Consider the following 72089-nt stretch of genomic DNA (forward strand, 5'->3'; position numbering starts at 1 on the left):
CAATCTGGGTGAAAATCTCTCCAAAAATCTTAGTCCGAATTTCAAAATCCCTTAAAATGAGATAAACAATTAAACCCTTCGATTTTATTCTTCTGCCAGTGCTTCTACATCTGCAGACACAATGATCGCACCTGCGATTCTGCTTTTGCAACAAAACTCATGCTTCTGTGAAGTCCACTAGAAACCCAACATGCCGCTTATGTGGTCCACCTCGCGCTTCTACGCGTCTGCGCCTACGGAATCCTTCCGCATCTGCGGTCCCCAGTCCCTCAAGTGAAAATTTGCTTCTACGGAACTTCTTGCGCAGAAGAGCATCTGCTTCTGTGGCTTCACCTCCGCACCTGCGCTCTCATGCTTTCTTCCCATTTCTCACATCTGTGCGCACCTAGCCATTTTTGTGGCTCTGCATCTGCTGCCAAAACCTCGCAGGTGCGGTTACACCAGAACTGATGCAAACAACATTTCCATAAGTCCATTTCTCAATCTGATTTCAATTTGAATCACCCCCGAGGCCTCTGGAACCCCATCCAAACACACCAGCAAGTCCTAAAACAGAATACGAACTTAGTTGAAACCTCAAATCACATCAAACAATATCAAAATCACGAATCGTACCCCAATTCAAGCCTAATGAACCTCTAACTTCTAAAACTAATGCCGAATCATATCAAACCAACTCCGACTTGACCTCAAATTTTGCACATAGGTCATAAATGACTCAACGGACCTATTCGATTTCCCGAAACCAAAATCAGAGCTCGGTATTAACAAAGTCAACTCTGGGTCAAACCTCCCCAATCTTCCAACCTTTCAACTTTCCAACTTTCGCCAATTCAACCCAAAACGACCTACGGACTTCCAAATCAATATTCGGAAATACACCTAAGTCCAAAATCACCATATGAAGCTATTGGAACCATCAAAACTATATTATACAGTCGTCGACATAAAAGTCAAATTGCGGTCAATACTTTCAACTTAAGCTTCCAATCTTAGAACTAAGTGTCCTAATTCACTCCAAAACTTGCCCGAAACCAATCAACTACTTCGGCAAGTTACATCACCATGAATGAACATAGAAGAAGTGATAAATAGGAGAACAGGACTACAATACACAAAACGATCGACCGGATCATTACAAGTTATACATTTTTAATTTTAGTTAAAAAATACATATTATATAATCAATAATTCCTAAATAATACTTATGTTCACTAAATCACTTAATTTGGTACAAGCATAAGAAAGTTTGTAGTATATGTTTTTGCGTTACATATTTTAACATCATGTGAGGAATCAAATAAGAAGTACTGAGACAGAGATATCTTATACAAATATAGTATCATGACTGAGAACATGTGTGCAAATAAGGTGAATAACTCAGAAACAACAAGGATAACCTTATCAAGTCTCAAACAGTTAGCATATAACCTGGACATGATGTCTAATATGATTCACAGTTCAAATAATCAAACAAGTAGAGAGAACACGAGGATAACATGATATGATAACAAAACAAGCCCTATAAATATCCTAAAGGCCTCCCCAAATCATGAACACATCGGTGCATGCACACACACCCATAACCTAGCACGTGCAGCACGCCAATATCTTTTATGTAACGTAGTTCTTAGGGTTAAATACCCTCAAACCAAGTTTAGATGTGTTATTTATCTCAAAACGTGTAACTCACTACTCCAACAAGCCCTTACGTTGCGAATCGGCCTCCAAACGACTCGAATCTTGTACAAACAACTTAATATAATCTATACAAGTTATAGGAATTGATTTCATATGATAAAGTTACCAAAAATCAAAAAGTAAACCTCAGGCCCACATCTCGGAACCCGACAAAATTTATAAATTCCGAACATCCATTCAATAACGAATCTAACTATACTAAAATCATTCAATTCCAACTACAAATCGACCATCAAATTCTCAATCTCACTCTCCAATATAAAGTCCAAAAATACCCAAAATCTAACTTAAATTCATGAAAAATAGGTGTAATAATCAATAGATATTCAATATTGATTAAAAGTCACTTACCTCTTCAATCTGGGTGAAAATCTCTCCAAAAATCTTAGTCCAAATTTCAAAATCCCTTAAAATGAGATAAACAATTAAACCTTTCGATTTTATTCTTCTGCCAGTGCTTCTACATCTGCAGACACAATGATCGCACCTGCGATTCTGCTTTTGCAACAAAACTCACGCTTCTGTGAAGTCCACTAGAAACCCAACATGCCGCTTATGTGGTCCACCTCGTGCTTCTACGCGTCTGCGCCTACGGAATCCTTCCGCATCTGCGGTCCCTAGTCCCTCAAGTGAAAATCTGCTTCTACCGGAACTTCTTGCGCAGAAGAGCATCCGCTTCTGTGGCTTCACCTCCGCACCTGCGCTCTCATGCTTTCTTCCCATTTCTCACATCTGCGTGCACCTAGCCATTTCTGTGGCTCTGCATCTGCTGCCAAAACCTCGCAGGTGCGGTTACACCAGAACTGATGCAAACAACATTTCCATAAGTCCATTTCTCAATCTGATTTCAATTTGAATCACCCCCGAGGCCTCCGGAACCCCATCCAAACACACCAGCAAGTCCTAAAACAGAATACGAACTTAGTTGAAACCTCAAATCACATCAAACAATATCAAAATCACGAATCGTACCCCAATTCAAGCCTAATGAACCTCTAACTTCTAAAACTAATGCCGAATCATATCAAACCAACTCCGACTTGACCTCAAATTTTGCACATAGGTCATAAATGAATCAACGGACCTATTCGATTTCCCGAAACCAAAATCAGAGCTCGGTATTAACAAAGTCAACTCTGGGTCAAACCTCCCAATCTTCCAACCTTTCAACTTTCCAACTTTCGCCAATTCAACCCAAAACGACCTACGGACCTCCAAATCAATATTCGGACATACACCTAAGTCCAAAATCACCATATGAAGCTATTGGAACCATCAAAACTATATTACAGAGTCGTCGACATAAAAGTCAAACTGCGGTCAATACTTTCAACTTAAGCTTCCAATCTTAGAACTAAGTGTCCTAATTCACTCCATTTGCCCGAAACCAATCAACTACTTCGGCAAGTTACATCACCATGAATGAACATAGAAGAAGTGATAAATAGGAGAACAAGGCTACAATACACAAAACGATCGACCAGATCATTACAAGTTATACATTTTTAATTTTAGTTAAAAAATACATATTATATAATCAATACTTCCTAAATAATACTTATTTTCACTAAATCACTTAATTTGGTACAAGCATAAGAAAGTTTGTAGTATATGTTTTTGCGTTACATATTTTTCCAGTGTTTTTCATGGTAAGCAAAAATGATGGTCAAATGAAGTAAGAGGTTATTTGGTAGGATGTATAAGAATAGTATTGACTATTGAATATAATGTATTAGTAATGTTGAAATTAGTAATGTTAAGATTACTTATGATGGGATTATTTATTATCCACTGTTTGATTTGGCGTATTAAAAATAACATGCATTGTATAAGGGTGCATATATGCTTATTCATGCATTAAAATCATGTATTACTAATGTCATGATTTACTATGTATTAATTATATATAGGATAATACCAAATAAATGTAGCACTAAGTATATATATTAGTTGTACACACATTAAAACACACTACCAAACCAGAGATTTATATTTAATAGTATCAAAATTCGTACATATTACTCTTATTATCTTCCTCTAGTACATACGGCCAAGGACCCCTAAATCCTTTTAAAGAAAACGGCCCACCAAAAGGCAAAAACAGTAATCACGCAGCCAGGCTCTAGCCTCTGCCCCTGCTCCTGAATCCTGCCTCATCTCTCTATATATAAACCGTATCTATTTATTTCTCTCACCTACTGATCTGATCTGTTGTCCTCTTCTTCCCTCACTCTCATTCTCTTCAATACAATAACATCAGCAAAATGGAACTACCATTGACATATTTTTCTATAACATGCGAACGTAACCACCCATGTCCACGTCTCTTCCATTACTACCAATTTTTAAGGTTGCCTTGTTGGAAGCCCTTCTTCGTGCTCTTCACGTGATCTTTCAAACACCAAAAACCCACATTAAACACACACAGACACAAACACATGAACATAAATACTCTCCTCTGTTTCCATTTTCTCTCTCTACAGAATATCACTTAACTAATAATTACCCGCCCAAAACTTCCCACTTTCTCTCTCTGTCTTTCAATATCAAATCTGCAAAATGTCCGCCTATTATACACAGCCACCGCCTCTGTACTTCACCAGCGTCGGCGGTGGCACGATTCCCAGCACCGCCGCAGAAGCACATATTTCGAACGTCAAAACCACTTCTTCATCGATTGTGATTGTTATTATTGTCGTCGCCACCGCCATTATCGTTTCCGCTTCCATTTACCTCCTCCTCCGCCTCCTCTCCCGCCGCTCCTCCCGAACCTACGCCGCCGCAGACGACGTAATTTCTCATCCCGCTGCTATTTCAAATCGTCTCTCCGGTCGACTGTTCGAGTCATTGCCGCTGTTCAGTTTTGGTTCTGTGACTGGCAGTTTGACTGGAATTGACTGTGCAGTTTGTCTCTCCAAATTCGAATCGCACGATCAGCTGCGTCTTCTTCCACTTTGCTGTCATGCGTTCCACCGCGAGTGCATTGACACATGGCTTCTAACAAATCTGTCCTGTCCTCTTTGCCGCTCTACTGTGGCCCCCACCGACGCTGACGTACTGAACAAGATATTAACAGCAACAAATTCTGAAAACCCTACCATTGGCACTCCTAATAGTAATACCGGTAGTTTCCGACTCGAAATTGGTAGCGTGAGTCGGAGACGGGTCGGGTCGGATTCCGCGGGCCGGAGGTCCTATTCGATTGGTTCATTTGAATATATTGTTGAAGAAGGCCACGAGTTGTCCGTAGATTCCATTCGGCGGAGTGAAGTTTCTGATAAGGATTTAACCGGAGATCCGGTACCAGAGCCGCCGGGAGAGGGTTTAACAGCTGAAGTTTCCGGCGGACGGAGTTGGCTACGTGATTACGTTGACCGGATTGCATCATTCCGTAGCTCCGGAAGGTTTTTCTTCAGTGGTAGTAGTCGCCGGAGTGACATTGTCGTTCCAGTGGACGATTTGGAGGCTGGCCGCGTTGGGGAGGAGATTAGCGAGTACTTTCGCTGGCTTTCTGGGGTATGATTTTGCTTTAGTTAGCATGGTAGGGGCAAACTTGTCTTTCATACACTGTATACAAGAATAGATAAACAGTAATAGCGTGTTTGGCCAAAAATACTTTTTGGCAAAAAAATTGAGGTGTTTGGCGAAATTTCTAGAAGGAAAAAAAAAAAGTATTTTTGAGGAAAAACAGAAATAGTTTTGGAGAAGTAGAAAAAATAGTTTCTCTTCAAAAGAACTTTTTTGAGAAGCACTTTTGAGAAAAATACACTTAAAAACAGTTTTTTTAAAGTTTGACCAAACACTAATTACTACTCAGAAGTGCTTTTCAAACTAATTAGCTAGACACACACTGCTTCTTACCAAAAGTACTTTTAAGAAAAATACTTTCGGAAAAAATATTTCTTAAAATATGCTGATTTTTGCAGCTTGGTCAAACGGGGTATAAAACCCACTAAATTTTGCCACATCAACTCTCCTTTTAGGATGAAAAAGAAAAAAAAAAAGCCTCTCCTTCAAGAGAATCAATTTTTTGGGAGCTGATTTAGCAAAAATTGGATAGTACTTTAGTAGTCTGTGTATATAAACTCAAACCATATTATTCTATTCCTTTTCCATTGTATCTACTATATTTTTGTTTAGCGAAACAGTACGTGGCCAAAAAGTTCGATTAATGAAACAGATTCATATAATTCTTAATGTAATTGTTATTTCGACATTGTTACTATTTGAGTTTCCTTAAGAATGTAAGAAAAAGAAAATATGTATAAAGTTTAATTACTCTCTCTCAGTTCATTTTAGTTGTTCACTTTGGATTTTTTATGCCCCTTAAGAATAAATAAAATATATATTTTATAATTTTACCCATAATAAAAGTATTTCCAAAAAATTTAAAAAATAATTTGGGAAATAAGTAGTTAATGATAAGGGTAAAATATAAATAAATAAATAAAAGATTATTTTTTTCGTGTGAACAAGCAAAGGTGAATATATTATTACTTATTAGTCTATAACCAACAAGTAAAAGTGAACGGAGGAAGTATATGTGAATAATAGTAGCGATTTGGGAGCGATTGGCTGGGACCGTCTATGCCTGTAAGAATTTACTTGGTGTTTATCTATGTTATTTTTCAAATTAATAATACATCCTTACGAGAAATTACTTGTAATTCACTTTTAATTGATCTGATAATATAAAAGTTTTACGGTGTTAAACTCAAGCTAGTAATGAGTTGGTTGGTTTACGAACGAGTGTAAGTGTGGCATGGTAAAGGTGTCATTAATGTTCCACCCAAATTGTACTAGCTTCTTTAAATGATATTTCATCCCTTTTTAACTCCTAATTAATGATATGATAATTGATATCGTGTCTATGCATGTGATGGTGGAGAAATGGAATTGCTTTTAAAAGACGAGGTCAAAGTTTATATGCAAAGATGATCGCCAGTTAGTTAACCAAAACATAAAGCAGACCTTAAATAGAGCTTGTATCAATTATATGTAGTTGCCATTTTTGCTGGGAATATGAATATTAATTAGAATCTAAGCAAATCACTAGCCTCTTTAATTCTACTTCAATTATTATTCCCTTTATTTTATCTCCTTGAGTGAGTTATAAGAGAAGTCACTGCAGTCATCCATTTTATTTTTGGATTTTCCCTTTAGAGGAGAATGATTTTTTTATTCCTTAATTTTTGGTCTTAGAAATGTAGTGTCTTTTGCGTTTACCATTTTAAAGAACGAGTAGCTCTAAGTAAGCTTTACTGTAATGTGCATATATCATAATATTGGGTCATTCAATCTTATAACCGGCTCTTGTTTATAGGAGTTAGATGGGAGCCTGGGAGGAACAAAGATATCAAACTCCTAGGTAATGAAATGGTGATATTAATAATGCCATGCCTCTTGTACTTTTGGCCATGACACCCATGCCATAGCTAATTAACCGCACAAAGAACCACTGTCCATTAGACATGAAAGAAATTAAACCCATGGCCAAAAGTATTATCTTAAATATCAATACTTGTAAATACTAAACTTCAATATTAACAAGTTAATTTACAGAGTATCTCAAGTAAAATAATAAAATTGACTCACAAATAATTAACTTCTTTGCCAAGTAAATTCATGTTTAAACATAACTCGCAACTTACAAATATTTCATTTTTCAACTTTATCTTTAAATACTCTTTTTTCTTGGCCTCAACCAATTATTGTCCACCTATTAAATGTAAGTTCGTCTTCTCTGTAAAAAGTCTAACTTTAGCCAAATACTTTACAAATTAAACTTAGTGTTAAAATTCATTAATTGTTGCGACAAGTCTATTGAAATTGGTAAAACGTATTATGTAAAAATCTTGATATTGCCAAATTGGAATTTGTGTCAAATATCAAAAGATTTAAGCTCTATTTTTCATTTATGTTTCCCTCTGGGACCTAAATATATACTTTCCTTTAGTGCCCGGGGAAAAAGACCTTTTTTTTTCTTTTCTTTTTTTCAATATCGCATCCGATGTTTGGTACAAGCATTACAACCTTTCTAATTAGATTCGTGTCGCGCAAGGCTTATTAAATGGGTAAGCGCAACTCAAGTCTCAACACTATTGGTGGCCTTAAGCCAAATCTTGATAAGATTCCTTAATCTTTTATTTTTATTTTTTTATTTTTGACAAAGCTTCCTATATATTTTTATTTGAAGTGTATTTTTCTAAATTCTTGAGATTAAGTGACAATTAGTAAGAAGTGCATATTTTGAGTATATTTATGTCTCATATCTTATGTGATTTGCGAGAGATTTGCATAGTTATTGGATGAAAATTATGTTTATTACGTGTTTCCACTTTGTAGGAACGTGCTGGATGAAAGTTGATGAAAAGAGGATGATAATTTAGAAAACAATGGGAGTGACGGCACAAGAAGAACAACTAGCCTCGCGTCGAGAGAGGAGCAAATGAGCCAAGGGATTTTCCATTCATGCAACACAGTAACTCGAGCACAGGGCACGAGCCATCGCAAGAAAGGAAGAAGAAAAAGAAAAACTAATGCTCGTTCACAAGCCTAGTGTCGCGCGAGGCCAAGCGCAAATGCCCAGCTATCTTATTTGAGGTTGGATTGGCCAAGTTCACCCATGCAAGCCATTGATATGACTTGGAAAGGTTACACATCACTTTTGGAAGCAAAAACACGCAAAGAACAAGGTGAACGGATTCGGCAACGATTTCCCCTTTTTCTTCCTATTATTCCTTGTTGGTTATGAATTTTAGTAATGTATATTCACATATTATTATGAGTAGCTAACTTTCTCATCTAGGGTTTAATGTAACTATTTGTAGGATGAATTCTGACTGCATGTGGTACTAATGGAGCCTTTTTAATACTCTATTATTAAACTACGTGCTTATCTTAGTTAATTCAAGGTCCCTTGATTAACGATGTCTATTTAGTTTGTATTTCTTGAGAAAAGAGTACATTGCTTAGGTTATTCTTGAATAAGCCACTCCTAGGTATTTGAGAGATTAATGCTTTGGATTTAAAAGAAGGTTTAGAAATGACAAAGCTTTGACGTGGTTACTGTGAGTTGTTAATATATCTTGCTACAGCAGTTCGAGTGAACACATCTAGTATAATAAAGTGATTAATAGAGAGATAACTGTGGTAAGTTGAGTGCTCATGATCCACAGAGAATTGTCATGACCCGGAATCCCAATCTCGGAGTCGTGATGGCGCCTAACATCCACTTGCTATGTGAAATAGTTACATAGCTAAATTTTAATATTTTAAACAAAATGATGATAAATAACGAGAGATAGGAAATCAATCTAATACAACACCAACATAAGGCATGTAATAGTATCTACTTCTAAAGATCTGGAGTCACGAGTACACAAGCTACTAGAAATTCTACAAACTTAGTCTGAGATAAATACAACTATTTGGAATGAAATGAGAAGTAAAAGAGGGAAGAAAAAGGGGACTCCAAGGTCTGCGGATGCCAACAGATCTACCTCAAGTCTCCATATGCAATGATCCGAGCTGACGCACCTCACTCACCGCTGGAACCAATACCAAAATCTGCACAAGAAGTGCATAAGTGTAGTATGAGTATAACCGACCCAATGTACTCCGTAAATGTCGAGCCTAACCTCGACGAGGTGGTGACGAGGCATGACAGGACACTCACATAATTAAACATGTATATGTGTAAAACAACAACAAAACATAGATTTAACGATGTACAATTGGGAGGGGACATGCGAAAGGGGGAAAAGATACAATAACTATGACAGATATTACTTCATAAGATAGCCAAATAACTCATCAACCAATGAAGACAGATAAACATATGGTATAAAGATGGTACATTATCACCCTTCGTGATTTTATCTCATCCTTACCATGAAATGATGATATAAGTAAAATGAAATGGTACGGCATCACCGTTCGTGCTTTTACTCTCGATTTGCCCATGTATTAATGAATATTTCTTTTACTCTCGATCTTACCATGTGATAATGAATAAATGATACGGATGGCACGACATTACCCTTCGTACTTTAATTCTCTTCCTCACTTTGTATTAATCAGTAAATGAGATAATGAAATGATACGGCATCACCCTTCGTACTTTAACACTCTTCCTTACCATGTAGTAAAGATAATATAAATTTTGAGAGATAAATAGTACGAAGAATGTGCTTTACGTCAAATATGATTCTAAGATACCAAACCTCAAACTTTCAAAATACTCAATCATTAGTAATTAAGCAATAACCACGGAAGGAATGATCAAATAAGTAATAATCTAATCTAAGCAAGGATATCATAAATAAAAAAGGCAATAAATCACAAGGAAACAAGTACACCTACATGCCTTATCCCACAACAATGCATAAATGCCCGTCACCTCACATATACATTGTACCCACACATTAATCACGTAAAAAATAGGCAAACAAGCTCTAATCCCTCAAGCAAGGCTAACCGCAATACTTACCTCGCTCTACAATCAACTCAAAGCTCAACCGGGTCCTATCCTCTAAAATCCGCCTCCAAACCAATCAAATCTAACCAAATATCATTCAAACAATGAAAAATAAAATTTAGAAACTACCCATGAAAAAAATTAAATCTTTAATGATTTTGAAAAAAAAATCAACAAAAGTCAACCCTAGGCCCGCTTGGTCAAAACCCGAGATTCGACCAAAACCCAATCACCCATTTACACCCGAGCCCAGTTATGTAATTACTTTTGAATTTCGACCTCAATTCGAGGTCTAAATCCTAAATTTACAAAAATTCCTAATTCTACCCAAACTCCTAATTTCTACCATGAAGATCCTAGATTCGATGTTGAAAGCTTATGAAATGTAATGGGGTAACTGAAAAGAAATAAATTAAGTCATTTACCAATGTATTTAGGAAGAAAATCTCTTTGGAAAATCTCCGCTAGGGTGTTTAGGGTTGAGAGTTTGAAAGAAATGGGCTAAATCTTGTTTTTCCCCGATTTTGTCCAGGCGCAGATGTCGTAATTGCGACTTAGGATTCGCAAATGCAAATCCCGCAAAAGCGAGAAAAGCTTCGCAAATGCAAAGAAGCCCACATCTCTGCTACCATCGCAATTGGATGGTTTGTTTGCAAATGCGAACAATGGAGCTTCGAAAAAGCAACCAATTGATTGCAATTGCGATCCCTATTATCCTATCCCTTTTTTTCAATTGTGATGAAGTTGTTCGCAAAAGCGAACCTGACAGAGGCCCTGTATCATCGCAAATATGAACCAGACCTCGCAATGTCTGAGGCCTGTACTAGAACCAGCAAAGTTCCAACTCTTTCAATCTGCCACGCGTCCGAAACTCACTCGAGCCCTTGGGGATCCAAACCAAACATCTACACAAGTATAAAACATCATATGAACTCGCTCGCACGATCAAAACACCAAAATAACACCTAGAACTACGAATCTGACACCCAAACGAATGAAATTTTCAATGAAACTTAAGAACGTGCAACTTTTCAACTAGACATTCGAATTATGTTAAATCAACTCCGCTTTGCACTAAATTTTGCGAAAAAGTTATAAATACTGTAATGAACTTATACCAAGTTTCGGAACAGAAATTCAAACCCAATAGCAATAAAGTCAACTTACGGTCAAACTTAGGAATTCTGTAAACCTTTAGATTTCTTGTTTTCAACAAATTGCGTTAATTCAAGCTAGGGACTTCCGAATTAGATTCTGGGCATACACCCAAGTCCAAATGACGATATGGACCCACTCGGACCGTCAATACTGATTCAGATCCGTTTACTCAAAACTTTGGCTGAAGTCAACTCAAATGAGTTTTAAGACACGATTTAATATTTTCATCAATTTTCTCATAAAAGCCTTCCGAAAAAAGGACACGGATTGTGCATGCAAATTGAGAAAAGCTAAACGGAGTTATACGAGGTCTCAAAACACATAAATAAACGGTAAAACTATAAATGACCTATCGGGTTATTACAAGATTAATTAGCGAGATTATAACTAGCATAACAAGGAGTAGTCTGATAATTGAGGAAGTCGTAACCCCATGCTTCTTAATCTTGAATACAACCACCATCTTATTAGTTGATAGTTTCCCTGCTTTCTATTAGTTGAATCTGTTTAGTTTAATTCTCAAATCACTATTTTATAGCTCGAAAATTTGATCGAATTGTCTTCTATGCAATGCCAACTTAGTCTCTTTTCGGAAAGTATAGTTGGGCGTGATAAAACAAATTATAAATAAACCATAGTTGGGTGTGAACATAAAATTATAAATAATTTTTTGTTATAATCGAGTTATTCTAATAATATTTTCTACATTGATAATATATTTAATCCATTTATTCTCTCTTGACATATTGTGGATTCTAAGTAAGATGTTATCAAATTTAATTTAGAAAAACTTCTTTCTGTAGATACAACTGCTATTGAAATATTATTCTATAAGAAATCTTAGCATTTGAAAAAGAATCAAGTATTTTTATTTGGTTGATTATATCGATTAGAGTATTATTTCACTTGTAATATTTCGCTTGACACTTTTAGTTCAAACAATAAGTCTAAACTACCAATATTAGAATGCTTACTATGTTTTAAGCGAGGTTAAGGAACAAAAAATCGAAATAACTGAAAAATCGATAAAAATCGACAAAAACAAACCTATAAAAAATCGAGTTAATTGATTTGTTTGGTTCACATATTTGAAAATTGATTTATTTGATTTGACCTTTTAAGAAGAAAAACCGATCCAAACCGAACGAGAAAATGACATTGTATAGCCGTTTTCAAAATAATAGTCGAAAAATATTTTTTTTATATTTATACAATTTTGTATGTTATATACAAAACATATACAAAATTTATACACTTTTGCGGTTATCAAATATAAATAAATAAATTTTGCCGTGGGTTAAAAGTGATCGGAAAGGACTTAAAAGACACAATGTATCGATATTATGCCAGCAATTGTCTTATAGCTTTGACATTCTTTTTTCACCTACCAACAATGTTTGCATGTGACATGAATTCTCCCATATCCTTACATTATTAGGTTATCTATTTGTTTTGTCCAAAATCCCTTTTTAAAAATTTCAAACCTTCCTACAAACATGGATCTTTTGCCGTGCCCGCTGTCACAGACATTTTCCCAACTCGCTACCAAGTGACATGGTCGTGAACTACTTCTTCCTATTACTATATTCAGATTGGATTGCATTGACCACCAATACTTTTTCCTTTCGGTTTTTGCATGCATATGTGCCAAAACGTAGAGGTCAAATGATATGATTTTGTCTTATTTCGAATCCCAAAAATCATTGAGAAGAAAATTTTGGATAAATTTCATAGATGGTCACTTAACTATGAATTTTTTCTATCTATATACGATCGAAATCGGACTCTTCTATTGCATGACAGATCGGGGCTGAAACCTGATGAGTTAAAGATCGACCCCGGATTATATCGAACCAAGGTACAAAATGAGAGCATGCGTCTTCAAAATCATCGAGCCCGTAGCTCCGGAACCAACCCCGACTCCGATCAGGCTCAAGGAAATATTACCGGACCGAATAATGGAATGCCGAGATATCCGTAACCGGTTGAATATCACGGCGAAAATCTTGGCACGTATCAACGAGATACCGAATAATTAGCAAATAATGAGATTTTTTAACTTTTGTAGAATTGTATCCAAAACAGGACTCCTCTACTATATAAATGGGGTCTGATTATTTATAATACATATTGCAATACGCATCCAAAGGCTATACATTGTTATTTTTAGTTCTTATTATCTTACTATTCTATTCTGACATCGCTTGAGCCACTTTCTGGCTCGAGGGTGACTAACCTTCAAGGCTAACACTGTTCAACTTGTGCGGTTTGCATTCACTTTTTTGTCATTGCTTTCAATATTAATCTGTTTTCTCAATTTTTATTAAGTTATATCACGTATCCTTAAAACCACGTATAAATTTAATTGTTATCCGATTTTGAGGGTAAACAGTTTGGCGCCCACTGTGGGGCTAAGAATAATAGTGGTTATTTGATACAAATTTTTATAACACATACTATTTTACACTTGTTCTTTGGAGTGTCTTTGATTCCAGGACCTAAATGTCGAACTCTCAGTCAGCACCCCTACACATTGACAATGATTTCGGCCACTACGGCGAAAATGATAACATAAAACTGGGGAACGACAAACCTCTAATCGATCTCGATGGAGCCCCGACTGCAGATCCAATCGATGTCACCTCACATGTAGCAATCAACGTAAATTTGGCCATCAATCCCGAGGACAACATCTGTAGGAATGTTCGACCAGACGCTCAAAGCATGTATGGCGGTGAAGATGGCAGAATCAACCTGCGGGTGATCTTTGAAATGTTAGAGGCTCAACAGGCGGTGATAGCCAGCTCTAGAACTAGAATCACCCACCGAGTAGGATTGATCCCGAGCTATCCCAAGAAGTTGTTCACAGAGTTGAATCGGTCTTAAGAGATCGAACAAGAAAGAATCGGGGACCAATCCTATAATCATGAGGATGTTTGAGGAACTGACAAAACGAATTGAGTCGGGAGAAAAGAAGATTGAGGCAAACGACAAGAATAAGAAGGTGGAAACCTATAACTCCAGGGTCGATCAAATCCCGGGAGCACCACCGATATTGAAGAGACTGAACTCCAAAAGTTCATGCAAAAACCTTTTTCCCCCGAGCGCGGCTCCTAAGTCGATCCCAAAGAAGTTACGCATGCCCGATATTCCTATATACAATGGAACGACCGACTCGAACGAGCATGTCACCTCTTACAGATGTGCCATCAAAGAAAATAATCTAGAAGATGATAATATCGAATTCGTCTTACTAAAGAAATTCGAAGAGACCCTGTCAAAGGGAGCTATGATATGGTATCATAATTTACCACATAATTTTATTGACTCATTTTGTAAAGGAACACGTCGGACCCATCAAGGTCGAGACCAGGAAGTCGGACCTTTTCAAGGTAAAGCAGAAGGACAAATAAATGCTCAGAGAATTCGTGTCTCGATTCCAAATGGAACGAATGGACCTACCACCAGTCGCTGATGATTGGGCCGTTCAAGACTTTATCCAAGGACCCAATGTTTGAAGCTCGGTGGCTTCACAACAGGTGAAGCAGAATCTGATAGAGTACCTGGCTGTTACTTGGGCCGATGTGCATAATCGGTACCAATCAAAGATCAAAGTCAAAGACGATCAACTTGGGGCTCCTTCCGGGTCCATTTATCCTATCAGACCCGTTGATAAAATCAAGAGAGATATTGACTGGGAACGAGGTCTAATAGAGATTAGTACTAGCCATTTAATGGAGATCGTAGAAACAACGAATCTGGGCAAATTTCTATGCAAAATGAAAGGAGAAACGATTGAGGTCAGATCTCTCGAGGGCTCATGAGCAAGAACGGCTTTGACAGGACTGTCGGACCTAAAGAAGCACCACAATTATCGGAATACAACTTTAATGTTGATATGGCTTCCATTGTATCAGCTATCGGACGCATCAAAGATTCCAAATGACCTCGACCTTTACAAACCAATCCAGCCCAAAGAAATACCAACCAAATGTGCAAGTACCATTGCACTCATGGCCACAGAATGGAGGATTGTCGATAATTAAGAGAAGAAGTAGCCCGATTATTCAACAACGATCATTTTCGAGAATTTCTGAGCAACCGAGCCAAGAATCATTTCAGAAATAGGGACTCTACCAAACAGACCAAACCAGAAGAACCTCAACACGTTATCAACATGATCATCGATGGAGTCGATGTCCCTTAAGGACCAATGTTGAAACGCACCAAAGTGTCCATCACAAGGGAAAACCGGACTTGAGATTATATACCGGAAGGAACCTTGTCTTTCAGCGACAAGGATGTAGAGGGGATCATGCAGCCTCACAACGATGATCTGGTAATATCTGTATTCATAAATAAATCTAGGGTTAAGATGTGTTAATTGATCCACGTAGCTTAGCCAACATCATCCGATGAAGTAATTCTGTTATCGACACTCTCGTCGTCAAATGAACCAAGTTCAGAGGCAAAACAGGAAGCCAAATAGCAACCACCGATGCCGGCCTCGACCCAACCGGACAAACAGGGGACTGACGAAGACGATGATTACGGGGTTCCTCGATCCTTTATAGTTCCCGATGATTCTGACGCTACCAAATCAATAGTCAAAGAGATGGAGCAGGTCATATTGATCGACCATTTGCCCGATCGGAAGGTATACTTGGGCATGAGGTTAATTCCCGAGCTCACAAAAAACTCATTCAATTTCTTATAGCTAACATAGATTGTTTTGCTTGGTCCCATCTCGACATGACAGGGATCCCACCGGAGATCACCACTCACAAGTTGAGCCTGAAATTCCCTCTAGTCAAGCAAAAAAGGAGACCTCAGTTCGAGGTCAAACATGCTTTCATCAAGGACGAGGTAACTAAACTCCTTAAAATAGGGTCCATTCGGGAAGTCAAATACTCGAAATAGTTAGCAAACGTAGTATTGGTCCCTAAAAAAGGGACAAATTGAGAATATGTGTGGATTATAAAGATTTAAATAAGGCATTTCCCAATGACTCTTTTTTTTGCCTAACATCGATCGCATGATCAATCCCAATGGCCGGCCACGAGATCCTCAGTTTTATCGATGCCCACTACGGGTACAACCAAATACGAATGAACTCAGATAATCAGAAAAAGACCTCGTTCATCACTAAGTATGGCACATACTGCTTTAATGTAATGCCATTTGGATTAAAAATGCTGGTGCCATTTACCAATGCCTAGTAAGTTGAATGTTCGAAGAACAAATAAGGAAATTCATGAAAGTTTACATTGACAATATATTAGTTAAGTCCTTGCAGCATTTGCTGGAAACCTTTAGTATATTGAATAAGTACAACATGAAGCTGGATCCAAAAAAATGTGCGTTCGGAGTCAGATCAGGTAAATTTCGGGTTCATGGTATCCAATCGAGGAATAGAGATCAACTCCAACAAGATCAAAGCTATCGAGGATATCACGGTAGTGGACAACGTGAAGGCCGTGCAAAGGCTCACTAGGCGCATTGCCGCCCTGGGGCGATTCATCTCGAGGTGCTCCAATAGGAGCCACCGATTTTTCTCGTTACTAAAGAAGAAAAACAACTTCACATGGACCCCGAAATGCCAACGGGCCTTAGAAGAACTTAAGCGATATCTATCAAGCCCGCCACTACTTCACACGCCGAGGGCAGGCGAACAACTATACTCATATTTGGCAGTATCAAAAATAGCGGTAAGTGAAGTCCTAGTTCGGGAAGAATAAGGTATGCATTTTCCAATTTATTATGTTAGCAGGACCTTAGGTGAGGCCGAAACTAGATATCTTCACCTAGAAAAATTGGCGCTCGCTCTGCTAAGAGCCTTTAGGAAACATAAACCGTATTTTCAGTGCCATGTTATATCTGTTGTGACAACTTACCCATTGTGAAATATAATGCATAAACCCGAACTCTCAGGACGATTGGCCAAATAGGTCATAGAAATCAGCGGGTACGATATTGAATATCAACCCCGGACAACCATTAAGTCTGAAACTTTGGCAGATTTTGTGGCTAACTTTATGCCGGCCCTAATAACCGAGGTCGAAGGAGAGTTGTTGGTAAACTCGGGGACGTCTTTGGGAATCTGGACCCTCTTTATGGATGGTGCCTCAAACATGAAGGAGTCCAAACTCGACATCGTCCTGAAGCCACCCACGTACAATATAGTTAGGCAATCTATTAGAACTATGAAATTGACTAACAACGAGGCTGAATATGAGGCCATGATTGCATGTCTCGAACTAGCCAAAATATTGGGGGTGGAAGTGATCGAAACTAAGTGTGACTCCATCCTTGTGGTAAACCAAGTTAACCGAATGTTCGAAGTCAAAAAAGAACGAATGCAAAGGTACCTAGATAAGCTTCAGGTAGCATTACAATCAGTTCAAAGAGTGGACTTTGCAGCACATACCTTGAGATCAAAATAGTGAGGCAGATGCCCTTGCAAACTTAGGGTCGTCTATCAAAGAAGACGAGCTCAACTCGGGGGCAGTCGTACAGCTCATGAGATCGGTAGTACAAGAAGGTCACGCCGAAATAAACTCCACAAGAATAACTTAGGATTGGAGAAGTAAATACCAAAAATATTTGAAGACCGAAAAACTGCCCTCAGAACCAAAAGAATCGAGGGCCCTTCGCACAAAGGCAGCCCGATTAAGCTTTTTCGAGTACGGAACCTTGTTCAGAAGAATGTTCGATGGCCCGCTAGCAATAGGCTTGGGACCGGGAGATACCGAGTACATTCTGAAGGAAATCCACGAGGCCACCTGCAGAAATCATTCAAGTACCGAATCATTGGTTCGAAAAGTAATTAGAGCCGGCTATTACTAGGTCGACATGGAAAAAGATGCGAAGGAGTTCGTACGAAAATGTGACAAATACCAAAGACATGCTCCGATGATTCATCAACCCGGGGAACTGCTGCATTCGGTCTTGTCACCATGGTCATTCATGAAGTGGGGAATAAACTTCGTTGGCCCTCCTCCATGGGCACCGGGTAAGGCTCAATTTATCTTATTTATGACTGACTATTTTTCTAAGTGGGTTGAAGCACAGGCGTATGGAAAGGTCAGGGAGAAGGAAGTAATCGACTTTATTTGGGACCACATCATATGTCGGTTCGGAATGCCATCCGAAATCGTATGTGACAACGGGAAACAATTTATCGGCAACAAAGTGACCAAGTTTCTCGAAGATCATAAGATCAAAAGAATCTTATAGACACCTTACCACCCTAGTGGGAATGGACAAGCCGAATCGACAAACAAAACCATACTCCAAAACCATAAGAAAAGGTTAACCGATGCCAAAGGAAAATGGAAGGTAATCTTACCCGAAGTCCTATGGGCATACCGCACGACCTCAAAGTCTAGTACGGGGCCACCCCGTTCTCACTGGTTTACGGCGCCGAAGCTCTGATACCGGTAGAAGTCGGTGAACCAAGTGTCATATTCCGATATGCAACAAAGAAATCAAATGACAAGGCCATGAGTACAAGCCTGGAGCTATTAGACAAAAGGCGCGAAGCCGCACTGGTCCAGTTAGCCGCCCAGAAACAACGGATCGAGAGGTATTATAATCGAAGGGCCAACTTTCGATACTTAAATATTGGGGACTTAGTACTAAGGAAGGTCACACTGAATACCCAGAATCCGAACGAAGGGAAGTTGGGTTCGAACTGGGAGGACCGTACCAAATTCTCGAGGTTACCAAGAAAGGATCCTATAAGCTCGGAACGATGAACGGTGAACAACTACCGAATAATTGGTATGTAGCTCACCTAAAATGATACTACTACTAAGGTACGACCCTGTAAGCACGTAATTTTTGACCTGCGTAATTTTTTTAGTATTCCTAGTATTTTTACGCATTTATTTGGGTTAACTTTAATTTTCTAGAATTTTAGTCCATTTTATTTTAACTAAGACTTTTGAAAATGTATATAATAAATAATTAAAAGCAAAAAAATAATTTTAATTTGTCTTATTTTATATTTGAACTAAGGTCATTAATATTTTAGAACAATTAGAATTTTGGGCTAGGAATTCAGATTTATAAAAACCCCAAGCATATTTAGCCCAATTTTGAGATACTTAAGCCCAATAAACCCAAGATCTATAACCCATCTGACCCATCTCCCATTCTAAATCTTATCCATTTATTCATTCGATTCTATGGTCAAGATCTTTCCCCCATGCCATATAAAAATCTAATTATAACCCCCCAACCCTAGAGCTAAGACTGAAGAACGGCTGCCAACCTCCTGAAAAAATTTCCATGGTTCTCACTCTGATTTTGAGAGGAAAAACCAGCCATACTTCCTAATTCTAAAGAACCCAGCCGCACCCCACCTCTCTTCAACATTCTAGCCGCAACTCCCAAAACACCAGCGACACAGACCTCTGCCTAACCAATTTCCGAAATTGAAACACTCCCAAAAATGAGTTATCTTCCCCAAATTAAAATCTAGTAAATAAATCCCTATTTTTCAGTTCCATTACCCACTGTATTTCCAAAATCCTTAACAAATAAAGAGAGCAACAAGCAACGACACATCACTTGAAGAGAAGGACCTAACTAAGCTGCGATGATTGATAAATTTGTGCATATTGTTCATAACTTTGAGCTCACAAATTTTAAAATATGTTCTTAAAAGGAAATGGAAGATGTTTCGCTCACGTTGAATTCTTCTAATTCTTTGTTTAACGCACGTTGATATTTCATAAATCCAACACTTTGTCTTCTTAAAATTCCAGTAAATCCAAACCAAAAAATATAGATTGCGTTTCTTCTTTTCGATTTGGACTGTGATTCCCAAATATGGAATTTGACTGTAATGCTGTTGAGGTGAGTCCTAGCTCGGTTCGGTGAGATCAACTCGTCCACGGTTTCGCTTCGGAGTTCGTCAACTCTGTTTGAGGTCCATTTCTAAACCTTGTTCCTAATTTATTTTCAATATTCTTCCTTGTGTGTTTGGGATTTGAATGAAAATTTTGTTGAAGTTCTTTCCATTCGTGTGCTTATATAATTAGACATCTGGAATTAGTATATTGAATGAGAATCTGATTGCAATATTATGTTGGGTTTGTTTGAAATTCTCTTCAAAGATTGGAAATGAGTATGTGGATTTGTTCTTATTTCAAATCAGTAAACTATTAGCTGAATTGAGAAAATAGGCTTAGAAATTAATTGTTAATGGAATTAAGAAGGCAGTGGTCTTTTAGACTAAAATTAAAAAGAATTTAGACTCAAGATAATTTTGTTACTGCTTATTCTTGCTTTTGGGTTGAATCGCTACGAATATATTTTAGGCCGATCACACTTGGGTAGTCAATCTTTCGGATATTTTTGACATTTGCGTGGCATAATTATGGGTTCCAAAATTAAGGCCGAAGTATGCGTTCGCGCAACTTTGGGAGAAACAATCTTAATAGTAATAAAATACTATTAATTGCGTACACGTTTGCGCGACACAAGTACGTTTTTAAAATGAATATTCATAGGAAATGCTTTAGGCGCTGTTTAATCTATCATCGTAATTGTGTACACGTTCGCGTGACATAATTACAATTTTTTTCAAAATAAATCAAGGTATGCGTTCGCACAAATTTGACCAAGTTTTTCTTAAATAATTAAGTATTGTGAATTATGTACACGTATGCGTGACATGATTCTTCAAGCGCCAAATGAAAAGAGTACACGTACGCGTGAAACGTTTTAGGATAATTTCTTAATTAAAAGAGGTAAAATGCACATAGGTTCTAAACACATGTAATTAGACAAATTGATTAAGCTAGGTATGATTAAAGCGACCATGCTAAAACCGCAAAACTCGGAAATGCCTAACATCTTCTCCCGGATAACAGAATTCCTTACCCGATCTTCTGTATTCGCAGACCATAAATAGAGTTAATTTTCTCGATTTGGGATTTAAAATAAACCAGTGACTTGGAACACCATAAATTATCCTAAGTGGCGACTCTAAATCTAATAAAAAATTCTATTTCGATTATTGTCACTTTAATTGGAAAAACTCCCGATCCCTTTCGGATAAAAATGAGGTGTGACAGCTCTGGCGACTCTGTTGGGGACAAAAACCCAGAATCTCTGGTTCATGGTTCAGAATTCGAACTTGTTAATATGATCTATGCTTGACTTTATTGTTTGTTTATATTACTGTGTTTGTGGACCTAATGTGTTAATTGCCGCTTATTTACCACTTTGATATTATTTGGACTGTATTAAACTGTCTTCTTACTCCTCCCTTCTGAGTAATCTAAAAATATGGTGCACACATACACGTGGCCCACTTTTTTGTTAGAAGTCATACCAAATAGAATGAGGTTGGGTCAGCAACTAGGCCGGACAGACTTTTGTGCTCCCAGTACATTGTCCCCATCTCGGCTCGAGCTGTCCCCTTGGGTAAGCCATGTCTAGAACACACCCCCAGGTTTAAACCTAGAATAACATCGCCTCATTCAGGATCCCTAGTAGGAAAGTTTGTTTGCATCACGTGCATTTGACTTTGGGGACTCAACACAGGAGTTGGGTCCGTGTAGGACAAGTGTCCCCAAAAAAATAAAAGACTATTCTAATGCATCCTATGTGCTACATGTTGCATTATTCAAGGGTAAAGGGATCATTTGGCGGACCAATGATGGTTGAGGGTAAATAAAAAAAAGAGGGTGAAGTTTAAAAAAAAAAGCAAGTAGGGCCCAGTTTTTTTTTTAAAAATTATACTACTAGGCATACCTAGTAGTTATTTTATTAATAAAAATAAGGAAAACAACAAAACAAGACATCGTTGGGTGGTCTTACAAATTGAAAGAAATAAACTTTGATGCGTACATAGATTCTATTATCAAAGGTTCGTGTAAAACTCCCCAATGATAGTACATGATGAAATCTAAGACTTTTACTATTATTAAAAACTAGCCATTGCATTCCAATTCTCCATAATGATTGCACAAAAGGCCACGAAGGTGCACTGTTGAGCACTGTGTTAGCAACATATTTCTGCTTCCATTTTTGCGTATTTCCTTTCCTGGTCCTGTTGTAGTTTCTGTATAAATTACTTGCAGAATTAACATACTAACATATTGTATTGATACTTTAGCCCAGATTGTAGCAATTATGTCCAAAATTCCATGACAATAATGCCCATAAGCTATCCTGGGTACTGCCATTGAGTCCAAGAGTCCACAATGGTTCCAGTCACGTATGGCTCTTCTACCATTCCATTGCCACAACATTTGAGCTTGCTCTTGATTTATTCTCAATATAGCTCTCCATCTATCTCTACTGCATCTCTCATATTCAGGACATATTTTGTAAATCAAATTTGGGCAGTTCAATTCTTCCATATTTCAAGCTGAGCATTGCTGCCTCGCAAAAGATAAACTGGGCAGTGTATGTATCTTGTGGCTTTGCTTTTCAGTCGAATCTTGAAAATTCCACATTATTGCAAGTTGGATTACGTTTCTTGAGAAATCGTAACCTTGAGCATGAAAAGAATCATGCCAAAGGTCCCCATAGTTTCGTACCGATATAGCCTTTTCCAAAGTATATCCAGCATCAAAACTTGTTCCTTCCACAGCTTTCCTCCCATTGGATTTAGTACATAGCACTAAAACCACCAATTGGAAGTTTGGCATATGGTAGTGCATGATTACAATATCGTTTTGTCTGGGCAGATGTTGCCTGCATATGCCCTACAGTAATACATGATTGTATAGTCTGAAGCAGCCCTCTATATTAACCATTGGTTTGAACCATTCTTGAGATGGAGTAGTGGCCAGATGTACTAGTGCTTTATTACCAAATGCACCCAGATTTCCCTTATTTGAAATCCAAATGTCCATGTGAATCGTGTCAATTTGAACTCTAGGTAGTGATATCCTAGCGTCCATGCTTGTGCCACCTATTGTTACTCCTTCAACAGAATGAGCAACGAGTGATAATACCACCCTTTGAATGTGTATCAAATAGGAATGCAGGAGTACAATAATTTTCTCTGCAAAAAAGAACAAACAGTTAGAATAAAAACTGATCATCTTGTCCTCTTCCCAAAGGATTTGGAACTAATGATCTGCAATACTATGATTAGCTGCATATCTCACTGCCTGGCTCCCAGCTGCAAAAATTGCATCACCTCCACATATAAGAAACATTTTTATGTCTAAATATTTGCGCCTGAACTGCTCGATGATACACAGTAGCTTTGCACTTCCAATTTTCCTGCCCAGCCTCCTATATATCTGTTTGAACCAGTGAAATATGAACTCCTCTCTTATGCTGACATAGTACCCTGCTATTCCTCTTCTCTTTTTTTTCTTTATCATCTGTTCAGTTCCTTTTAAGCTTCACTCTCAAGTATGGACACTACATTTTGTCACTATTGAGTATCTTCTTACCAAAAATCTCCAGTTCTGTATATCCAACAACTTCAATGTTTCCAAAGTCCAAAGCATAATTAGCTAGGTAATCTGCTAAACGATTACCTTCTCTCAGTATGTGTGTGAATGTAACAGTGCATCTGTGCCTTAACACATTTATTTCCTCCACAATTTCAGTCACATTCCAAGGAGCTATCCACAGTCCATCTAAAACATTTTTCAGTAGCTTTGAATCTGTTTGTATAAGGACTTGTGTGTACTGCTGATGAACACAGTAGGACAACCCCTCCAATATAGCCCAAGCTTCTGCCTCGTTGTTTGTAGTTTCATGGATTTCCTTTCCTCTAGCATACATTACATCTCCTTCCTCGTCCCTCAAGACAAATCCAATTGAACTTCTTCCTGGGTTACCCTTCGACGCTCCATATGTATTTACTTTGATCCACCCCGAGGCTAGAAATTCCCAAAGCACTTTTGTGAACTTCAGATCTGGAGTATGATTTTCCATTCTTCGCAATAGTTCAGTCCATTTGTGAGGGACGTTCAACATCGTAGGTTTTGTAACTTGAATAATTGATTGTAACACTGATGATGCTTGATAGATAACTCTGTTGACTGATATAGCTTCGCCATGTTTGGAGCTGTTTCTTCTTTTCCACAACTCCCAAATTATCACAGCTGGTACGGCTTGTAAAATTGGTTCCAACCTTGGGACAACTTTAACAGTCCAACATTTAACTATTGCTCGATGCAGATACAACCCTTCCATGTTAATTCCTGCCCTCATTAAAAAATATGACCATACCTTTCTTGCAGCTTGTGATGTGAAGAACAGGTGGGACAGAGTTTCCTCGTTTGGTTGATCGCAACACCAGCATCTTGAAGGCGTGCAGTAGCCTAGCCTTTTCATGAGGTCGTCTAGTGGTAATTTACCTTTCCGGACCTTCCATAAGAAGAAGGAAATCTTAAAAGGCATTCCTTTCACCCATATATTTTTGTAAGCAACCTTTTGATCATTCCTCCTCCTCAAATAGTTCCAAGCAGTACTGACAGAGAAGTTTCCTCTATTTTCCAATCTCCAAAAAGGTTTATCTAGTGTAGCTCACATTGCTGGTGGCTTTATATTTTCCACAATGTGAACCACATACTCCTCTGGCAGAGTTTGCAATAGTTTATCAACATCTCTTGAGTCCTCTATTGTCACCTCATATACATTATTTATTGACTCATCAATTGCAAAATCTGGATTCATGAGGAAATACAAGGCTCCAAGCCCAGTCCAATTTTCATGCCAAAAAAGTGATGACTTCATTTTTGTGTGCCATCCTATTTAGTGTTCAATAATGTGTCGACATTCTATCATCCTCTTCCATACCTGAGATCCTTTCCTCCACGGTACAATGATCTGGTTAAGCTTTTTGCAGTATTTTTGGCTCATGAATGAGCTCCACAAACTTGGTATCGTTCTGAACTTCCACAGTAGTTTACAAAATAGAGCTTTGGCCATATCATGGAGAGATCTAAATCCCACTCTACCTTCTTCACATGGAAGACACAAAGTGTCCCATGACGCCCAGTGCCTACTTCTACCTCCAACTATATTGCTCCAAAAAAATTGCGTAAACAATTTATGCAATTTATTGATGACACTAGCCGGTGGATTAACTGCCGATAATAGATGAATTGGCATGGATTGTAGTACATATGAAATCAATGTAGCCCTTCCACCAATGGATAACAACTTCCCCTTCCAAGATTGCATTTTGTTCATGGTCTTGGTGATAAGCCCTTCATAAAATTCTATTTTCCTCCTAGTGTAAAAAACTGGGCATCCAAGATATGTAAAAGGGAATTCTTGTCGTGTTATGCCTGTGATCCTCTGAACTTTGTTAACCACTTCTGCAGGAGCATTGTGGTGTAAGTAAACAGTAGATTTCTGTTTGTTAATAAGCTGTCCCGATGCTTTTCGTAAGCAGCCAAAACATCCATAATCAATAGTACAGATATTTCACAAGAGGAGGAGAATATTATGGTATCATCTGCATATGTAAGGTGATTTATTTTTGGACTCCATTTCGGCATTCCAAATCCATAAAAGTATAGATTATGATGTAGCACATTTAACCCTCTCGACATTGCTTCAGCCGCTAAGATAAATAAAGTAGGCGATAGTGGATCTCCTTGCTTTACTCCCCTTGTCGATTTAAAAAAACCATACGGCTATCCATTTATCAGTACCGAGTACCAATTGTTAGAGATTATACCAAAAATTAGAGATATGAACCTTTCATCGAAACACATTTTCCTCACTACATTTGTCAAAAATAACCAAGATAGTCGATCATAGGTTTTTGTCATGTCTAATTTAATGACCACGTTTGGTCCTACTTTAGTTCTCAGTCTAATATCAGTAATAATCTCTTGAGTTAGTAACACATTCTCAATAATGCTTCTGCCCTTTACAAAACCAGATTGCTCGTCTAAGATGAGATTTGGTAGAAGACCAACTAACCTTTTATGAATAACTCTTGAGAAAATCTTGTTAACAAAATTGCTCAAGCTTATTGGTCGCATATCTGAAAATGTGTTCACCTCCTTCCTTTTTGGTAATAGCACCAGATTCGTGTGTGTCACAAACCTTGGTAGTTCGTGGCCACAGAAAAATGCACTAACCATTTGAAAAATGTCTTCGCCAATTATATCTCAGCATTTATGAAAGAAACACCCAGTGAGGCCATCCGGACCTCCAACACTCTCACTATTTAAGCCAAAAACAGCATGTTTCACTTCTTCTCTCGTAGGTGTTGTTAGTAAGCCCATGTTCTGTTCATTACTAACCATATGAGGTACATTGTCAATAATTCCGAAAGTATCCGGAACACTGCCTTCGTGAAATTGATTGCTGAAATTTTTGACAGCTTCTTCTGCAATTTCTGGGACATTTTTGATCTAGTCACCTGCATCATTTTGGATCCTGTTCAATTGCAAATGCCTCCTCCTACCATTCACGTGAGCGTGGAAAAATTTAGTATTCATATCCCCGTGTTTGAACCAAGCCATCCCTGCCTTTTGTTTTCAGAACTCTTCTTCTAACGCTAAATATCTTATCAGTTCTGCTTCAACTTGTTGGAGCCTTTGTCGATTCTGTTGTGTTGGGTTAATTTCAAATTGAGCTTCATGAACAATGACAACTTCTTCAAGGTTTACAATCTTTTGGAAAATGTCCCCATATGTAGCCTTACTCCAAGTTGATAAAGCTTTCTTCAACTTCTTCATTTTGTAGTTAAAGAGATAGAATGGACTTGCTGAAGTCGGCAGTGCAGTTTTCCTTGACCACATCAGGAAAAGATTCATGTTTTGTCCAAACGTTTAGGAATTTAAAGGGTTTTTTGACTGGAGCATTGTTAGTAGAAGCTGCCAATAATAAAGGGCTATGGTCAGATCCAATTTTTGGTAGGTGTGTAATCTCCAAACGTGGAAAAGAAATCTGAAATTCAACATTCGTTAAACATCTGTCCAGTCGCTTGAAAATACAGTCCCCTTCCGCTCGTCCATTCCACCATGTATATATACTTCCCTTGAAACCTATATCATATAGGTTACAAGTGTTTACACAGTGTCTAAAGTCAACGATTTCATTCATATGGACTGGTAAGCCTCCAAATTTCTCCTCTTCATCCCATATAACATTAGAGTTTCCTCCAACCATCCAAGGTAAAGACAAATCATTTGCAAGTGCATACATTGAGTCCCATAGTTCGATCCTTTCTATCGCATCACATTTTGCATATACCAATGTAAGGATAAAGGCTTTTTGTGTGTGAACATGATGTAACTTTAAAGTTAACTGCTGCTCCATATCCATCAATATGTCAACGTCATAAACTTCTCCAACAAATGCCCAGATCTTGTTGGTAATATTACCAAATGCTTGTGAGAATCCAATTTTCCTCCTATATTTGTCCAGCTTCCTAGCATGCTGCTTTGGCTCTATTAATCTAATAAATTCAAAATGGTGTTGTCCATGCATTGTGATTGTCCTTTGAAATGCCTTCTTTGTTTTTACTGACCTTATGTTCCAGATGAGTGCATTCATGGTAAGAGATTGGATTTAGTCATTGTTCTTCGCGTTTGAACACCAGTACGCTGCATATATGTGCTATATTTCTGCTGCTTCTTCCTGCCCTTATCATTCGATCTCCCTTTGTCAACTTGCCTTGGTGATAAATCACCTTGTCTAGCTACATTTATGAAGTTTTGTGCAGTTGACTTCTCATCTAGATCTTTTCCTTTATTTTCCCTGTTACCCTCACATACATTGTGGTCCTCGAATTGCACAGCCTAATTCTTAGTGTTTTTTTAGAGTGCCACTGTATTCATTTGGTCAGCTGGAACTTCCTTTGCTTGAATGTTGACTCTACCTTTGGCTGACTTGTTTTTTCCCAGATTTACATTCTGCAACTCCTCTGATTTAGCAGCACTTTGTTTTAGCAATACAATATAGTGTTCATCACCTGCATTGATAATTGCTTCATTGTTCAGTTGAACTACTTCATTTGTTAGCACTGTTGCAGTAAACTTAATCCCACCTTGATTAATTGCATTCATCTGTTCAGCTGAGGGTGTAGGATTTTCTGCTTGTTCAGTGTTCTGCATTTTCCTGTTACTTTTGGTTCCACTGATGTATTCCTTGGGAGTGGTCTCACCCTGCTGATATGTATCTTGCCCAGCTGAAATTCCTTTATTATCACCTTTTACTCCAGTATCAATGGTAATACCATTCTGTTCTCCAGCTGAAGGAATTGGTGCATCTGGTTCAGATGCATCAGCAATTTTCAGAGATGAATTGTTAGTGCTCCAGTCTTTGTTTGCCTCTTTTATTGTGTCCTTCATTACACTTTTAGGATTTAAATTAGGAGAAGGAAAAGTGTTCTGCAACATGATGGCCGCTTCACCACTCTGATTTGGCTTTATACCAGTAGACTCCTTGGCCTTCCCATTAACATTGTGTTATGCTTTTTCCGCATCCTCCTCAGTATATTCATCGTCTGCTTCCATTGCATCTGGAGTTTCACCTTCCTCAGGGTACTCTTCTATTTGAGCAGTCCATAAATTCCCTCCACTTAGCTGCAACCTCTCTTTTTTCCATTGGTTCATCAACTGAGTTAGTTGTATCAACATTTTGTGAGGGCATTTCCTGACAAAATCGATTAGTAGTCACTAAGTTACCAGTTGCAAATGTCTTGTTCACCCAATGAGTAGTAGACTCCTTTTGTAATTAAGAATCACTCCTAGTCCTTTTGTCATTAGGATTAAAAGCATCAGCCTTTGGATTTAGTCTGATAGGTGATTTTGGAGTATCATTCCTAGCTGCAGAAGGAGATTGAATCGAGCTGCAATTGTAAATACTAGTTCCTACCAAAGCCAATTGCTTATCTCCTTGCGTCTCCTCCTCTTGTACCTCTAGAACAACAAATTTATTTTTAACCTGTACCTGCTGATTCTCCAAAGTTTCAGTTGTAACTGGAACAATTTCAGTTCCAGTTTTAGCATGGGTCACTGCCAGTTGTGCATTTATCTTCTCACGATTGTCTCTGACCTCTTCCCATTGTTCACCTACATTGCCGACAATTTTTCAACTCGTGAGGAACATCAAAGGAGAATCATGTGTTATTTTGTTTCCCTGTTCTTCTGCTGCAGCAGCCCAGTTCCTCGATTCAGCAACAACATCCTTTACCACACTGCCTCATTTTTCACTTAACACGGGATGCAATCGCCAACATTCGATTTCATTGTGGCCTTGAAGCTTACATTCCTTGCAATACTTCGGCAACATGTCGTATTGGACTTTGACCCACTCTGTCCTTATTCCTCCATAAATTTCTTCATCGATGTCCATTCGGATTTTCTTTGGTAACTCAGCCAATAAATCTACAAGAACCTTTACCCTCGCGCAACTCGGTCTTGTTTTATTTATTATAGCCGCGTCAAGACACAATGGTCTTCCCACAGCTGTAGCCAAAGAAAACAGAGTTTCCTTAACATAAAAGGTAGGCAGTAGTCCAGGAAAGGAGATCCATGCCATCGCCATCGGAGTTTCTTCACCCACCTTAAACTTTGGATCATAAATAAGAGTACACAATTGATATTCGTATCCATCTTTAGCTTTGATATAATACGTACTCTTCGACATGAAATCGAGGAAGTCTTGCCATAGAGTTAATCGAATTAACACATGACGATCTCTAAGAAATCCAATATTGCACTCACCTTTAATTCCACATTGAATCGGAATAATTCGACGAAGCTCATGAATCTCCGGAGATCCATAATATAATTTTTCGACCACTGCGTATTGAAGACCTTCGATAACATTCATCCTCTGAACTTCTGCTTCTGTGAATTTCACAATTGGTTGGCCATTCAAGAAAGTAACTCGTCGCATCTGAATGGGTTGGATTGTTGTTGCAACAGCTGTCATAGTTGGTGTGTTTAAAGTAATGGGTTTCAAGATTTTTGAGTAATCTAGAGGTTGAGGATTGATGTTTGTAGTTGTGTTTGCTTGTGCCATGCTTGAAGAAGGCATACCAGCTGGCACAGATGCTGGTCGCCGGCCATCGCGACCATATCAGCTCAGGTCGCCAGTTTTGTGGTGATGAACAGTGCTTTGTAGTCACTATTATGGCACTGTTCACGTTACTATTTGGCACTGTAGCTGTCGGATCTCTAGGGTTTTCTAGAAATTTTTTTAAGTGTTTCTCTGACTTTCTTTCTTTTTTCTTCTTTCATAATTTTTTATTTGGTTATTTATTTTTGAAGAAAAAGACCAAAAAATGAAAATGAAAAATTCAAAAAGTTTTTGCACTTTCCAATCATTTTTTTCAAAAAAAGAAAAAAAAAGAAAAAGAAGACAAAAAATATATATTTTTCTCCAAATCAGTTGCTTTTTAATTCTCACCCGTATCCAACCTTCCCGAACTACGCATACCCGATTCTTGTCTTTCGGGGCGGGATACGTAGGCAGCCCACATATGGTCTGGTCTTCCTAGTGAGTCTTAAGTTCTTGGCTTCGAGGGTCGTAGCCTAATCTTGCATGTCTAGCCACTTTTGTCCACATCAGTCGTTTTGCAAAATAGGGCTATTTTTGCAAAGTGACTTATTTAATTGTGTTTGGAGTCTTGAATTCACAATTAGGTGTCTCTTTACTTTAAGGCATGTCCTTGTCAAATTTGCATGTCTAGCCGCTTTTGGCCACATCGGTCGTTCTTGCAAAATGGGGTCATTTTCGCAAAAGTGGTTCAATGACCCATGTATTAGAGTCCTAAGTTCACAACAAGGTGTCCTCTCTATTTAAGGTCCATTCTGTTGAATCTGCAAGCTTAGCCATTTTTTTGGCCACATAGACCATTTCTACAAATGAGTCATTTCTGCAAAGTAATTTTTCCATGTCTTAGAGGTCACCTTTGTTGAGTTTGCATTTCTAGCCACTTTTTGGCCACGTAGTCCATTTTACAAAAATAGGCTCAATCATGTCTCGCCTGTGTCCAATAGGAAGTGTATTTGCCTCACATAGTGTTTTAAGTCTCTAACTCTGCTTGATTTTATTTTTTCCCATTCAAGTATGGATCCATTTATCAGAGATCGAGCATGACAGACGCCCAAGGACCCTCTTAGTTAGGACCGTTGCATCCAAGAGTTGCTTAAGGAGATTTTCTATGTTTTGAGTCTATTTTTTTAATATTTTTTGTACTTTATAGTCATGTCCAGTAGTACTGATTCTTTTAGTTGGTGTCAGAGTTTGTCGTAGTATAGTTGAGTTTGTCGAGTCTCTCGTTATCGTATTTCCTGTTTTGTATTTGAAAACACCGAAAAAAGTTATAAATGAAAAATCAAAAAGATTTTTGTTTTTAGTTTATTTTGTCCATTACTTTTCCAGAACTACGCTTGACCTGATTCATGTGGGACATGATACGTAGACAACCTACATAGGGTTCGATCGAATCATTTTTAAAATTAAAAGAAAAAGAAAAAGAAAGAAAAAAAGAAGAAGGATGAAGTTGTGGGATGTGAGAAATGAAAGGAAAGAAATTAGTGATAATTAGAAAGAAAAAAGTGGAAAAAAAATGAGCAAGCCAAGAAGTGCTAGAAAAGAAAGAAAAGAGAGACTGAAATAAAAAAATGGGATGATGCCAAATGACCTTGTGACCCACGAAGTCATTCTAGAACCGTTAATTATTCCTAGGTGCATTGCACACAATGTGATATTTCTATGTGATAAATGCCCTAACGCTAACGTGATGATCTTATTTTGTTCCTTTTTGTTATCTTCATTGAGCAGAAGGGTGGTTAGTGTTACACCCCACGTTTTCATGCGTGAAAGTACACCATAAGTAAAGTGATGAAAGTCCGAAAATGAGATATTATATTCCGCATTTTCGTACGTTAAAGCTTCGTCGTAAGATTAATCGACGTAATTTCGGGAATGAGATTTATTTTGGGATAAAATAAGGCTTAAGCTAAAATACCCGATATTTATAGACTAATACCATACAAGGTACTACATGGCCATAATAGTAAGGTGTATAAAGTGTGTTAGAAGTAATTAATTATGGATTTTTAGATAAAGAATAACAAAGTAAGAGATTGTGGATAAACGTACTTCTAAAAAAATGTATATATAGATCTATTGAAACAAGCATGGATTAGGATAAAAATTAAAGTCTTTATTTTCTAATGCAACACTTGCTTTGAATTAAATTGATTTGGCTACAACGGTACTATTTGTTGCCATTTTGGACCGAGGAAATATATACAGATATTCTCTTGTTTCTTGAGCTCTTAAAATGAAAGTTTATGTTAGCACATGGATATGCGGAAGAAGAACAAACCTCATTGAGTCATTAGTGGGAATCAGCTAAGACGCATTTACATAATTGAAATAGTAAATTTTATGCAAGGTGAGTACAATTTTTTCCGAAAAAGGGCAAGGTGATATGGCATTATTTAACAATTAAATCTTAAAAAAAACAATATGGGGGACACTACCCTAACGTGGCAGCCAACTAAGCCCCTAAGGGTGACTCCTTTTGGCTAGAATATAGGTGGCACAATTAGGCAAAATATGTGGCCTTGTAACATGAGTCATACAAAAGAATCTCTCTAATTCATTAATGAGAGATTCATACAAATTGGCAATGCAACTGATTCATACAAATTTACAACAAATTGCTCTCGTCTACTACATTAAGAAAGAAAGCTTCAGTAAGGGTAATAGCTATAATAGCAACATATTTGCTTCAAACGTTTCATACGAAAACCATTTAATATTATAGCAATGTGGGATTTGCGATTCTAAGGGAGTCCGGTGGAATCTTTCTCAAAAAGATCATACAGATTGTTCCCTATTTCGATCTCATCATTACGTGTTTTGTCACGATTGGCGTGTGTTAGAAGGATTGTCAAGAGAATCGATTCAGGTATGTTAAGGTTATCCCTTCTTTCTTTTGGCATGATCCATACGATACGAACGAAACGTACAAATGCACAAATTCCATGAATGACTCTATTCATAGAAGTATTAGAAATATCTATGTTCTTGAATTTCCATATGTCATAATATTTTATCATCTGTTCATGGGTCTCAGAAAAATACGAAAGTTGAAAAGAGGTTACTCTATGATATTACTCAAAGGCAAAATGGTCTTATGACAATTCCGAAAGATTTTATTAACATACTTTTCATGCATTGCATTCATGTACATTGACACGTGACTAGATGACGTTATATAAGCGTATATATGTATGTATATGGGATATGAAAAACATTATGGCGTTATATACGCACCACCACCTGATCAGCTGGTATACGTTGATGATTTTTCCCACAGTGGCCAAGATGATATGATGGGATACCCTCAGAGGCTGATGATATTATGAAACATGTACCTATCTATGACATGACATTCATACACATATGCATGACACTATAATTATTTCATGATTTACAAAGTTATTCAAACTTACAGGTTGAGTCATGTACTCTATATTTCTTCCATGTCTCTTATGTATTTATTTATGTGCCTTACACACTCGGTACACTATTCGTACTGACGTCTCTTTTGCCTGGGGATGCTACGTTTCATGCCCGCAGGTCCCGATAGACAGGTCGAGAGCCCTCCAAGTAGGTTATCAGCTCAGCGGAAGATGTTGGTACGCTCCATTTGCTTCGGAGTTTCTCGTTTAGTTAATATGATTTAGACGTGTGTTGTTTGGTATGGCGGGACTCTGTCCCGACCTTTATGATATTTATGTACTTTTAGAGGCTTGTAGACATATGTCATGTACGTGAAAGATTGTACGACCTTGTCGGCCTATGTTTTGAGTTTATAAATGATCATGTTGGCCTATTAGACCCGTATGTCACGTGTATATGATGATATAATAAGAAAGGTACGTTACGTTGGTACTCGGTTGAGTAAGGTACGAGGTGCCCATCGTGGCCCATCGAAGGCCCAAACGTCATCCTTTATCAATCACAATTACACCCTTATTCTACGATTTGGGCAACATTCCATCTCTTCTAAATGCTACTTATGAAGAGTAACTCCTTTGAGTCCATTCAGGCTATACTGAGCTTACTATAACATAGAGAAGCCATTAGCTCCCTTGTTTTCATGGGCCTAATCCTGAGGCCTAATCCATTATCGTCATCTTCTCACTGCCCTTTCTTATCCGTATTCCTGTCTTCGTAAAACATTGTCGCTTTACCATACTTTAGCTCGCGACCTATACATATATATTTATACTACTCGTAATCTTCCTTCAACTTGCTTGAATTTCCTTGTATTATTTTAGAACATCAAGCGAGACATCACATCGTCTCTAACTCTTCTTTACTTTCTGAACTAGACCTCTCGATACCTAGAAATCATTGACTAGAAGATATGCCACTGACGATGCCACTATCATTCTTGGATATTGAATCCTCGTGCTTCTGGCCCTTTTATCCGAAGTATGGACTATTTATGATCTTCTGCCTTTGAGTATCTCGTACGTTGTTCACCTTTACCTTACTTACCTTAAAATCTCGCATCGATTCTTCTATCTCTCTCATGACCTCCCTTCCACCTAGGTGTAATTCACGTCCATAACTTGAAGCTCTATTATAATACTTGCACCTTTGGTGCATACACAATCCCGTGGGAGTTTTATACCGACTTCTTATGAGACTAGTACCCTTCTAACTGGCTTTATCGTAGAGCCCTTATAGAACATAGTTGTTGTGCTATCTCTCTTGCACCTCTAATATTAAGAGTGATTCTACTATGTTTTCAATCATGATTCTTATAACTTCTAGGTCCAATAATCAGATTCCTGATTTACTTTGTTGATGTAATTCTTTAGTTTCATTCTTCTTCTGATCGACTTTTATGCTGGCTTAAGTTATTTTCCAATCTGCGGCTCATGATATTAGTTATTACTTTACCCCTCCATGGACGCTATGGAATATCTATGATATAATCTTTTAACAATTTATTCCTTTGTTTATGACCTTGGCTGAATTCTTTCTTTTAACTTATACCGGAATCTTTTATGGCTGTATGATTGTCAACATATATGCTGCATGTATAAAAATCCAAACTCTTAAGTGCGTTCATAACGTCACCAACTCAGGATCATTGATCAAATAATTCCTTTCGTTCCTTCTCAGATTTTTTTTAACGTAAGCTATTACCTTTCCTGATCTTTCTTCCCCCTTGTTGCATGCATACTTAGCTTATCTTAGCTCCCACGCATGTTGGAATTTTCATACAACTCATATGATCTTCGAATATTTCTTTTAATTTTTACTTCCAGTTCATTAACCACGGTAGATTCCTCTTTCTTATGGAGGACGTACAATGTTGTTGTAAAATTGTTGTTACAAGACCATTTCCTCTTTAGGTCACTGTGCTTAGATTGAAGCCTTCTTCCTTATTTTCTCAGCTAGTCCTTCACTGTAGTACTTAGGGAGGATCATCTGACTCTTGTAAAGATGCGAGCTTATTATATCGTATTCCCGAGAGAATTGTTTATGTTTGTGATCACTTGTAATTATCCTTAGTTACTTACCTCCACATTCATCTGCTCGTACAACTACTTCTGAACTGAAGTTTTGACTGTCTTCCCAGTGGAACTATCTTTTATTTCCGTAACACTTATATGGTACCTTTAACTACCCCAACTCCTATTTGAATATTTCTCATGTATTACAATGTCATAACTGCGGGGCTAAATTCACTATATTGGGTTTTACTATCTTTATCTTGCACGACCTACTGTCTTGTCTGTATCCTTTTGACTAGCCATAACTAGGCTCTTCCTGAATCAAATACTAACTACTCGTTGATCCATTCTCATGTCAATATTCCACGAAATGTTTCTTGGGTTATTTCCTTGGTCTTAACTTATGTCTCGCACTGGCTTCTTAATTATCAATAACATCTTGGGCAGGAACCCTTACTTCTTCTCCTTGACGTCGCGTTTGCATAATGTTCTGGAATCGTAGCATATCTGTAGCATTTGGATAAGTGCAATCTCATCCATTTCTCATTTTTATCCCATTCTTCCTTTATCATTCCATATTCCCCCCTTTAGGGGAGTACTAAGAGCTGGAGCTATGATGACCTGCCTATATATGTTTCGCCTTTTCATCTCTGGCATCCTTTTACATCATCGATGGCCCTTACTCGCCTTGCGGTAATCCTTATGTACCAAGGATAACAAAATTCCTTACTCACAATGGTGACACTTAGTGTAACTGGCATATACATTCCCTTAAGCTTAACTTTGCTCCCCTTGCTTGCTTTAGGGAAATGTCTTCTTGAATGACCATTCTCTGAATTTCCTATAAATATTCTTTTGTTGTCCATTCTATTATTACCAGAACGCAATATGAAATTCTCATGATGCTGACCGTTATCAAATTACTCATTCCCTAATTCATGTTTAGTTTATCTTGTTCACTTGCCCATACTGATTTCTATTATTCTAGGGTTTAATTCTCCCTTCTGGTAATCATGTTAGAGTCACGAACTTATTCCCCGAAATGAGGATGTGACTGTATGGCCTATACTATTTTGTTTTCTTAAGGCCCATCACCTTTCGTCTCTTTCTTCATTTGACTATAGGTTTTGTAATATTGTCATCTTTTGATCTATCGTTGTCATCCATATATCACATCTTACTCATAATGCTTATGTTCCCTTGCCTTAATTATAAACGCTGTTAACCTTCATTAACTGGGCGCCTCGTACCCTTCTTCATCTTGCTTCTTTTGCTTGTTGAAACTTGTATTTATCTTCTTAATCTCTCATTGTCTTTCACCATAAAAATGGGTAGACATTCTTGCCCTAAGGCTTCTTATCAGGAAGCTTACACCTTTTAGTACACTCATGATCTGCTAAAAACCTCATATTTACTTATCGTAGGCATCATACAAAAATCCAATTCCTCTCACTCAGCTCTTTCACAACTATCTCTCTTTCCAACCTTCTTTCTGGATGTAGGTATCGCCTTATTACGAATAAAAATAAAACTAAAAGAAAAGGGATTCATGAATTGTATGGGATTAAAATACCCACGTAAGAGAATCACCTTGGGATGCTATGGAATATAGTTATTGAAGTACAGTATTGCCGCTAAGTAGATCAGGAAAATTACTTTGAATATTCCTTGATGTAATGTAAGCCCTAGGAGAAAAGTATTACATAATAAGTTTCAAGTTATCAGTGGTATATTGTAGATCAATATGGAGGTAAATCAACAATGGATGGACAAAAGTCACAAAGTATGAGATGAGATTAGGCCGTCATTCTAAAGATGAGCAGTAATGATGAAACATTAAAGGACTTAAATTTATACATATGGAATAAGCAACGAGAGTAAGCTGAGATTTGGTAGCAGACCTCAGCAATGATAAATTAAAGCAAGAGTTATGACAGTAAATTCATACGGAGGACTAAACGGACCTATGCGATGAGATAAATATTCGTGAATTCAACAAAGTACCAAGCAAAGAACTTCAGTACACTCATAGATGCCCAAAGGGACATCTTATCAAGCTCTACATATGAAGCCTAGAGATTGGGCACACTTACAAGGTCAAAATTATACAGGCTGCATGATCAAATGTAGCAATACTTACGAGATTAGAAGGATTCCAACTACAAGTCGTGGTGTGAGAAAGAGGCTTAAAGGGGGAAATGCCTTGGCCTGTGGATTTATTCAAAGAACATTTGCCAAAATGGAAAGGAGAAAATTAAAGTATTCGCAAGAACTATGAGTTATGAGAATGATAAGTGCATCAGTCAACATTCGAGGGCGAATGTTCCAAAGAGGGGAATGATGTTACACCCCACGTTTTCATGCGTGAAAGTACACCATAAGTAAGTGATGAAAGTCCAAAAATGAGATATTATATTCCGCATTATCGTACGTTAAAGCTTCGTCGTAAGATTAATCGACGTAATTTTGGGAATGAGATTTATTTTGGGATAAAATACGGCCTAAGCTAAAATATTCGGTATTTATGAACTAATACCATACAAGGTACCATATGGCCATAATAGTAAGGTGTATAAAGTGTGTTAGAAGTAAGTAGTATTTTAAGTAATTTGAGATAATTTTTAATTATGTGGATTGGTTAATTATGGATTTTTAGATAAAGATTAACAAAGTAAGAAATTGTGGATAAACGTACTTCTAAAAAAAATGTATGTATAGATCTATTGAAACAAGCGTGGATTTGGATAAAAATTAAAGTCTTATTTATTTTCTAATGCAACACTTGCTTTGAATTAAATTGATTTGGCTACAACGGTACTATTTGTTGCCATTTTGGACCGAGGAAGTATATACAGATATTCTCTTGTTTCGTGAGCTCTTAAAATGAAAGTTTATGTTAGCAGATAGATATGCGGAAGAAGAACAAACCTCATTGAGTCATTAGTGGGAACCTAGCTAAGATGCATTTACATAATTGAAATAGTAAATTTTTATACAAGGTGAGTACAATTTTTTCCGGAAAAGGGCAAGGTGATATTGCATTACTTAACAATTAAAGCTTAAAAAACAATATGGGGGACACTACCCTAACGTGGCAGCCAACTAAGGCCCTAAGGGTGACTCCTTTTGGCTAGAATATAGTCGGCACAATTAGGCAAAATATGTGGCCTTGTAACATGAGTCATACAAAAGAATCTCTCTAATTCATTAACGAGAGATTCATACAAATTGACAATGTAACTGATTCATACAAATTTACAACAAATTGCTCTCATCTACTACATTAAAAAAGAAAGCTTCAGTAAGGGTAATAGCTATAATAGCAACATAGTTGCTTCAAACGTTTCATACGAAAACCATTTAATATTATAGCAACGTGGGATTTGCGATTCTAAGGGAGTACGGTGGAATCTTTCTCAAAAAGATCATACAGATTGTTCCCTATTTTGATCTCACCATTACATGTTTCGTCGCGATTGGCGTATGTTAGAAGGATTGTCAAGGAAATCGATTCAGATATGTTAAGGCTATCCCTTTTTTCTTTTGACATGATCCATACGATACAAGCGAAACGTGCAAATGCACAAATTCCATGAATGACTCTATTCATAGAAGTATTAGAAATATCTATGTTCTTGAATTTCCATATGTCATAATACTTTATCATCTGTTCATGGGTCTCAGAAAAATACGAAAGTTGAAAAGAGGTTACTTTATGATATTACTCAAAGGCAAAATGGTCTTATGATAATTCCGAAAGATTTTATTAACATACTTTTCATGCATTGCATTCATGTACATTGTCCCGTGACTAGATGGCGTTATATACGCGTATATATTTATGTATATATATGTATATGAGATATGGGAAAGGTTATGGCGTTATATACGCACCACCACCTGTTCAGCTGGTATACGTTGATGATTTTGCCCACAGTGGCCAAGATGATATGATGAGATGACCTCAGAGGCTGATGATGTTATGAAACATGTACCTATGAACGACATGACATTCATACGCATATGCATGATACTATAATTATTTCATGATTTACAAAGTTATTCAGACTTACAGGTTGAGTCATTTACACTATATTTCTTCCATGTCTCTTATGTATTTATTTATGTGCCTTACATACTTGGTACACTATTTGTACTGACATCCCTTTTGCTTGGGAACGCTGCGTTTCATGCCTGTAGGTCCCGATAGACAGGTCGAGAGCCCTCCAAGTCAGCGGAAGATGTTGGTGCACTCCATTTGCTTCGGAGTTGCTCGTTTGGTTAATATGATTTAGACGTGTATTGTTTGGTATGGCGGGACTCTGTCCCGACATTTATGTACTTTTAGATGCTTGTGACATATATCGGGTACGTGAAAGATTGTAAGGCCTTGTCGGGCTATGTTTTGAGTTTATAAATGATCATGTTGGCCTATTAGGCCCGTATGTCACGTGTATATGATGATGTAATAAGAAAGATACGTTACGCCTAAAGAGATTATTGAATTAGAATCTGAGTTGAAAGAAGAGGTCCTAAGGTTGAAAGGACAGATGACCGAAATATACCAAGCCTAGATTAATGGGCGTGCTCTACCATTATTTCCCACTAACTACACTGAAAGCCTTGTCATCATTCCGCCACTGTCACCAATCCAGATTCCTATTGCTACTGATATCTCCCCACAACCTTTTCATACTCCACCTACGAAAATTACCTCATACCCCACTCCTTTAACCACTCATGTTTTTGTAGCTCCTCCGCCAGCTACTCTTCCTCGATCCTCTAGCGAGACTGTGTTCAAAGTCCCCGATGCCCAACACTATGCTCCAGAACCAACTTTCAAGGTCTCGGATCCATACTCTCACGCTCCTTATTTTGAGCCTCTTGGTGAAACTGAAAAGCCTGCTAAGACATTCAAGCAAGTTGAGATATCCAGGAAGGTGAGAATCTTAAAGTAGTCTTTAAAAAACATGCAAGGGATAGGGAGCCAGATGAGCATGTCTTAGAAAGACTTGTGCTTGTTTCCTGATGTCCAACTACCTACTGGGTTTAAGATGCCAAAGTTTGATTTGTATGACGGACATGGAGATTCCGTGGCCCATTTGAGAGGCTACTGCAGTAAGATGAGAGGCGCCGGTGCGAAGGACAAATTATTGATTGCGTATTTCAGTTAGAGTCTGAGTGGGGCAGCTCTGGAGTGGTACACCCGCCAAGACGCTAGCAGGTGCTACACCTGGGACGATATAGTTCAGGCCTTTGCCCGACACTTTCAGTACAATATAGAAATTGTCCCAGATCGCATGTCCCTCACCAAGATGGAAAGGAAGCCTAATGAAAGCTTTAGGGAATACAGGCTCATATGGAGAGAGCAAGTTGCCCGAGTCAATCCACCGATGGAAGAAGACGAGATGGTTGAGTATTTTCTTCAAGCCCAAGAGCCTATTTACTTTGGACGTTTGATCTCGGCTGTGGGTAAGCCTTTTAATGATGTGGTAAAATGGGAAAAATGGTGGAAGATGGGCTAAAGTCAAGCAAGATCATGAGCTATTCTGCTTTAAAATCCACAACACAAGCAATTCAGAACGACACAGAAAGCTTGCTGGGTCAGAAGGAACATGATGATGTTGCCATGGTTGTCTCAGGATCACGACATGGTCCAACGGGTCCACCTCACCAATATACTCAGCCTCAACCCCAATCCCAAACCTATCCCCGAGCTCCACATTATCCACCCCAGTATTATCCTCCGAACAATGTCCAGTCATCTATCCAACCACTAGGTCACTCCTTATGGCGAGCGCCAACACCGCATAATGCACTTTTGCCTTCATAACATATTCAAGCATCCAACAACCCTAGAAAACTGAGGCATATAGGGGAACAAAGGCAAATAAATAGTTTCACGCCAATCGGAGAATCCTACACAAGCTTGTTTGAAAAGTTAAAACATTCTGGCCTGATTGGGCTGCTCCTCAGCTATACTCCGAACCCATATGTAAATGGTTTTGATCCTACTTTACGGTACATGTACCACTCTAATGTCCAAGGGCATAGCATTGAAGAATGTCGTGCTTTGAAAAGGGAAATAGAAAGAATGATGCAAGAAGGCATAATTGTGATCCAGGACAGTGACACCTAGAATATCACACAGAATCCTTTACCTGCACACGATGATGCACACTTTGTGGGGATGATGCGTGGTGACATAGAGTATGAGAATCCTCTTGAGAACTTGCTGACTGAAGTTAATGATATTGAAATTTGTAATAGTCTTGGTAATATTGATATGGAACTCAGTGGCTAAGATGTCGAGCTTGGTAATTAGAAAGATGCTCTTTTCTTATCTAGCCGGGGAGGAGTCTTGGTGGTTTATTTTGTTATCATTTCTGTTGTTCGGGTTATTTCAGGGTTGTAATCCGGATATGGTCTTGTGACTCAAACCCTTCTATCCTTTTGTTTTGCCTAGTTCGTTTAGTCATAGTAACTCATTTAGTGTTATCTAGTTTTGTTCCAGGGTTGTAACCCAGTTTATTTTGCTTGTTTTTTGGTTCAAACCCTTTTACCATCTGTCTAATACAATTTCCTGTTATCTGTTATTTCTAGTCAGTTTTGTTTAGTTCTCTTTTCCTTTTATAGTTCATTTCATGCTGGCTCTAGTGACATGACATGCACGTATAATTCTAGGCATGGTCTTAAATGTTAGTCTAATTATGAAGCAATAAATAATTTTAAAGATGATAGGGACGTTTGAGGGAAATAAGTATAGATTTGGACATTTTGAGATCATTTAAATCCTGAACTGTGTGAAACTGGGGCAGATAATTTAGAAAGTTAATAGGATGACAAGAATTCATTAAAGGAGAGTGCATCCTAGACAATTTGAAGCGAACAACTTTGAGTTTAAGTGCATCTCAAGTTACGAGATAAAGCCAAGGGAATTTTCTTCAAACAGACGGAGGGTATCCATCGTGAAGAAGAAATCACCCAACAAGAGCTATGTACTTAACAAGGCACTTAAAAAGAAGTGGAAGACATATGAGTGATATCAATGCCGAAGCTGTAAAAGAAATATTGTGCATGATCTTCAATTTTCATCATCAAGTTGCAGGTATTGTACTTGGCATTTTCAGAGATTGGGAGGCCATCTTTCAGCTACCCAAACACTTTATACCCTTGAATATCCTTTTGAGCCTGTGCTAATTTCTTTGACCTCCCCTCTTTTGGAATCAATTTAGAGTCATAAGAAAAAAGTTCATGTCCCCATAGGTTTGTTTTAGAAAGTTCATTCCAAAAGGAAAAAAAAGAGATAACGAAAAAAAGAAGGAAAAAGAAAAAAAAAGAAAAAGAAAAATAGTAACAAAAAGTATTCTTTTGAACTACGTTCGACTCGATTCTTGTTACCACAAGATATGTAGGCAGCCTTAAGATTCGGTCGCACCAAATAAAATATTTCATAATCCCACGAAGTCGAGAGTGGGACAGTCTTTCTTAGAAATTTCATCTCAAAAAAAAAGAAAAAAAAAGAATCAAATTTCCTTGTTTTAGAAATTAGGGTAAGTTTTTATAATTGATTCCAAAAGTTGTAGATAAATTAACCCTATTGTCTTAGTTATTTTGAGCCTTTATGATATCCCTTATTTCTAATACTGTCCAAAAGCCATATTACAGTCTAAAAGACCTTCCAGATAATCTTTGAGAGTGCTGAGTCAGACATGCCAGGAGCATATGATATTTCTATCGTGGTTAATGCCTTGTCATCTGCAGAATCAGAGGAAATAAGAAGAAAAGAAAAAATAAGAGAGTCTTATCGGTGAAAACCTTTATAGGAACCATAAGGCGACGGGGAGTTGAGAGAAAGGAAAAATGATAGAGGCTTAATGGTGAAAACCCTTCGGGCACTACAAGTCGAATAAGGATCGTGGATCAGATAGGATAATTGGAGCATTGAAGCCCAATTTCACGGCGAAGAGGTACAACAAGAGTTGAATATTAGACTTGCTTGATAGATTAGGCCACTTAATCCAAAAGTTCATGTCATGGCCATTAGAGTTGGTATCCACATCAGATAAGTTTCTACTTTGTAATTTTCTAGTTAGATATCATCCCTTTCCATTGCCCCTTACTTTGTTCCTTTTTCATTGTTCACGTCCACTTTTGAGTCCGTTTGATCAGAACAAGTGAGAAATGATTTCAAATTTTTTACTAGATTTTCAATTGCACAAAACGGAATCTGGCTAGCACATCAAAGCGGTATAAGTCAGGAAAGTGGCATGCGCACTGAGTTGATAACAATTGATGTGCTTTGGAATTCATGTGAAATGCAAAGGTTTGGTAAATGTCAATTCATAAGCACAATGCAATATATAGAGGGTATTGGGCCTGAACGAATCAGAGGTGTTTTCTGTGATAAAGGTTGACAGAGAAAGTGGTTAGCCAATAACAATCAAGGTCTTCCAAGTTTAAATCAAAGTTATCATGGCAAGTGTAGAAACAATCACCTTCAAGGTCAAGTCCACAAACTAACTACCATGTTTTAAACTCACAAGTTTTCTTTGTTTGAAATAAGGATGAAGGCTATGTTCATATCAAATCTTGGAAGCTTGAATTTTTCAGGTGTAATGCCCCAATTCTACTTACACAAAGGCTATTGAGAAGATCACACATCACCCCTAGGAGACGCACTTCCTAGTCTGGGTCTTTCGGGTTATATTTTGTTTTAGGAGACGCACTTCCTAAATTGAGTTTTATCCCTAGGAGACGCACTTCCTAGTTTGGTTCATTCAAGTTTCACCCCTAGGAGACGCACTTTCTAGTCTAGGTATTTCAGGTTATATTTTTGTTTTGGGAGACGCACTTCCTATATTGAGATATCACCTCTAAGAGACGCATTTCCTAGTTTGGGACATTTAAGTTTATTTCTAGGAAATGCACTTCCTAGTTTGAGTCATTGAAGTTTTAACCCTAGGAGACGCACGTCCTAGTATGGGTCTTTCAAGTTATATTTTGTTTTAGGAGACTCACTTCCTAAATTGAGATTTTACCCCTGGGAGACGCACTTCCTAGTTTGGGTTTTTCAGGATATACTTTTAGGAGACGCACTTCTTAAATTGAGATTTCACCCCTAAGAGATGAACTTCCTAGTTTGGGTCATTTAAGTTTATTCCTAGGAGACACACTTCCTAGTTTGGGTCATTTAAATTTATTCCTAGGAGACGCACTTCCTAGTCTGGGTTTTTCAGGATATACTTCTAGGATACACACTTCCTAAATTGAGATTTTACCCCTAGGAGACACACTTCCTAGTTTGGGTCATTTAAGTTCATTCCTAGGAGAGGCACTTCCTAGTTTGAGTCATTGAAGTTTCTCCCCTAGGAGATGCATTTCCTAGTCTGGGTTTTTCAGGATATACTTTTAGGAGACACACTTCCTAAATTGAGATTTTACCCCTAGAAGACGCACTTCCTAGTTTAGGTCATTTAAGTTTAGCCCTAGGAGATGCACTTCCTGGTTTGGTTCATTCATGTTTCACCCCTAGGAGATACACGTCCTATTTTGGGTCTTTAGGATACACTTTTAGGAGACTCACTTCCTAAATTGAGATTTTACCCCTAGGAGACGGACTTCCTAGTTTTGGGTCATTTAAGTTCATTCCTAGAAGACACATTTCCTAGTTTGAGTTATTAAAGTTTCATCCCTAGGAGACGCACTTCCTAGTCTAGGTCTTTCAGGATATACTTTTAGGAGACGCACTTCCTAAATTGAGATTTCCTCCCTAGGAGACGCATTTCCTAGTTTGGATCATTCGGGTTTTATTTTTAGCAGACACATTTGCTAGTCAAAGTTTCTTAGTTTTACTCACAGGAGTTGCACATCCTAGTAGAGTCTTTAGTTTACTCTCATCATTGCATTAATAGCATAAGTGGTTTACATTTTTGCTACAAACTCACAAATCTTCCGAGTGCAAACCGGAGCAGAAAATTTGTTTGTTTTGTTGTTTTGATTGCAGGAACCCACCTGGAGAATGAGAGAATTTGTTTCGGAGTTACTTCAAATTTCAAGCCAGTAGCAGGCTCCCACCTGAAGAACAAGGGAAGTCATTTTAGAATTCAATTCAAGTTAGAAGTAGTTGAAGATCGCCTCAAGAATGCGAGTCAACGGTCCGAGATGACCAACAAAAGTAGTCTCAATCCAGAATAAAAGAAAAGAAAAAAAAGAAATGAATCCAAAATGCAGAAGCAGATGAAAAATGTGAACTGCTCAAGATATGACTTAAGTCACGAGCACTACATGTCTGGTCTTGATCCGAAGAAGCCGTGGAAGAATGAACCAGCACCTACAACTAGCAAGCATCAAGGTTCAAATCAAAGTCTGCATGAAGAACCATTCAAAACTCAAGATAAAGCTTCAGAAGATTTATAGATAAGAATCTTGTAACTCATAGCTGATAGGCTTGTTTAGTTCTTTTAGATTTTGATTTTGATGTAATAACACGACCGCGGACCGGAACCTCGACGAAACAGTACCTCACTCGACTCTCTCATCCTCTCCACACACTCCATTACTTCATCCACTTCTGAACTACACGTGGCCTGATACCTTTATAGCCAAGGATATGTAGGTAGCTCAGATACCAGGGCTCGGTCATAATCTTTTACCCATCTTTCTTTTCTTTTGAATAAGCGTCGGGTCATAAATCAATTACGTTGCTTATTGTTCTTTGCTCCGAAAACTCTTCGTATTTTCAAGCAAAGAGGGGCAGCTGTAAGCACTTAATTTTTGACCGGCGTAATTTTTTTTAATATTCCTAGTATTTTTACGGATTTATTTAGGTTAACTTTAATTTTCTAGAATTTTAGTCCATTTTATATTAACTAAGACTTTTGAAAAATATATATATAATAAATAATTAAAAGCCCAAAAATAATTTTACTTTGTCTGATTTTATATTTAAACTAAGGTCATTAATATTTTAGAACAGTTAGATTGGGCTAGGATTTTCAGATTTATAAAAAACCCAAGCATATTTAGCACAATTTTGAGATACTTAAGCCCAATAAACGCAAGATCTATAACCCATCTGACCCATCTCCCATTCTAAATCATAGCCATTTATTCAATTCAATTCTATGGTCAAGATCTTTCCCCTATGCCATATAAAAATCTAATTATAACCCCCCCAACCCTAGAGCTAAGACTGAAGAACGACTGCCCACCCCCTGAAAAAATTTCCATCGTTCTCACTCTAATTTTGACATGAAAAAGCAGCCAAACTTCCTAATTCTAAAGAACCCAGCCGCACCCCACCTCTCTTCAACATTCTAGCCGCAACTCCCAAAACACCAGCGACACAGACCTCTGCCTAACCAATTCTTAAAATTGAAACACTCCCAAAAATGAGTTATCTTCCCCAAGTTAAAATTTAGTAAATGAATCCCTATTTTTTAGTTCCATTACTCACTGTATTTCCAAAATCCCTAACAAATAAAGAGAGCAACAAGCAGCGACACATCACTTGAAGAGAAGGACCTAACTGAGCTGCAATGATTGATAAATTTGTGCATATTGGTTCATAGCTTTGAGCTCACAAATTTTAAAATATGTTCTTAAAAAGAAATGGAAGATGTTTCGCTCACATTGAATTCTTCTAATTCTTTGTTTAGCTCACGTTGAGATTTCACAAATCCAACACTTTGTCTTCTTAAAATTCCAATAAATCCAAACCAAAAAATATAGACTGCGTTTCTTCTTTCCGATTTGGACTGTGATTCCCAAATATGGAGTTTGACTGTGATGTTGTTGAGGTGAGTCCGAGCTCGGTTTGGTGAGATCAGCTCGTCCACGGTTTCGCTTCGGAGTTCGTCAACTCTGTTTGAGGTCCATTTCTAAACCTTGTTCCTAATTACTTTTCAATATTCTTCCTTGTGTGTTTGGGATTTGAATAAAAATTTTGTTGTTGTTCTTTTCATTCGTGTACTTATATGATTAGACATCTGGAATTAGTATATTGAATGAGAATCTGATTGCAATATTATGCTGGGTTTGTTTGAAATTCTCTTCAAAGACTAGAAATGGGTATGTGGATTTGCTCTAATTTCAATTGAGCAAACTATTAGTTGAATTGAGAAAATAGGCTTAGAAATCAATGGGAATTAAGAGGGCAGTGGGCTTTTGGACTAAAATTAAAAAGAGATTAGACTCAAGATAATTTCATTACTACTTATTCTTTCTTTTGGGTTGAATCGCTACGAATATATTTTAGGCCGATCACGCTTGGGTAGGCAATCTTTCGGATATTTTTGACATTTGCGTGATATAATTACGGGTTCCAAAATTAAGGTCGAAGTATTTGTTCGCGCAACTTTGGGCGAAACAATCTTAATAGTAATAAAATGCTATTAATTGTGCACACGTTCGTGTGACACGAGTACGTTTTTAAAATGAATATTTGTAGGAAATGATTTAGGCGCGGTTTAATCTATCATCGCGATTGTGTACACGTTCGCGTGACATAATTTCGATTTTTTTCCCAAAATAAATCAAGATATGCGTTCGCGTAACTTTGACCAAGTTTTTCTTAAATAATTAAGTGTTGTGAATTGTATACACGTAAGCGTGACATGATTCTTGACGCGCCAAACCGAATGAGTACACGTACGTGTGACACGTTTTAGGATAATATCTTAATTAAAAGAGCTAAAATGCACATAGGTTCGAAAATAAGTAATTAGACAAATTAATTAAGCCAGGTATGATTAAAGCGACCGTGCTAAAACTACGGAACCCGAAAATACCTAACACCTTCTCCCGGATTAACAGAATTTCTTACACGGTCTTCTATTTTCAAAGACCATAAATAGAGTCAATTTTCTCGATTTGGGATTTAAAATAAATCGGTGACTTGGGACACCATAAATTATCCCAAGTGGGGACTCTGAATCTAATAAAAAATTCCATTTCGATTATTGTCACTTTAATTTGAAAAATTCCCTATCCTTTTCCGGTAAAAAGGAGGTGTGACAGACCCCATTCGTTTCCTTTTATTTATATTTCAAACTAACATTTACAGGTGACGTACAAGGAGCCGTACAAAGTTTTAGGTCTGAAAGTACGGATTGCACTCTTTTTCCCTTGAACCGGTTTTGTCCCAAATGGGTTTTACGGCAAGGTTTTAACGAGCAACAGTAGATCGTGCTAACTTAGAATAGAAGACCGGCCATGAATCGGTGTTAAGGATCGCATCAACAGTATCCGAGGCTTCTCCCTATAATCAACCTCGAATACTAGGGGGCGTTACCCTCCAATATCGACTTTAGGCAAGGAAATTACTTCGTGATGGAAGGGTCTCGATAGGTAGGATTTATTGTAAGGGCCAAATGATCAAACGAACCGTGCCCGCATAGATTGCTCGAGCCCTAACATAAAGCATGTATGCATGTATAACTGGTTTGCACTAGAATAAAGAGAAGTATCTTCCTTGCAATCATCTTGTCTTTTAAATATTTCTTATTTACATTTCTTAAGAAATTTTGTGCTTCCGATCCCATAAAGGTAACGAGCCCAAGGGCCGCTTTAACTTGAGATCGAACAATCTCTCTCTCCCTCGAGGACTGTCGTCCGAAAACAATCTTGAATGGTTCAAGCTATCAAACATCGGGGGCATAATACGTATTAGGTAACCCCCGAATTTTAAAGGCCACAACCATCCGCACTCGAGGACTGTTATCTTACGCAAGCCTGGATAACTCGGAAAAGCAAGTCCACTTGGCGACGCCCGAACTAAAAGACTACGACCATATTAATGGAAGGAAGTATATGTGTCATTACATGTAAATGGTTGTAAGTTATATTCTAGACTTTAAAAGCCCTTTGAAGAGTTCATGAGATCCCATGACCATGTCTGGTAGCATTGTTCTACACCATGTACCTTTGACTTTGTTTGGCTTGTTGATAACAATAGAAATCTGAAGTTAAGTGAGCTATGCCTATTGTTTTGTTTCCTGAAGATGATCTTCATGTTCTGTGTTGTTTTGCTTAAATGAGTTCTTTAGTTTCAAATACTATTCTATTGACATGATTTGAGGCATTACTTTGAATTCCCTGTACCTTAAAATAGAAACTTACAAGTTGTGATGAGTAATTGAGTTTGGCTGGTTAATTTGTCTGTTAAGCTTATAAGTCAATGATTTTTGTGTTGAAGTCTCCATAGAGGAACAAGGATTAATAACTATTGGTATTTGTTATGGAGATAATAACCTAATTATAAGGGGTCCTCCCTGGCACAAACACTGCTCAGATTTCTTGAGACCCTTGTGAACTATGAAGTGTTAAGGGATCAAAGGAAAACCTTGCGAGGAGGTATAATTTACTCTAGAGGTCAATAGTTGTTGACTTTGAATAATCTTTGGAGGATTATCACAAATGTTAGTCTAACTTTCTTTGTTTGTTTAAGATTACAATTATGTATTATTTATTTTATATTTTTTTCCCTTTATTCCTTATATGCGAGTACTAATTGCATTTTCTCTCCTTTTGCATGAGCAACTTGGGCCAACGGAGTTCAACTTAAACTCTGCCCAAGTTCGAACAAATTGAGATGCTGTTTTTGGGAGAAATTCAAAAATAGCTAGATTTACAAGTGATCGTTAAAAAATAGCCCAGATTCAAAAGTAATTGAAATTTAGCCACTTTTCATGTAAAAATAAATTTGAACAAAAACACTGTTCAAAATTCGAAAAAATACTCCAGCATAATATACCGGTCCAGCATAATATACTGGAGTTTGGAGCACCGGTGCTCCAGTCTCCAGTATATTATACTGGAGCCAGCAAAGTTTACCGGTCCAGCATAATATGCTGGAATTTCATACACAAGTGCACCGAACTCCAGTATATTATGTTGGACCAGTCTCTTTTGCAGCAAAATAGTGGCTATTTTTTATTGACTTGGTAAACGCTGACTATTTTTGAATGACCAGTCCGAAAACTGACTAGACCGTGCTGTTTTTACGTTTCTTATCACTATCCTGTTGATATCTGTTGCTGATTTAAAATGAGTGGGCCTGATGCTTCATCAGTCCATTACAAAGAGTCTAGCCTCCTCACTTTACACTACTACCGTTATTAGTTCATTTATATAGTTGTGTTATGAAAACCTGACATTGATATTATATGCTCATCTATTTTGTTTTGATTGATTAGCCAGGGAATAATTTTAACGTAACTAGTCATGTAGGATGAAGGCAAACGCAATTAAGATAATTTTCACTTCACAAGACAAACAACCACTAAAGTTTGAGTACATGTTAACCGATTAACAATGAAGTTCTGTTTTCACCCGTTTGTATTTTCTAATGAATTTTGTTAGAGTTATTTGCGGAATTAGATCAAAATAAGTGACGTAACTATTTAAGAGTTCAATTGATCGCTTAGGAAAACTAGAAACAAAATAATTTGGAAGAAAAACGCGCAGGCAGAACATAGGCTTGAACCCGATTTCCCCAAGATAAAGTTATTTTGGAAGGGGATTTTTTCATTCATATGCCTATTAAAAACTTTATTACCCTATATATCCATGTTTAGTTAATTACATGGCATAAACAAGTTTTGTTTACAAAATATATACAATCCACCTTAAAAGACTCTCAAATTCATTATTTGTGCCTTCAATCAAGGAATTTAGTTACACCCCTTTCTTTTTTCTCTCTTCTCTCCTCTCTTCTCTCCAGATGCAATTGAATGTGTACCACGCTGTTTAATACTGACCAATTTCATCCCATTTGGGACTTAATTTATGCATTAAGTTTGGACTGACGTATTAAGTCAAATGCATAACGTTCCATGCCAATTTATAGGTTCAAGAAAAGATGGAAAAATATAGGTCAGGAAAAATATAGATCTTTTCTTAAAAATTCCCAAGGATTGTTTTGAGAGCAGAAGAAGATAACATATGTTCTTGCAATTTTGGAAAGATCTGGGAAAAAATCATTCTCAGGTCTACACTTCATATACTTTATATTTCCATACTTCCTCAACTCACCACTCTGCCCCATAATCACACTTGAATCTATATATCCCTGCATAAATTAGTTAGTTAGTTTCAAAAAACCTCTATAATTTATTAATGTTTTCGGCTAAACTCACTAGAAATGATGGATCCTGCACATCAATTGACACATTGGAACCAAGAAGGAGCTGCATAAAAACATAACTACTGTGTTATAAGTAGACATATTGTTACGATCCTAAACCCGGACCCGATCGTGATGGTGTCTCTCGTGAAGACAAGGCCAGCCGACACATTCCCAATTTTTTTAAGCAATTAAAATAATAAGTATTAAGTCTTAAACATGATAAAATCCCAAAATAAGCAGTGACAATATAATTTGCGGAATTAAAACATGCACAACCCGACATCGGGGTGTCACCAGTCATGAGCATCTATCAACATACTATCAGTCTGAAGAGTTTACATAGTCTAATACAGAGCTAAGACAGAGAAAATAAGATAAGGGAAGAAGCTTTGGGCTGCGAATGCCGGCAGCTACCTAGAGAATCTCCGAATCCGCTTGAGCTGGAAGGATCAACACTCGCTAGCGGGACCTGAAGCGCCTGAATCTGCACACGAGGTGCAGGGAGTAAAGTGAGTACTCCAACTCAGTAAGTAATAATCGTAAATAAAGACTGAGAAATAAGAAATCACATAAGGCACATCTCAGGCTATAAGAAGCAGTAAAAGCTAGTAAAAAGTAATGAAACAATGAAAATATGCAAGTCACTTTAGTTCAGTTTAAGCTTCTTAAAATCCCTTTTTAAACATTTAAGCAAGTAAAAGGCAGGCAAATATAAAAGGTAAGCAAATAAAAAAATGCCTCTCGGACACAATACCAACAGAATCAGCCCCTCAGGCAACACATGGAACAATAACCAGCCCCTCGGGCAACACATGGAATAATAACCAGCCCCTCGAGCTGTATCTCACATCACAATAGGTACCCACGCTCACTCGGGGTGTGCAGACTCCTGGAGGGGCCCCTTACGGCCCAAGCGCAATATCAAGCCATCTCGTGGCATAATCACATAGGCTCTTGGCCTCATATCAACAAGCCACCTCGTGGAGTACAAATCTCAAGCCCTCGGCCTCATAACCATAATCAGGTGTTTCCTCACAACATGAGCCCTCGGCCTTACTCAGTCAAAATTCTCACAAGCCACTCGGGCAACAATAAAATATGATGCTCAGCCCAAAATATCGTTTAATATATCATTTTAAGTGTTAAAGCAGAGTAGACATGGCTGAGTTATGAAAACAGTAGACTATAGCATGACTGAGTACAAGTATAAAGTCAAAACAGTAAGGAAATATTAGTAAAAATCTACTAAGGGTTCAAATAGTTAGCATGAGGCCCAAATATGACATTCAGCCCAAAACATGATGATAACAAACAGTTTTCAATCAAATACGTGGTAAAACAATCATTCGGGATGGACTAAGTCATAATTCCCAACAGTGCACGACCCCACGTTCGTCATCTAGCGTGTACATCACCTCAATATAGCACAACTATGTGCAATCCGGGGTTTCATACCCTCAGGACAACATTTACAATCATTACTCACCTCTATCCGGTCCAAATCTCTAGCTCGCGATGCCTTTGCCCCTCGAATTGGCCTCCGGATGCTCCAAATCTAACCAAAATCAGTGCAAAACTATCAAAATATGCTAAGGGAACAAAGCCCACTCGAAAGAAATTAAATTGTAACACAAATCCCGAAATTGGCCAAACCCGACCCCCGGGCCCACATCTCGGATTCCGATAAAATTTTACACCAATGGACTCCTTATCACTCCCCGAGTTCATTCATACTAAAAGCATCAAAATTCAATCACAAATAACCCCTCAAATCCCAAATTCTAGGTCTCCAATTTCAAGCTCTAGTTCTTCAATATTAGGCTTAATTTCAATGATTAATTAGGTAGAATTCACATTAGAATCGAGTATTAAGTCCATGAATCTTACCTCCAAGCGTTTTCCCTTGAATCCCTCTTCAATCCTATTCAAAAAGCTCCAAAATTGCTCCGAATTGGTGGGTTAACCCCAAAATCGCGGACAAGATGACTATTTAAACATTCTGCCCAGGCCTCAATTCCTTCATCGCGAACGCGGTCAACGCCTCGCGTTCGCGAAACACAAAGTAACTTTGACCAAAAATCCTCTTACGCAAACGCAACCAGACCCTCGCTAATGCGATGGTTCCTCATCCTAACCCTTTGCGAACGCGCTCCCTCTCTCGCGAACGCGATGAACAAAACACCCTGAACCCCAGTTACTCAACTTCCTCTATGCGAATGCGGTCCACCTCGCGAACGCGATGCACAACATCCCAGCCCTTCACGATCGCAGAGCCTTCCTCACGAATGCGAAGGCTAAATCCTCAGCCTCCTCAACTAACCCTTCGCGAACGCGAAGGCCATTTCTTTGCAACACTGAACAGAAATTTTCTGCAACTCTCAACATATAGAAATGATCCGATTGACCACACGAAACTCACCCGAGGCCCCTGTGACCTCAACCAAACATGCCAACATATCCCAAATCATCATTCAAATTTGTTCCAACATTCGAAATACTCAAAACAACATCAAAACACCAAATTCGCATCAGATTCAATCCTAAGAATTCCAAAATCTTCTAAATTCGCTTTTGATAAAAAACCCAAGCAAACCACATCCGAATGACCTGAAATTTTGCACACATCTCAAATGACACAACGGAACTACTGCAACCCTCAGAATTCTATTCCGACCCCTATATAAAAATCTCACCTATCAACCTGAAAACGCCAAAAATTCAATTTCACCAATTCAAGGCTAAATCTACTCCGGACCTCCAAAACACATTCCGATCATGCTCCTCAGTCCCAAATCACCTCCTGAAGCTATCCGAACCATCAGAACTCACATCTGAGCCCTCTAACACATAAGTCAACATCTAGTTGACTTTTCCAACTTAAGCTTCCTCAAAAGATACTAAGTATCTCAAACCTTACGAAATCCTTTCCGAACCCGAGCCAACCAACCCGATCACATATAGAACCGATAGACAAAGCAATAAGAAGCAAAAATGGGGAAAACAGAGCGGTACCTCATGAGACAACTGGCCAGGTCGTCATATCCTACTCCTCTTAAACAAACGTTCGTCCTCGAACGAGTCAATAAACATACCTGAAGCCTCAAACAGGTGAGGATATCTACTCCGTATCTCCCGCTCGGTCTCCCAGGTAGCCTCATCCATAGGTCGACCTCTCCACTGCACTTTCACTGAAGCTATATCCTTTGATCTCAACTTTTTAACCTGACGCTCCAAAATAGCTGCTGACTCCACATCATAAGTCAAATCGCCATCCAACTGAACCGTGATGAAATCCAGAACATGAGACGAATCCCCAATATACTTCCGGAGCATAGAAACATGAAATACCAAATGCACACTCAACAAGCTGGGTGGCAAAGCAAGCTCATAAGCTACCTCTCCAATCCTCCGAAGCACCTCAAAAGGCCCAATGAACCGAGGACTCAACTTACCTTTCTTCCCAAATCTCATAACACCCTTCATGGGTGAAAACTTCAACAGAACCTTCCCACCAACCATGTAGGACACATCCCGAACCTTCCTGTCAGCATAACTCTTTTGCCTCGACTGCGCTGTACGAAGCCTCTCCTGAATTACCTTCACCTTTTCTAAAGCATCGTGCACCAAGTCTGTCCCTAATAGCCTAGCCTTACCCGGCTGAAACCAACCAACTGGAGATCTACAATGCCTCCCATACAAAGCATCATATGAAGCCATCTAAATACTCGACTGGTAGCTGTTCTTATAAGCAAACTCTGCAAGCGGTAGAAACTGATCCCATGACCCTCCAAAATCAATGACACAAGCACGCAACATGTCCTCCAATATCTGAATAGTGCGCTCGAACTGCCCGTCCGTCTGAGGATGAAAAGCCGTGCTGAACTCAACCTGAGTACCCAACTCTCGCTGCACCGACCTCCAAAACTGCGAAGTAAACTGAGTGCCCTTATCTGAAATGATGGAAACTGGGACACCATGCAAACGAACAATCTCTCGAATATAAATCTCTACCAACCGCTCTGAAGAACTGGTAGTACACACAGGAATGAAGTGCGCGGACTTGGTTAGCCGATCCACAATCACCCAAATAGCGTTGAACTTCTTCAAAGTCCGTGGGAGCCCAACTACAAAGTCCATGGTGATCCGCTCCCATTTCCACTCTGGAATATCCATCCGCTGAAGCAAGCCACCCGGTCTCTGATGCTCATATTTCACCTGCTGACAATTGAGACACCAAGCTACAAATCTCACAATGTCTTTCTTCATTCTTCTCCACCAATAATGCTATATCATATCTTGATACATCTTTGCGGTACTCGGATGAATGGAATACCGCGAGCTATGGGCCTCCTCCAGAATCAACTCCCGAAGCCCATCCACATTGGGCACGCATATCCGGCCCTGCATCCTCAACACCCCATCATCACCAATAGTCACATCTCTAGAATTATCGTGCTGAACTCTGTCCCTAAGGACAAGCAAATGCGGATCATCATACTGGCACTCTCTGATGTGATCATATAAGGAAGACCGAGAAACCACACAAGCCAATACCCGACTGGGCTATAAAATATCTAACCTCAAGAACCGATTGGCAAAGGCCTGAACATGAACTGCAAGAGGTCTCTCCCCAACTGGAATATATGCTAAACTCCCCATACTCACCGCCTTTCGGCTCAAAGCATCGGCCACCACATTGCCTTCCCCGAATGGTACAATATAGTAATATCATAATCCTTTAGCAACTCTAACCACCTATGCTGTCTCAAATTAAGATCCTTTTGTTTGAATAAGTGCTCCAGGCTACGATGATCAGTAAACACCTCACAAGACACACCATACAAGTAATGCCTCCAAATCTTCAACGCGTGAACTATGGCAGCCAACTCCAAATCATGAACAGGGTAGTTCTTCTCATAGGGCTTCAACTGATGAGAAGCATAAGCAATAACTCTACCCTCCTGCATCAACACACACCCAACACCAACTCTCAAAGCATCACAATACACGGTATATGAACCTGAGCTGATGGCAAAACTAACACTAGAGTTGTGGTCAAGGCTGTCTTGAGCTTCTAAAAGCTCTCCTCACACTCATCCGACCATACAAATGAAGCACCCTTCTGAGTCAACTTGGTCAAGGGCGATGCGATAGACGAGAAACCCTGGACAAACTAGCGATAATAGCCTGCCAAACAAAGAATGCTGCAAATCTCTGTGGCTGAGGACGGTCTGGGCCAACTCTGAGCCTCCTCTATCTTCTTCGGATCAACCTAAATAACCTCGCTGGACACAACGTGCCCCAAGAAAGCCACCGAACTGAGCCAAAACTTACACTTAGAGAATTTTGCATAAAGCTTCTCCTCCCTCAATATCTGCAACACAACTCTCAAATACTTCACGTGCTACTCTTGATTACGCGAATACACCAGAATATCATCAATGAAGACTATGACAAACGAGTTGAGATAAGGACGGAACACGCGGTTCATCAAATGAATGAACGCTGCTGGGGCATTGGTCAGCCCAAAAGACATCACCAAGAACTCATAATGACCATATCAGGTCCTAAAAGCCGTCTTAAGAATATCCGAGTCCCTGATCTTCGACTGGTGATAACCTGAACGAAGATCAATCTTGGAGAACACTCTCGCTCCTTGAAGCTGGTCGAATAAATCATCAATGCAAGGCAAAGGATACTTATTCTTAACTGTTACTTTGTTCAATTGCCTATAATCAATGAACATCCTCATAGTGCCATCCTTCTTATTCACAAATAGAGTCGGCGCATCCCAAGGCGACACACTATGTTGGATGAACCCCTTATCAAGGAGTTCTTGAAGCTGCTCCTTTAACTCCTTCAAATCCGCTGGTGCTCTATGATATGGAAGAATAGAAATGGGCTGAGTGCCCGACATCAGGTCAATACCAAAATCAATATCCCTGTCCGGTGGCATGCCGGCAGTTCTGCAGGAAACACATCGGGAAAATCCCTCACAACTAGAACAGAATCAATACTGGTAGTCTCTGCACCGACATCCCTCACAAAGGCTAGATATGAAAGACAACCCTTCCCAACCATACATTAGGCCTTCAAGAATGAGATTACCTTACTGGGAACATAATTAGTCAAACCTCGCCACTCAATCCGTGGCACACCCGGTATAGCCAATGTGACTGTCTTGGCATGACAGTCCAGAATAGCATGACACAGAGATAGCCAATCCATGCCTAAAATAACATCGAAATCCACCATACACAATAATAAAAGATCTACTCGAGTTTCCAGACCCCCAATAGTCACCACACACGACCGGTACACATGGTCTACAATAACAGTATCGCCCGCCGAGGTAGATACATGAACAGCTGAAACAAGAGACTCACGGGGCGTACCCAAACAATGAGAAAAGTATGATGACACATAAGAAAAGGTGGAATCGGGATCAAATAATACAGAGGCATCTCCATGGAAGACTGAGACAATACCTGTAATAATAACATTGGAAGCAATAACATCGGGTCTAGATGGAAGTGCATAGAAACGGGCCTGATCGCCACCTGATCGACCTACCCCTTTAGGGTGACCCCTAGCTGACTAACCTCTACCCCTAGCTGGCTGGGCGGGTGGTGGTGAAGTAATTGGTGCTGAAGCGGATGGCTGACTCCTCTGCTGAGATGAACCCGCAAGATGACGAGGACACTGCCTCCATATATGACCCATATCTCCACACTCATAGCAAGTCCCCAGTGCTGGAAAAGGAGACTAAAGGGAACCCCTCACACCGGAATGACTAGCACATGCACCTAGCATAGAAAAGCCCTGAACTGATGTAGCACGGGATGAACTCTGAGTTGGAAGGGCACTAAGTGATGACTAGCCTTAATGAAAACTGTGAGAACCATGACCCGATGATGCCCCACGATAACTTGGGCTAGCTGGCTGAGCATGCCTGAATGGACGACCTCTGCCGTGCTGAAACTGACCTCTCGAAGGAGCACCACTATAACTAGAATATCCTCGAGCGTCTTGGCCTTCCTCTCCTCTCGTTCCTAGCAATGAACTAACTCAATCTCATGAGCAATATCTACAACCTCCTCAAAAGTCGCATAAGACATCCTTTCCCTGGTCATAAAAATACGAAGCTGATAAGTGAGGCCATCAACAAACCTCCTAATCCACTCTCTATCTGTCGGAACCAACCAAATAGCATGACGAGCTGACTCCGAGAACCTCATCTCATACTGCGTCACAGTCATCTCTCCCCAACACAACCGCTTAAACTGCCTGTGCAGCTCCTCTCTGCGAGACTGCGACACATACTTCTCCAAGAAGAGAACAGAGAACTGCTGCCAAGTAAGGGGTGCTGCACCAATAGGCCTATGCATCTCAAAAGCCTCCCATAAAGTGAAGGCAGCTCCAGAAAACTGATAAGTAGTGAAAGCAACCCCGCTGGTCTCCAGAATACCCGCTGTACGAAGCATCCTCTAACACTTATCCAAGAAACCCTAGGCATCCTCGCCCTCTGCACCACTGAAGATCGGAGGCTAAAGTCTACCAAACCTCTCCAACCTACGCTGCTCGTCCTCTAGCATGGCAGGAACTACATAGTCTTGAGTAGCTGCAACCGGCTGGGATGGATGTGCCTCCGGTGTCTGAAGTCCCTGCACGACTTGCTCAAGTGTGCGAGCGGCGGAAGTCTGAGTGCCTCCCCCGGCCTGAGAAGTAGCTGCGGCTGTAGTAACTGAGACCGCCTAAGCTAGGCCAGTGCAAACTGATAGAATCTGAGCCAAGGCCTCTTGAAGACTCGGAATAACAATGGGCACCCCTGGTGCCTGAGCTGGTGCTGCTGGAGCGCCCACAACTGGGACCTGATCCTAAACTGGGGCGGCTGGTAGATCTGCAGATGCCGCCCTAGCTACTGTGCGGGCCACACCTTGCCCTTACCGCGACCACGACCGCATCCTCGGCCACTAGTGGCCACAACTGGTGGTACTGGTAGTCGTCCATCCTGACCGGTAGCGCGAGTCCTCACCATCTGTGAGAGAATAGAATAACAGACGTATAGTACTTGGATCGACAAATTCGTACGACAAGAATTTCAAGAATATGAAGTTTTTCCTAAAGGTTCCGCAGCATCTCAAGGATAAATACATATGTCTCCGTACCGATCCGCGATACTCTACTAAACCTGCTCATGACTCGTGAGACTTATGTAACCTAGGCTCAGATACCAACTTGTCACGACCCTAAACCTAGACCCGGTCGTGATGGTGGCTCTCGTGAAGACAAGGCCAGCCGACACATTCTTAATTTTTTTAAGCAACTAAAATAATAAGTATTAAGTCTTAAACATGATAAAATCCCAAAATAAGCAGTGACAGTATAATTTACGGAATTAAAACAGGCACAACCCTACATTAAGGTGTCACCAGTCACGAGCATCTATCAATATACTACCAGTCTGAAGAGTTTACATAGTCTAATTCAGAGTTAAGACAAAGAAAATAACATAAGGGAAGAAGCTTTGGGTTGCGAACGCCGGCAACTACCTAGAGAATCTCCGAATCCGCCTGAGCTGGATGGATCAACACTCACTAGCGGGACCTGAAGCGCCTGAATCTGCACACGGGGTGCAGGGAGTAAAGTGAGTACTCCAACTCAGTGAGTAATAATCATAAAAAACGACTGAAAAATAGGAAATCACATAAGGCACATCTCAGGCTATAAGAAAGCAGTAAAAGCCAGTAAAAAGTAATGAAATAGTGAAAATATGCAAGTCACTTTAATTCAGTTTAAGCTTCTTAAAATCCCTTTTTAAACATTTAAGCAAGTAAAAGGCAGTCAAATAAAAAAGGTAAACACATAAAGAAACGCCCCTCGGGCACAATACCAACAGAATCAGCCCCTCGGGCAACACATGGAACAATAACCAGCCCCCCGGGCAACACATGGAATAATAACCAGCCCCTCGGGCTGTATCTCACATCACAATGGGTACCCGCGCTCACTGGGGGTGTGCAGACTCCTAGAGGGGCCCCTTACGACCCAAGCGCAATATCAAACCATCTCGTGGCATAATCACATAGGCTCTCGGCCTCATATCAACAAGCCACCTCGTGGCGTAAAAATCTCAGGCCCTCGGCCTCATAACCATAATCAGGTGTTTCCTCACAACATAAGCCCTCGACCTTACTCAGTCAAAATTCTCACAAGCCACTCGGGCAATAGTAAAATATGATGCTCAGCCCAAAATATCGTTTAAAATATCATTTTAAGTGTTAAAGCAGAGTAGACATGACTGAGTTATGAAAACAATAGACTACAGCATGACTGAGTACAAGTATAAAGTCAAAACAATGAGGAAATATTAGTACAAATCCCCTAAGGGTTCAAATAGTTGGAACGAGGCCCAACTATGACATTCAGCCCAAAACATGATGATAACAAACAGTTTTCAATCAAATATACGGTAAAACAATCATTCAGGATGAACTAAGTCACAATCCCCAAAAGTGCACGACCTCACGCTCGTCATCTAGCATGTGCATTACCTCAATATATTACAACGATGTGCAATCCGGGGATTCATACCCTCAGGATAACATTTACAATCATTACTCACTTCTACCCGGTCCAAATATCTAGCTCGCGATGCCTTTGCCCCTCGAATCGACCTCCGGATGCTTCAAATCTAACCTAAATCAGTGCAAAACCATCAAAATATGCTAAGGAAATAAAGCTCACTCGAAAGAAATCAAATTGCAACACAAATTCCGAAATTGGCCAAACCCGACCCCTGGTCCACATCTCGGATTTCGATAAAATTTACATCAATTGACCCCTTATCACTCCCTGAGTTCATTCATACTAAAAGCATCAAAATCCAACCACAAATGACCCCTCAAATTCCAAATTCTAGGTCTCCAATTTTAAGCCCTAGTTCTTCAATATTAGGCTTAGTTTCCATGATTAATTAGGTAGAATTCACATTAGAATCGAGTATTATGTCCATGAATCATACCTCCAAGTGCTTCCCCTTGAATCCCTCTTCAATTCTGTTCAAAAAGCTCTAAAATCGCTCAAAAATGGTGGAAGTTAACCCCAAAATCGCGGACAAGATGACTATTTAAACATTCTGCCCAGTCCTCAATTCCTTCTGCGAATGCAGTCAACGCCTCGCGTTCGCGAAATACAATGTAACTTTGACCAAAAATCCTCTTATGCGAATGCGACCAGACCCTCGCGAACACGATGGTTCCTAATCCTAATCCTTCGTGAATGCGCTCCCTCTCTCACGAACATGATGAGCAAAACACCCTGAACGCCAACTACTCAACTTCCTCTATGCGAACGCAGCTCCACCTCGCAAACGCGCTACACAATATTCCAGCCCTTCATGAATGTGGAGCCTTCCTCGCGAACGCGAAGGCTAAATCCTCAGCCTCCTCAATTAACCCTTCGCGAACACGAGGGCCTTCTCACGAACGCGAAGGTCATTTCTCTGCAACACTGAACAGAAATTATCTGCAACTCTCAACATATAGAAATAATCCGATTGACCACCCGAAACTCACCCTAGGCCCCCGAGACCTCAACCAAACATGACAACATATCCCAAATCATCATTCAAACTTGTTTCAACCTTCGGAACGCTCAAAACAACATCAAAACACCAAATTCGCATCGTATTCTAGCTTAAGAATTCCAAAATCTTCTAAATTCCGCTTTTGATAAAAAACCCAACCAAACCACGTCCGAATGACCTGAAATTTTGCACACATATCCCAAATGACACAACGGAACTACTATAACTCTCGGAGTTCCATTTCGACCCCTATATCAAAATCTCACCTATAAACCGGAAAACGCCAAAAATCCAATTTCACCAATTCAAGTCTAAATCTACTCTGGACCTCCAAAACACATTCCGATCATGCTCCTAAGTCCCAAATCACCTCCCAAAGCTATTCAAACCATCAGAACTCACATCCGAGCCCTCTAACACATAAGTCAATATTCGGTTGACTTTTCCAACTTAAACTTCCTCAAAAGAGACTAAGTGTCTCAAACCTTACAAAATCCTTTCCGAACCCGAGCCAAACAACCCGATCACATATAGAATCGATAGACAAAGAAATAAGAAACAGAAATGGGGGAAACAGAGCAGTAACTCATGAGACGACTGGCCGGGTCGTCACACATATTGAACAAGTCTTTTTTTTCTTAACCTGTATGGGGAATATAGGATAGTTTAGGTACCTGAACTTTGGAGAGATCACACTGTGCACCATCAGATACAAAAACCTCTATTTCTTCTACTGAACGATCTTTATAGAATGTTTCTACAATTTCTCTTCTTAGTTCCTGTAAACTTGTCCTATTTTATATAGGTCAGGAAAATTTTTCCTGAAAATTCTCATGAGCCATGACTTGGGTTTTTAGCAAGAAACAATTGAGTTTCACTTTTATGTGTTATTCTTCTTCTGGGGTTTTTGCATTTCAAAGTTCCATATTGTTGTGGGGCAGAAAATGAAAATAATGGCAAGTTTTATAGATTCAAAGGTGATTTTTCTTCTTCTACAAAAAGAGGTGTTAAATCTCATAAATATGACATCTTCTCAAGAGGAAATAATATTCAAAATATGGATGAGATTTATACAACTTATCTACATTATTTCTACCCAGTTATATACATCTACAATATCATACCACTCAAATATAATTTTTATACAAATTTTATACAATATATCTTTTGTATATTTTGTATCTGATTTATACATAGTAAAAATAAATTTCATACAACTAATTATATATTATACAACTTATCTACAATTTTCATACATTATTTATATCCAGTTAAATACAACTATAATAACATATAACTTAAATACAAATTTTATACAATATGTCTTTTTTTACCAATAATTATATATATATATATATATATATATATATATATATATATATATATATATAACAGAATATAATTTTTTTATAATTTTTCTACAATTTCGTAAATATAATGTATATCATGTCTTCTTCTTCTTCTTCTTCTTCTTCGACGAGTTTCAATATGAAATTCAGCTAAAATCAAGTCTAATCTTCACCAAAACACCCTCAAAATTGAGATAAAACTCCAAATCATATTCCTGATTGTTTGCAACAACACCCAATCCAAACAAATAATAGTTTTGAAATCCCAAATTCGAATTCAAAGCTTCAAAGCTTTGTAATGGATGTCAGTGGTGGAATTGCTGTTCTCTTTTCCTTTGCTTTACATTACTAAAATTAGGGATTGAGAGATAGAGAGAGACGTAGAGAGAATTCCCAATTCTTTGCAACAACATCTAATTCAAACAAATAATATTTTTTGAAATCCCGAATTCGAATACAAAGCTTCAAAACTTTTTAATGGTTGTCAATGGTGGAATTGCTTCTCTCTTGTGCAAGATACGTGGGGGAGGGGGGATGTGGAGAGAGAAATATGGGTGAGGGTGGGGGGGAGTGGAAGATATCGAATGATTTTAGGACACTAATTATTATCATTAATTCCCTTAAGATGTACATAAATGGTAATTGGGTATATAAAATATAATTATAGTAAAACTTGAGTAGGGAGGGTAACATAGTTTCATATAGTGTATAGGAATGTAAAAATCTCTTTTGGAAGTCAAATGGCCTGACCCAAACTACTTCTTTAAACACAAATGAGGTATATATTTTACATGAATCTTAGGGAGAAATTCAAAAATAGCCAGATTTACAAGTGATCATTCAAAAATAGGCACCGTTTCAAAAGTAATCGAAATTTAGCCACTTTTTATGTAAAGATAAATGTGAACGAAAATACTGTTCAAAATCCGAAAAAATACTCCAGTATACTTATGCGGGAACTCCAGTATAATATACTGGAGTTCTATTATAATATACCGGTCCAACATAATATACTGGAGATTGGAGCACCGATGCTCCAATCTCCAGTATATTATACTGGAATTTTCGCTTGTTGGAGTTCCAACATAATATGCTGGAAGTTCATACATAGGTTCACTGATCTCCAGTATATTATGCTAGAACTTTCCGTTTTGCAGCAAAATAATGACTATTTTTCAATAACTTTGCAAACACTGACTATTTTTGAATGACCTGTACGAAAACTGGCTAGCTCGTGCTATTTTTACTGAATCTTAGGGTCAAGTATTTTTACAAACTCATACTTTTGACTACCTCTTTATATCATAAACAACTTTTACTATTTTGGAAACAATTTATAATATAGTCCCTAATTACATACTCTTTTATTCAAACAATCTATCAACTTATTTTTTTCCAAAATATTTTAAACAAGACTAATACTTAAGTAGCTAATCATTTAAATTTTCACCCAGACTCACTTAACAACCTTAAGCCATTGATAGATTAGAATATAAATAATTTCCCCCCTCCCCTCATATTTTAGACTAAGTTTAAGGAACTGCCTTAGTGTATATTATAAGGAATGCTTAACACCTTCCCCTTGAATAACCTGAACCCTTACCTAGATTTTCACTGGTTCTATGGACCATTAACATATTGATCTCTATCTGACTTATAAGTACCCTGATATACCTTTAAATATTAGGTGGTGATTCTTTATTTTTATTAACCTCAAAAGAACCATAAGTTATGTTTTGTTTTGACTTGTGCAAAATAGAGTGCAACAACATGACAAATCTGCTAGGGAAATCTTAGGTTCTGACCTTATCATGCTTATTCTAAAAACTTCTAACACTGGGGGATGTTTGTTTATTTGTTTAACAATTTATTATACGTTTATGTGTTTCCATAACTTGCGACGATGTGTTTAATAAATTTATCACCAATATTATCACTAGTTTATCGTGATTACCTGTTAGTGGTTTTATACACTATCATTGCACTTTTCTATTGAGTCTTGGCCATACACATTTACATACAAGTCACAAGAGGGTTGTTTTTTCACCCCTCCGAACCTTCTTTAAAAACTAACTTTAAAAACTCTTTAGTTTCAGAGAACGATAGTGAGGTCAACTCACATGTCATCTCGCAGTTGTTCAGTCCCACTCCAAATATTTAGGGAACACTCTACACTTAGAAAATATAGGTTATGCTGCATACACTTTTGGTGAGTTGATCCCTAGCATTGACTCACAAATAAGAAGACCTCCCTATTGTCAACAGGTTATGCACCTAATGATATAATTTCTATGAAGTAACAAATTAATCCAAATTAAGACACTAAGAATTCGGAGCAACACATTTACCTAGTCCTCTTCTTTCCTTTTAGATGGAAATCAACTGCAACAATCCCGAAATTAGCATGATCATGGGAGCACCTCAAAAATTGAAGCAATGGTGGAAGAATATTCGATGAGTGGATAGAGATGCGATTAGGACACACCTAAGAGCACTAGCCGTGATAATGAATGCCTGGACTAATAGGGTGCTTACAAGGTTGTTGGTCGAATTTTAACATCCTGCCAAGGTAGTCTTCAAATTTGTCGATTGTGAGCTAACACCTACACTTGAGGAGATCACCAGCTTTATACAACTGTCGTGCATGGACGAAGATCCATACTACCGATCATCATGTCGGTCCATAGGTTCCTATATGCATTAAGATTAAAGAGCAGCCGAAACTTGAGGAACGTCGATGATGGATTGATAAGTCCGGATCAACTGTTCGATAGGTTTGGAAATCTGGAATGTTATGACCTACATCACGAGGAATTTCAATTCGAGAGGGAGACATGGGAGAACCTCCGACCCTTGACCTTCTGTCTCGACCCCGGTTCGCCCTCCGTGAACCATCATGATGACACCTAGTCTCTATGACTAGGTAAGCCTAAATTGCAGAAGATAAACCAATTTGCAGAAGAAAAATAATTTAAAACAGAAACAGAGTGATATAACAACGTTTAAAAGTGCCGCTCGACATACACAATATAAATCCTCAAAACTAATATATTTTCCCAAAACTCAGAAACCCATGAATCACAAGCTACGAATATAATAAAAATGCTCTAACTCTGGAATGTCTACATCAACAGAAAAGATAGAAGGGCTATCACTATAAGATAGAATGGAAAGTTACTCCTCGGTCTGCGGATGCAACAGATATACCTTAAAGTCTATGGAGCGGTCGCCTCACCTCAAGGGTGATAGGACTGAGTCGCAGCACCTGGATCTGCACATGAAAAACATGTGCAAAAAGGGCATGAATATACCACAGCGGTACTCAGTAAGTGCCAAGCCTAACCTCGGTCGGGTAGTGACGAGAAAGGTCAGGGCCTTACTGAGATAAAATAAAAATATAAGGTATGCGGTGTAAGATAAGCAGTACAGTTGAAAACTAACAATACGAATTTAATATAGGAAAACAAGGAATTCAATAACTGAAACAGAGGCAAAACAATCACAAGGAAATAACCAGGGATCTCTCAGCATCCCGAGGATCTCTTACTACCCCAATATATGCCAGGGATCTCTTGGTATCCTGAGTATCTCTCGGTATCCTCAATGTGTGATATGGATCTCTTGGTATCCCGAGGATCTCTTGGTATCCTCAATATACGTGGTAGGGATCTCTTGGTATCCCGAGGATCTCTTGGTATACTCAATATCCATGCTAGGGATCTCTCGGTATCCCGCACCTTAGCTCAAATCATAAATACATGCAGGAGATCTCTTGGGATGCCGTCCCGTAGTCCCAAAGTAAAACACGCAGCAACAACACAAGGAATACTCATTTAAGCTCAATTTGCAACAACACAAGGAATACTCATTTAAGCTCAATTTCGTACCAAGTAAATAAGTAATTCTAACCTAACATGCTTCACATAATATAATTAAGGCAGTTTAAGAAAATAAATAGTTAAGTCAATTAGACATGCTTTTTTCTAAGCTAACAACAGGCTTAAATTGCAAGTAGTATAAGACAGGAAAAAGGAACACAATAAAATTTCTTAAAGAAACCGGATTTCCAACAATTAGCTCAAGTACGCACTCGTCACTTTACGTACAAGGTATTTCAATTATCAAATATACCAAATCCTAAGGGGAAGGTCCCCCCACACAAGGTTAGGCAAGCCACTTACCTCGAACCATCGCAAATCAATCAAATACCACACTCTTTCCATAAGTACTCTACTCCAAATGGTCCAAATCTATTCAATTCAATTTCATAATGCAAATAACATTTTAAGTAACTGATTCTACAAAGAGATTCTAAGCTAATACGCGAAATTAGGTAAAATGACCAAAATGCCCCTCGAACCCACATCTCAGAATCAAGTAAAATTTACATTTCCAGAATCCTCATGCTCTCACAAGTTCAGTCATACCAAAAGAACCAAAATCGGACCTCAAATGGTCCCTCAAATCATCACTCAAATGTCTCTAATTAATCAAGCCCTAACCCCCAATTTACCACTGATTTTCCTTAATTTTTCATTTTTAAATTGATAAAAATCATTCCAATAACGAGTTTAGGGACCAAAGACCTTACCCCGATGAACTCCTCTGATAATCTCCCTTGAATATGCTCCCCAAGGTTTCTTCCCGTTTGAAAAGAGGTGAAAAATGGCTAAATTTTGCAAAGGCATGTATTTATATGTTTCTGCCCAGCGATTACTGCATCTGCGGTCAAGGGAGCGCACCTGCGGTCCCACACTACCAGAAGAATGCATCGCAAGTGCAAAAAGTCACTTAACGGGCTGGGTCTGCATCTGCGGTCGCTTGGCCGCATCTGCGGCACCGCATTTGCAAAAACCCAGCCCCACCTGTGGATCCTGGAGCTCTGGGCCAAACTCGCTTCTACGGCCACATAGCAGCTTCTGCAGTGCTGCACCTGCGGTCCCACACTCGCAGGTGTAGTTATGACAGAAAACCAGCAGCTGAAGCTGCAACTCCGAACTCCAAAATCCTTCCGTCAACCATCTGAAATCATCCCGAGGCCCCTAGGACCTCAACCAAAGGCACCAAAAAGTCTAATACCACTTTCCAAACTTTTACCAATCCGTAAAACGCCTAAAACAACATCGAAACGACGAATCAACCACAGATTCAAGCTTAAGAACTCCAAAACTCTAAAAAAAATACGCTTTCGATCAAAAAGTCAATCAAACCTCGTCCGGATGACCTGAAATATTGCACACACGTCACATTTAACACTACAAAGCTACTCCAACTTTCGGAATTCCATTCCTTCCCTCAAATCAAAATCTCACTATTGAAACGGAAACTTCAAAATTCGACTGTCGGCATTCCAAGCCTAAATTAGCTACTGACCTCCAAAACACAATTCAAACATGCACTTAAGCCCGAAATCACCCAACGGAGCTAACAGAACCATCAGAATTTCATTCCGAGGTCATCTTCACACTGTTTCGACTACGGTCAACTTTCCAACACTTAAGCTCTCATTTAGGGACTAAGTATCCCAAAACTCTTCGAAACTCAGAACCGAACATTCCAAAAAATCAAAATAGTAGAAATAAACATAGGGAAAGCAGTTAATAGGGGATCAAGGCGTTAATTCTTAAGATGACCGGCCGGGTCGTCACATCCTCCTACACTTAAACATCCGTTCGTCCTCAAACAAGCACAGAGACATACCTGAAGTAGTGAAAAGATGAGGGTAACGACTGTGCATATCCTGCTCGGTCTCCCAGGTCGCCTCTTCGACCGGATAACCCCGCCACTAAACCTTTACTGATGCAATGTTCTTTGACCTCAGCTTTCTAACCTGTGTATCCAATATTGCCACTAGCTCCTCAACATAGGATATATCCTTGTCCTACTGGACTGAACTGAAATCCAACGCGTGTGATAGATCACCGTGATACCTTCGGAGCATCGAAATATGAAATACCGGATGAACACCTACCAAGCTGGGAGGTAAGGCAAGCTCATAAGCAACCTCCCCAACATGCCTCAATATCTTAAAAGGGCCAATTAACCTCAGACTCAACTTCCCTTTCTTCCCAAATCTCATAACGCCCTTCATAGGCGAATCCCGAAGCAGAACCCGCTCTCCAACCATATAGGAAACATCACGAACCTTCCGGTCCGCGTAACTCTTCTGTCTGGACTGAGCTGTATGCAGTCTATCCTGAATCACCTTAACTTTCTCCAAAGCATCCTGAACCAAGTCTGTGCCCAACAATCTAGCCTCACCCAGCTCAAGCCAACCCACCGGGGATCTACACTGCCTCCCATTTAAAGCCTCATACGGTGCCATCTGAATGCTGGACTGATAGCTGTCGTTGTACGCAAACTCCGCCAATGGAAATAATTGATCTAAGACCCTCCAAACTCAATCACACACGCACGAAGCATATTCTCAAGAATCCGAATAGTGCGCTCAGACTATCCGTCCGTCTAAGGGTGAAATGCTGTACTCAACTCCACCCGAGTACCCAACTCATGCTGAACGACTCTCCAGAATCGTGATGCGAACTGAGTGTCTCTATCTAAAATGATGGAAACTGGAATACCATGCATACGAACAATCTCTTGGATATAGATCTTTGCTAACCACTCGGAAGAATAAGTAGTACACATATGAATGAAGTGAGTGAACTTGGTCAGCCGATCCATAATCACCCATATAGCATCGAACTTTCTCAAAGTCTATGGGAGCCCAACTACAAAGTCCATGGTGATCCACTCCCACTTCCACTCCGGAATCTCTATCTACTGAAGCAACCCACCCTGTCTCTGGTGCTCATACTTCACCTACTGACAATTGAGGCACCGAGCTACAAAGCTAACTATATCTTTCTTCATCCGCCTCCAACAATAGTGCTACCTGAAATCCTGATACATCTTCGCGGCACCCGGATGAATGGAATACCACGAGCTATGGGCCTCCTCCAGAATCAACTCCTAAAGCCCATTAACATTGGGTACACAAATCTGACCCTGCATCCTCAATACACCGTCATCACCAATAGTCACATCTCTAGCATCACCGTGCTGAACCTTGTCCTTGAGGACAAGCAAATGAGTGTCATCATGCTATTGCTCCCTGATACGATCAAATAAGGAAGACCGAGAAACCATGCAAGCCAGAACTTGACTGGGCTCCGAAAGATCCAATCACACAAACTGGCTATCTAAGGCCTAAACATCCATCGCCATAGGCCTCTCCGATGCTGGTAAATAAGACAAACTCCCCAAACTCTCCGCTTGGCGACTCAAAGCATCGGCCACCACGTTGGCCTTACCCAGGTGATATAGAATAGTGATATCATAGTCCTTCAGAAACTCTAGCCACCTCCTCTGGCGCAAATTTAGATCATTTTGCTTGAACAGGTGATGCAAGCTTCGATGGTCAGTATAGATCTCAGAGGGAACCCCGTATAAGTAATGACGTTAGATCTTCAGGGCATGAACAATGGCAACTAACTCAAGGTCTTGGATAGGGTAATTCTTCTCATGTACCTTCAACTGTCTAGATACATAGGCGATCACCCTACCATCCTGCATCAACACCACTTCGAGGCCAATCCTCGAGGCATCAAAATAGACCGTATAAGACCCCAAACCTGTAGGCAGTATCAAAATCGGGTCTGTAGTCAAAGCTGTCTTGAGCTTCTGAAAGCTCGCCTCACACTCTTCCGTCCACTGGAACGGAGCACCCTTCTAGGTCAGTCTGGTCATAGGGGCTGCAATCGATAAAAACCCTCAACAAAACGATGGTAGTAACCCGCCAAGCCAAGGAAACTGCGGATCTCTATAGCTGAGGATGGTCTGGGCCATCTCTGCATGACCTCTACTTTCTTCGGATCCACCTGAATACCCTCACTCGATACCTTGTGGCCTAAGAATGCCACAGAATCCAACCAAAACTCACATTTCGAGAACTTAGCATATAACGTCTTCTCTCCAGAGTCTGAAGCACAGTCCTCAAGTGTTGCTCATGATCTTCCCGACTCCGGGAATACACCAGAATATCATCAATAAAGACAATGACAAACGAGTCAAGATACGGCTGGAACACACTATGCATCAAATGCATAAAGGCTGCTGGGGCATTAGTCAGCCCAAATAACATAACAAGGAACTCATAATGACCATACCGAGTCCTGAAAGCAATCCTCGAGATATTTGGCTCCTGAATCTTCAACTGATGGTAACCTGA

The 72089-nt window shown here is 38.9% G+C and overlaps 1 protein-coding gene and 2 long non-coding RNA genes across 3 annotated transcripts; all 3 read left to right on the top strand.

Annotated features, from left to right (window-relative positions):
* The first annotated feature begins 3742 nt into the window (after nucleotides 1-3742).
* Nucleotides 3743-5888, top strand: LOC107763509 (E3 ubiquitin-protein ligase ATL4-like). The gene has a single exon (XM_016581995.2). The coding sequence runs from the start codon at nucleotides 4261-4263 to the stop codon at nucleotides 5221-5223; it is 963 nt and encodes a 320-aa protein (XP_016437481.1). The 5' UTR covers nucleotides 3743-4260; the 3' UTR covers nucleotides 5224-5888.
* Nucleotides 5889-19524: 13636 nt separating this feature from the next.
* Nucleotides 19525-34164, top strand: LOC142181698 (uncharacterized). Its single transcript, XR_012710615.1, has 2 exons — nucleotides 19525-20273; nucleotides 33899-34164. It is a non-coding gene; the product is annotated as an uncharacterized LOC142181698 (long non-coding RNA).
* Nucleotides 34165-42283: 8119 nt separating this feature from the next.
* On the top strand, nucleotides 42284-50979 carry LOC107795968 (uncharacterized). The gene is made up of 2 exons (XR_001650282.2): nucleotides 42284-47667; nucleotides 48860-50979. It is a non-coding gene; the product is annotated as an uncharacterized LOC107795968 (long non-coding RNA).
* Nucleotides 50980-72089: the final 21110 nt, after the last annotated feature.

Source organism: Nicotiana tabacum, chromosome 1 (assembly GCF_000715075.1).
Source record: "Nicotiana tabacum cultivar K326 chromosome 1, ASM71507v2, whole genome shotgun sequence".
In the NCBI taxonomy this organism is placed as follows: domain Eukaryota; kingdom Viridiplantae; phylum Streptophyta; class Magnoliopsida; order Solanales; family Solanaceae; genus Nicotiana; species Nicotiana tabacum.

Bases quoted from the DNA above. Each gene is read 5' to 3' on its own strand.
- LOC107763509 (XM_016581995.2), top strand. From the start codon at position 4,261: ATGTCCGCCTATTATACACAGCCACCGCCTCTGTACTTCACCAGCGTC.